The 69718-nt window shown below is 52.7% G+C and overlaps 5 protein-coding genes and 1 non-coding gene across 7 annotated transcripts in view; 2 read left to right on the top strand and 4 right to left on the bottom strand.

Moving 5' to 3' along the window:
• Window positions 1–1503: 1503 nt before the first annotated feature.
• CENPM (centromere protein M) lies at window positions 1504–11571 on the bottom strand. Of its 2 annotated transcripts, XM_061577318.1 has the most exons (7): window positions 11525–11571; window positions 11252–11356; window positions 9395–9474; window positions 8990–9088; window positions 7945–8024; window positions 2656–2747; window positions 1504–2248 (listed from the first exon to the last, which is right to left on the bottom strand). In XM_061577318.1, exons 2-7 carry the CDS (start codon window positions 11306–11308, stop codon window positions 2033–2035), a joined length of 624 nt encoding a protein of 207 aa, XP_061433302.1. In that variant the 5' UTR covers window positions 11309–11356; window positions 11525–11571; the 3' UTR covers window positions 1504–2032. The 2 variants fall into 2 exon arrangements, with proteins under 2 accessions (XP_061433302.1, XP_061433301.1); XM_061577317.1 differs by lacking the exon at window positions 11525–11571 and having other exon boundaries at window positions 11252–11445.
• A 3380-nt stretch (window positions 11572–14951) lies between these two features.
• Window positions 14952–29803, top strand: RRN3 (RRN3 homolog, RNA polymerase I transcription factor). Its single transcript, XM_061577315.1, has 16 exons — window positions 14952–15700; window positions 17953–18042; window positions 18442–18571; window positions 19132–19191; window positions 19600–19663; window positions 20804–20873; window positions 21653–21751; window positions 21891–21977; window positions 23246–23405; window positions 24083–24213; window positions 25301–25431; window positions 26110–26294; window positions 26588–26696; window positions 26864–27013; window positions 27148–27235; window positions 27397–29803. The coding sequence occupies exons 1-16, from the start codon at window positions 15521–15523 to the stop codon at window positions 27568–27570; spliced, it is 1908 nt and encodes a 635-aa protein (XP_061433299.1). The 5' UTR covers window positions 14952–15520; the 3' UTR covers window positions 27571–29803.
• Window positions 29804–30742: 939 nt separating this feature from the next.
• Window positions 30743–41053, bottom strand: LOC133358862 (dipeptidyl peptidase 1-like). The gene is made up of 7 exons (XM_061577316.1): window positions 40694–41053; window positions 37321–37466; window positions 36915–37114; window positions 33269–33412; window positions 32373–32491; window positions 31920–32051; window positions 30743–31266 (listed from the first exon to the last, which is right to left on the bottom strand). Exons 1-7 carry the CDS (start codon window positions 40866–40868, stop codon window positions 30758–30760), a joined length of 1425 nt encoding a protein of 474 aa, XP_061433300.1. The 5' UTR covers window positions 40869–41053; the 3' UTR covers window positions 30743–30757.
• Window positions 41054–42751: 1698 nt separating this feature from the next.
• On the top strand, window positions 42752–42833 carry TRNAS-GCU (transfer RNA serine (anticodon GCU)). Its single transcript has one exon. It is a non-coding gene; the product is annotated as a tRNA-Ser (tRNA).
• A 2940-nt stretch (window positions 42834–45773) lies between these two features.
• On the bottom strand, window positions 45774–59446 carry LOC133358774 (uncharacterized). The gene is made up of 11 exons (XM_061577218.1): window positions 59319–59446; window positions 59070–59192; window positions 56058–56151; window positions 54055–54183; window positions 52891–52998; window positions 51671–51760; window positions 50952–51013; window positions 49716–50031; window positions 48838–49134; window positions 47839–48005; window positions 45774–46727 (listed from the first exon to the last, which is right to left on the bottom strand). The coding sequence occupies exons 2-11, from the start codon at window positions 59121–59123 to the stop codon at window positions 46563–46565; spliced, it is 1482 nt and encodes a 493-aa protein (XP_061433202.1). The 5' UTR covers window positions 59124–59192; window positions 59319–59446; the 3' UTR covers window positions 45774–46562.
• A 6478-nt stretch (window positions 59447–65924) lies between these two features.
• The window catches only part of LOC133358859 (uncharacterized), an 18042-nt gene continuing 14248 nt past the window's right edge, over window positions 65925–69718 (bottom strand). The window contains exon 8 of the mRNA XM_061577313.1: window positions 65925–67974. Within this exon, the coding sequence (XP_061433297.1) occupies window positions 67679–67974 (296 nt within the window). The 3' untranslated portion in view covers window positions 65925–67678. The remainder of the gene's footprint in view (window positions 67975–69718) is intronic.

The raw sequence follows: 69718 nt of genomic DNA, 5'->3' as shown, positions 1-69718 counted from the left end.
TCTCTGCCAGTCCATGAGTCTCTGTGCTAGTTTATGGATCTCTGTGCTAATTTAGTTGTCTCTGTGCTAGTTTATGGATCTCTGTGCTAATGTAGTTGTCTCTGTGCTAATTTATGAATCTCTGCGCTCGTGTTTATGAGTCTCTGTGCGAGTCAATGAACGTGCGGGTGGGTGAATGAGAGACGCGATTGCAGCGGCCACCTCTGTACAGCACCACGCTTCGCGTGGCGGGGTAAAGAGTGGTGGTGGGTGCCCTCTCACCCTCTCCCAGGCTGGGCACTTGCCGGCGTGGAAGAGTAGGCCGAGAAATAAAATCACTTCGAGAGATGTTGTCCAGCGCCTGCTCTCCTCGTGCCCGTCTTCCAGCAGTGGCGAGAACGAGCAATTGCAGGGCTACACCTGAACCTCGACACTGGCGATGTTTGTACACGTTCCGTCAGCCACGCGGTCTGCGTCGACCCAGAGCGAGGCCAATGGCCGCTCCCGTTACCCTCACCGACGGCGGCCATGACACCGGAAAAGAACTTGGCCCGCCTGTGACGTCACTCCGCACCTGCGTCACGTGCGCTGCACCAGGCCACGTGTTCTAAACGAGGGTCCTGTGTAAAGACGACCCCCCCCCCGCCATAGCAATGTGGAATTTCCACCACAGGCTCTGCAGGGTTGTAAACAGGCATCGAACCCAGGATGCCCTCGATGTGGCTCGTTCGAGCAGGAACTTTGTGGGTGCCGCTGCACGCGTGGCCTCCCTTAGGTCGACTCAACCTTAAAACGGCTGCACGGAGTGGACATTCAGTGCCAGGCTCACTACCAGTGGCTACTTGGTCTGGGTCAGTGCCAGTGGCTACTTGGTCAGGGTCAGTGCCAGGCTCAGTACCAGTGGCTACTTGGTCAGGGTCAGTGCCAGTGGCTACTTGGTCAGGGTCAGTGCCAGGCTCAGTACCAGTGGCTACTTGGTCAGGGTCAGTACCAGTGGCTACTTGGCCAGGGTCAGAGCCAGGCTCACTACCAGTGGCTACTTGGTCAGTGGCCGGGTGGCTTTGTGTGCTAACCCCCCCCCCCCCCCCAGGCTGCTGCCTACTGCTATGAGTGACAGCGTTAGACGTCAGCTGCTTGGTTGCGTCTGACTTTCACCGTTGGCCACTGCACCCCGATACAGCAGAGATGCACGTTCACATGGCTCCTCCCAGTTTTGGGTACGGGCAGGTTAGGCTTGATCACAAACGGCCGTCGCAACATTTGCCATTCAAATAGCACAGCTTTATTCCCAGGCTAGAGGCAGTTCAATAAAACAAGAGATAATTCTATATTGAATCCCCTCCCACCACCGCCTCGATCCGCCTGGCAGGGTAGCGCCAGTCAGGCGGCAGGTCGCGTGGGGTGGCGCAAAGTGTGGGTACCTCCCCCACTTCAAAGACGTTTAGACAGCGTGGAAGAATAGGCCAAGCTCCCTCGAGTGGAGGCACCTCCGCCAGCAGTGATGTGAACAGACAACTGCAGGGCTGCACCTTTGCATTTTTATTCAAATGTATGTGCCGTATGTTGGACATCCCCCCCACATAACCGGAAAGCCTCGTCTCCGAATCCGGCATCGAGTGTTTCTGTTGTTGTGGTAAAGCTGTAGATGGGGAAATGGGCAAAGCTCGCCACCCAGCGGCTGTTTCTGGAATCGCTTTAACCCCACCACTGTAATGGATAAACGCGTTTATTCGACAGCCTCGGACTTGATAACCGATGGCAATTCTACGGGGATTTTACACAACTCGAGAAAGGTGCCTGCGCAAGTGGGGCTCGGGATAAATAAGGGCGAAACAGAAGTCACGTGTCAGAAGTTTGCTCAACAATTGGAGGCGTTTTATCGGAGGGGCAACGACTGTTAATTTCAGCGTCACGTTGTGAACGCAGTGTGGTTACTGGAGATGGACTGCGTCCGTAACTGCACCTTACAAACTCCTAAATTATAGAAAGAAAAAAAAAGATGGTAGCACTTTCGCCGGGTCAGGGGTCTCGGCCGGGCGCGAGGAGGAGCGCGTCAGGCGGAGCTGCTGGCGGTGACGAAGGAGCCGCTGTGCGCTTCGCTGTCCTGCGCCTGCTGCGCCTGCTGTGCCTGCTGCTGCGGATGCTGCTGCACGGGTCCCGGGCAGGTGAGGGCGGAGAGACGGGTGGCCGACAGCCCCGGGCAGAGGCCGGCGCACACGACGAGCAGCCGCACCACGCGGCGAGCGGCCGCGAGCACCCCTCTCTCCGTCTACACGCACGCACAGGCAAAGGTCTCCCGTGTAGCCTTCACAGAGCCTTGGGCCAAGTGCGAAAGCCGCCACGGCACACGGAGAGGTGGGTGGCCGGCACCACGCCAGGTCGCCTTTGTCTCCTCGGTGGCAGTGTTTACATACCGCACCCGGTACTCAATTGAGGCTGGGTCGACCTAGGGGAGGCCCACGTTCAAATAACCATCACTGGTGTTGGCCGTGAGCGGGAATCAAACTCGGGTCACCGGGTTACGTAGCGCAGCGCGTTAACCGCTATGCTACCACTCCCCACAATACACAGGCACAAACACACACAATAGACGCATGCAGACAATACAAAGACACACACGAGAGGCATGCAGGTGTAATGCACAGGGAGTGCCTCGTGTGTGCGTGGCGTCACCACCTGCAGGTTGATGTGCAGGAGGCCCGAGTGATGCGCTTCCGCCAGCTTCTGCACCACGTCCAAACCTACCGCCAGCTCGCTCGCCGGCCTGTCTGTCAACAACACCAACCACCATTCAACGTCACCGCCGCCGCCACCACACGGCAAACCCACTCACCACCACTCACACGGCGTAACATTTCACCGGCACCACAGCCTGTCAACAACAACAACCACTCACAGGCGGCAAAACACGGTAAGAGTTCCTGCGTGGGGTGAGTTCACCTGCACGGCGGGTCCGGTACATGAGCAGAACTCTCGAGCGGTTGGGCAGCGCCGAGTTTCCTTGCGGTTTTTGGGCGGCGTTTCGGCGTGTGCCCCGTGCCGTGGAGGAGATACGGTTGAGGGTTCAGTGAAGGAGGAGTCGAGCAAGAGGATGGGTCTGGTTGTAATCACCAGCGAAACGTCACGGTACTCAAATTGTAAATGTTGTGGGTTTACTCTGCTTCGACACACCGGTGTGCTGCAGTAGTAACTAATTGGCACATTTGTCTTACTTGAAATACCTTACTAATTGGCTGTGTCGGGCGGTGGTAGGTTAACGACACATTTTTGTTTACACGCGCCAACCCAAAAAAAAACAACCTTTATTATGTGTAGTGACAGAACGGTCACTACTGTGTTGGCCCGTACGAGGGCTGGGGGCCCCAAGGGGGTGCCTGGGGGGTCACGTGCTGGAGGGATCCGGACCTTCCCAGAGGTGGGGGAAGTGAGGCGTGGCCTGGGAAGTGAGGCGTGGCCTGGGAAGGGAGGCGTGGCCTGGGCGGAGTCCGGCCACGCCAGAGAGACGAGATATAAGGGTGGTGTGAAGGCAGAGCAGGGCTGTTCCTGAGAAGAATGAAGACACCTCGTGAAGATGCCAGAAGAGAAGACCTACAGTGAGCGGACTGCCAGCAGCCACCTGGCTGGGTCACGCTGTTGTGTGTTAGCTAGTGTAGGTCGGTGGTCACCACCCTATGTGTAGAGTAAGAGTAACTGTTGAGTAAACGTTGTGTTAATTAATAAATGAGTGTTGCCTCCCAAGAAGTGTGTGCGCCTAAATTGAACCCATTACATTTGGTGTCAGAAGTTGTGGAAAAATAAATATTGCTAGGGAAGTAAAATGGGCACACGAAAAACAAATACAAAACTCATCTGGACGTCTTCGTACGACGGGGATGGTGTGACGACCGTCCTTCGGACAGCCCCGGGGATGGCAGCCCCGGTGACAGAGAGAGAGAGAGATGGCGCTGCACGCGGAGCGGCGGGACTTGCATCACACTGCTGTTTCGCCGCCATCGGGAACGGAGCGACGGAGCCGCGGCGAGAGGACACCATCGTCGCTGCGGGGGAGGCCCGGGCATGCGGGCCACGCGGTGGGCCCGCCATTTCGGCGGCTGGTCGGGGCGCTGTTCCCGCCAAAACGCCGTTCCCGCCATTTCGGCGGCTGGTCGGTGCGCTGTTCCCGCCAAAACGCCGCTCCTGCTGCCGAAATGCCGCTCCCACCGACATCAACGCCTGCAGAGGGGGAGTTCCAGCCTTCTGCTCGAGCGCGTCTTGTGGATGGGGGTTCGCAAAAGCAGGCCATATTCACCATGCAAGATTCTTCGGGCCGTCCCAGTGCTCCACCTTGCCGCCCTCCGATATTCACAGTTTGCCAGGCGAGTCGTGACATGACACGAGAAAAATAATAACTTCACCGATCTTGCGTGTGCCGGGTTGCGATCGTGTGTTTTTTTTACTCGCTGGGTTGCGGAGCGTGTTCGTCCGGTTGTGTGCGTGAGAAATTGACGCGGCGACCAGTGTTTGTTGTTAATTACGGCGTCGAGATCGGTATCTTCTGGGTGTAGTTAATGATTAATTCGTTGTTGGTGTCCCGAGCTCCGTTGATATCCTGTATGTTGCCGTGTTAATGACTCGTGTTGTTACATCGTTGTGTTGCGAAATCGCCATTGTTATTGTGTATACTGTATGGAGTTTCGCTCGTGATTGTCACTTGTAACTGTCAGAAACTTTGATCGTCATTGTTGCCAATGTACAGACCGTATGGAGCTTTGCTTGAAATTCTTAACAGTGTATGGAATGTTGGGTACTTGCTTGTGATTATTTACTAGGTACGGATTGTCTGGAGTATTGATTGTGTGTGTTGCCATGTGGGGACTGGATGGAGCATTGTGCCAAATGATTGACTGTACGAACTTCGTATACTGCATATACTGTATTAATCAATCCGGCGATTCTTGGGGTTTGTGTATAGTTTTTTTGCTCTCAAAATTCGATTGCCCTGAGTCCCATGGTAAATGTTGAAGGGGATTTTGAAATGACAGGTTCGGTTTGTTTCAAACTCACTGGTTGGTTCCTGTCCGTTGTTGCACAGATGATATCTTTTGTGCGGGAATGCTCCTTGTGTTCTACATAGATCAGGGGTGCGTTTCCGTTAATTGCCGTCAAATTGCGTTGCTCTCTCCACTCGGTTGGTACAGCTGCATTGCTGCAATGCGAGTCTCGGAGATGATGTGTACGGATACGGGATGTGAGGTGTATTGTTGTGACCATTGAATATTCGGGATCGTCAAAGAAAAATATTGTGCGTACCTGTTCGGCATTGGATCAGTTATGTGGGGGATCATAATTCAAATTGTATGTGTTGTGATGGTGTTAAATTGCGATGGTGACATGCTGCCAGGGATTTGGAATTGTGCTGCTGGCTGTCACCTATCTTGGGGCGCAGGTCCTGACCAGGATGGCCCAGTGAGTGTTGCGTGTCTAACATGAACGTTGTGGTCCCGTCATGCTATGGCTGACGGCTTGACCTGACAGCCCGGAGATTGAAACACTCCGTGGCATGTCTAGCCTAGTGGGCTGTGCGCTCACATGGCTCGGAGAGTGTGGTCCCGTCATGCTATGGCTGACGGCTTGACCTGACAGCCCGGAGCTTGAAACACTTCGTGGTATGTCTAGCCTAGTGGGCTGTGCGCTCACATGGCTCGGAGAGTGTGGTCCCGTCATGCTGTGCCTGACGGCTTGACCTGACAGCCCGGAGATTGAAACACTCCGTGGCATGTCTAGCCTAGTGGGCTGTGCGCTCACATGGCTCGGAGAGTGTGGTCCCGTCATGCAATGGCTGACGGCTTGACCTGACAGCCCGAAGAGCGAAACACTCCGTGGTATGTCTAGCCTAGTGGGCTGTGTGCTCACATGGCTCGGAGTGTGTGGTCCCGTCATGCAATGGCTGACGGCTTGACCTGACAGCCCGGAGAGCGAGACACTCTGTGGCTTGTCTAGCCTTGTGGGCTGTGCGCTCACATGGCTCAGGGAGGGTGGTCCCGTCATGCTATGGCTGACAGCTTGACCTGACGGCTCGGAGGTTGAGACCCTCTGAGGCGCGTTGAAACAGTGGGCTGGAGATTTGTAAGGTTCGGGTGGAGTTGGCCTGTTACGTTGAGACTGTTTCCCTCAGTTGTTAGGGTGCATGTTGTGCAGTGAGTGAACGATGGGTCGTCTCAGCTCGGTCGGTACAGCTATATGCTGCGATGCGAGTCTGGGAGAGAGACTGGGTCATCTCAGCTCGGTCGGTACAGCTATATGCTGCGATGCGAGTCTTGGAGAGAGACTGGGTTAAAATCCCACCGATATGGCCGACGTGTGCTACTGGTTGTGACGCCGCGTCGGAAAGGCGGTGGGGGGGTAACATGGAAATCCCCCCCCCGATATGGCCGACGCGTGCTACTGGTTGTGACGCCACGTCGGAAAGGCGGTGGGGTGGTAACATGGAAATTCCCCCCCCGATATGGCCGACGCGTGCTACTGGTTGTGACGCCACGTCGGAAAGGCGGGGGGGTGCTAACGGGTGACTGTCATTGCATGCGTGATTCTAACGGTGGGGGGGCTGTGCTGTAGCGTAAGTGGGTTAGCCAGTTTTCATGTATATTTGTTGTTAATTCCCCGTTTTCTATGCGGTTCCCTTTTACCCTCGTCGATTCTGTATATATTACGTGATTGTATTTCTTATCGGTCGCCGGTCATTTATTGATGTTGCTGGTTCGGAGGCACACCTTTTCGATGTTCACAGTTGTGTTACAGCCGGGGACGGCTGTGTGTTTATACAGGAGGGGGTGATGTAGTGACAGAACGGTCACTACTGTGTTGGCCCGTACGAGGGCTGGGGGCCCCAAGGAGGTGCCTGGGGGGTCACGTGCTGGAGGGATCCGGACCTTCCCAGAGGTGGGGGAAGTGAGGCGTGGCCTGGGAAGTGAGGCGTGGCCTGGGAAGGGAGGCGTGGCCTGGGCGGAGCCGGCCACGCCAGAGAGACGAGATATAAGGGTGGTGTGAAGGCAGAGCAGGGCTGTTCCTGAGAAGAATGAAGACACCTCGTGAAGATGCCAGAAGAGAAGACCTACAGTGAGCGGACTGCCAGCAGCCACCTGGCTGGGTCACGCTGTTGTGTGTTAGCTAGTGTAGGTCGGTGGTCACCACCCTATGTGTAGAGTAAGAGTAACTGTTGAGTAAACGTTGTGTTAATTAATAAATGAGTGTTGCCTCCCAAGAAGTGTGTGCGCCTAAATTGAACCCATTACATATGGATAACATTGGTCGCTCAAGCCTACGTGCTGCTAGGCTGGGCCTGTTCGCCGAGTTGGTTCAAACTCTCTTTACAAGCATCCTTAATTGTTTTCTAAATGCCGACTGAGTGGGGTTTACATTGTGTGGAGGACATACTGTGACATTAAAATTGGACATTGACAAGAACAACTTGATGTGGTTAAATTTTCACTTCAATTTAGATAAAATACAACTCTTTTCAGCCATTGCTTTGTAATGACCACGGCGTAGGATGTACTGTCAGCGGACTAAGTAATGTGGAGTGAGGTTAAATGTTTAGCACAATTAATATTTCAGAGTGAAGTAATTTAGGTTTCATGGCAGTAGGTGGCATGAAACTGCGAGAATCACTCGGCTTCCAAGCATCGACAGACATTTATTGGAACAAAAATGCACAGGTCGGGTTGTGGCCGAGATGCGGATGTCCGTATGTTGAACTTCTTTCGAGCCGTACATCAGTATATAGCCAACCGGAGGATCTAATGAAAGTGGGTCGGGTCAGGTCAGAGGTCAAAACATGAGACCCACTCTGCACCATAGGTCACCAACAACCACCACAACCAGCACCATGACCATCACTCACAGGCAGCACACGGAACCGACTGCCAACCACCACCACTCACACGGCCAACACCACTGTCACACAGCTGATGAGCACGGGTCCTCTACCTTTAGTGATGGCGAAGAACACGCGGCCGATGAAGAAAGAGGCGGAGAGCAGCCGTAGGGAATCCTCCACCACTCGCAGGCTGCGCACGCGCACACACACAGAGGCTTACAGCTACACACACACAGAGGCTTACAGCTACACACACACAGAGGCTTACAGCTACACACACACACAGAGGCTTACAGCTACATACACACACACACAGGCTTACAGCTACATACACACAACAACCGCCATTCGCCACTAAGTGGCGGTGACGTCACCACGACGCTTGTGCCAGGCCATGTGCACCTTGAGGCCACGAGAAGTGTCGAACACCCGCTGGCAGGTCACGGGGCAGACCCAGGTGCCATGGGTTGATTGACTGAGATGACTGTACTCTCTACTACATCGGGACAAAGATCCCCCCGTATGGCCTGACAAACTTGGAGTCAGTGCTGTTCGCGAGCATTTATGAAGGCCTCTGTCTTCCTGGTGGTGATTACACACCGCACCAGGTGTTCATTTGAGGCTGATTGGACCTAGGGGAGGCCCAGGACCGGTTTAGAAATTCCTCACCAATCTCGGGTCGCCAGGTTCGTAGTGCAGTGCACTAACCACTACACTATACTACCTACATAGGTCGATAAGATGACAAATATCCCCCTTATAGCCATAGCAGACTTTTGGGGCAAGTGCTGTTAGTGAGTAGCACCTATTAAGGCCAGCAAGGAATACGAGGGGGTGGGTGTCCAGTACCACGCCCGACCTCCATCGTCTCCCCAGTGGCGATGGTTACACACCACACCAGGTACTCATTAAAGGCTGATTTGACTGAGGGGAGGCCTAGGACCGGTTCAAATATTCTCTGTGATTATTGGCCGTGAGCAGGAATTGAACCCGGGTCGCCGGGTTCGTAACGTGGCACGCTAACCACTGTGCCCCCGCTTCCCACATATGTAGACACATACACTCAGACAAAGATACATACACTCAGACAAAGACACACACGGACGAAGACGCCGTCTGGCGTGCAAGCGAGGCAGTGGAAAGGAGGGTGCGTGCCTGTTGATGCTGGTGAGGTCAATGAGGAGGAGGATGAGGTCAATGCGGGGTCGCCGGTGCTCGTTGTGCCCAGGGAGGGGCAGCTTCGAGGCGATGTGCCTGCGATGACATCACACACAACGAAACACGCCATGGCGGCCAATCAAAAACCTTTTGTGCAGAGAATGCTGATTTATATTTATAGATATATCTATAGGCATACCACATTTATAGGTAAGTGATAGGTATACCGAATTCTTTCCGACATCCGCACTCTCTAACCCAGTAGTATTCCTATCCCACAGTATTCCTATCTCACAGCAAGGAGGGCCGGGGGTTTGATTCCTAACTCGAGCACTGTCCTACATGGAGTGTTTATGTTCTTCACCCGATACTCTCATGTTGACGGTGGGTGGGTTCACTCACACGTTGATGGAGAAGGGGGAGTTGATGCGGCACATCGCTTCGGCGAGGGCGCTCTGCCCGGGCCCCACGGCACCCACGAGCTGAGGTCAGTTCCACGCAGCACGCATCACGCAATGCACGCGGGTCAGTTACACGACAGGACACAACTCAACACAGAGCACATGGGTCAGTCAAAGAGTCCACACAGCACTCGCAAAGTACTGTCAAATTACAATAACCGCCGTTCGTCAGTAAGTGGCGCTTGTGCCAGGCTAGGTGCACTTCTGAGGCCACGTGAAGTGTCGAAGGCCCACTGGCAGGTCACGGAAGAAACCCAAGTGCCATGTGTTGACTGAGATGACTAGCAGATGCAGCAAATGTGCTGCCCACTGTGTCAAAAAGTAACACGCGACAGTCCACATACAATCACAGCCGACAGTGCACACAGTAACACGTAAACCGCACAGTACACACACACAGCCAACACTGAGACTCAACACAGGACACACAATAAACAGCACATTTACAACACAGTAACAACAAAGGCGGTGACACACGAAAAACACAGTACACACACACAGTACAAAGATCCCCCGTATAACCTTTACAGGACTGTTGGGACAAGTGCTGGAAAAGCACACGAGGGGGTGGGTGGCCAGCACCACACCCGGCCGCCTTTGTCTCCCTAGTGGGGATGTTTATTTTACGCACCAAACCAGGTACTCGTTTGATGCTTAGTCGACCTAGGGGAGGCCCAAGACTGGCTCAGAAACTCGTCACTGATGTTGGCCGTGAGAGGAAATCAAACTCGGGTCGCCAGGATTCGTAGCGCAGTGCGCTAACCGCTACACTACCGCTAACGGCACACTCAGTGCACAGTAACACAACAACCACCATTCACCACTAAGTGGTGGCGACGTCACCACGACGCTTGTGCCAGGCTAGGTGCACGCTGAGGCCACGTGAAGTGTCGAACGCCCGCGAGCAGGAGGTCACGGGGCAGACCCAGCAGGTGCCATGGGTCGACTGACTAAGATGACTGGCAGATGCACCACCGGTTCCCTTACTGTGCCAACATTAACACACACAGAGTAACACACACAAGAATAACACACACAGAGTACGCAGAGTAAGATAAAGATCCCCCATTTAGCCTTAACAGACTGTGGTGGCAAGTGCTGTTAGCGAGTAACACACACACAGTAACACACACACACACAGTACACACACACAGTACACACACAGTACGCACACACACAGTACACACACACACACAGTACACACAGTAACACACACAGTATACACAGACAAAGGTCCCCCGTATAGCCTTAACAGACTGTAGGGGCAAGTGCTGTTAGCGAATAACACGCACACAGTAACACACACAGTAACACACAGTACACGCACAGTAACACACAGTAACACACACACAGTATACACACACAGTACACACACAGTACACACACACAGTACACACACACAGTAACACACACACAGTAACACACACAGTACACACACACAGTACACACACACAGTATACACACACAGTATACACACACAGTACACACACACAGTACACACACACAGTACACACACAGTACACACACACAGTAACACACACACAGTAACACACACACAGTACACACACACATAGTACACACAGTATACACACACAGTACACACACACAGTACACACACAGTAACACACACAGTACACACACACAGTAACACACACACAGTACACACACACACACAGTACACACACACACACAGTACACACACACATAGTACACACAGTATACACACACAGTACACACACACAGTACACACACACAATAACACACAGTACACGCACAGTAACAACGCCCCGTTCCTCACCAGCACCGTGGCCGTACGCGGCTCGGGAAGTTTCGCGAAGGGGTGCAGCACGGCCATGGGTGCCGCGAGAGGCGCTCGATCCTCCCTCCGGTCTCACCCCGTCTCCCTCCCCGTCTCTCTCCCTCCCCGTCTCTCTCCCTCCCCGTCTCCCTCCTCCTCCCTCCGGTCTCTCCCCGTCTCCCTCTCGTCTCCCTCCCCGTCTCTCTCCCTCCCCGTCTCCCTCCTCCTCCCTCCGGTCTCTCCCCGTCTCCCTCTCGTCTCCCTCCCCGTCTCTCTCCCTCCCCGTCTCCTCTCCCTCCCCGTCTCCCTCCTCCTCCCTCCGGTCTCTCCCCGTCTCCCTCTCGTCTCCCTCCCCGTCTCTCTCTCTCCCCGTCTCCTCTCCCTCCCCGTCTCCCTCCTCCTCCCTCCGGTCTCTCCCCGTCTCCTCTCGTCCGTTGCCGAAAGCGAAATTCCCGCCAAAACGTCCAACCGGTGGTGGGAAACAACTTCCGGCGCGGCCTGAGGACGTCACATCCCCCAATCGCAATGACATCACATCTCACGGTCGCGATGACGTCACATTCCCCGGTTGCGATGACGTAAAATCTCACGGTCGCGATGACGTCACATCTTCCGTCCGCGATGACGTCATCGCCTCCCCCGACGCTTTAATCGCATGCCGATACGGGCAACAACAATACAAACAACACGTGTTTGTCAACAACACATGTTTGTTTATATTTATAAGATGATCAATAATGTCTGAATTGGTCTGTAATCAGCTCGGACACTGGACAGGTTTCTTATCAAACCCCGCCTCGCACAACCGGCGCGTGACGTCACCCCTCCAGGCCTTGCCGCCCGTGATGACGTCACTACTCATCGATACATCTCGGATCGACGTCATCACGCATCTCTACCGCCCGCGATGACGTCACTTCCCGTCGCCACCGTGCGTGATAACGTCGCCGCGCGCGCTGGAAGCCGTGCGTGATGACGTCACCGCGCGCGCTGGAAGCCGTGCGTGATGACGTCACCGCGCGCGTTGGAGCCGTGCGTGATGACGTCACCGCGCGCGCTGGAAACCGTGCGTGATGACGTCGCCGCGCGCGCTGGAAGCCGTGCGTGATGACGTCACCGCGCGCGTTGGAAGCCGTGCGTGATGACGTCACCGCGCGCGCTGGAAGCCGTGCGTGATGACGTCACCGCGCGCGCTGGAAGCCGTGCGTGATGACGTCACCGCGCGCGCTGGAAGCCGTGCGTGATGACGTCACCGCGCGCGCTGGAAGCCGTGCGTGATGACGTCACCGCGCGCGCTGGAAGCCGTGCGTGATGACGTCACCGCGCGCGCTGGAAGCCGTGCGTGATGACGTCACCGCGCGCGCTGGAAGCCGTGCGTGATGACGTCACCGCGCGCGCTGGAAGCCGTGCGTGATGACGTCACCGCGCGCGCTGGAAGCCGTGCGTGATGACGTCACCGCGCGCGTTGGAAGCCGTGCGTGATGACGTCACCGCGCGCGCTAGAAGCCGTGCGTGATGACGTCACCGCGCGCGCTGGAAGCCGTGCGTGATGACGTCACCGCGCGCGCTGGAAGCCGTGCGTGATGACGTCACCGCGCGCGCTGGAAGCCGTGCGTGATGACGTCACCGCGCGCGCTGGAAGCCGTGCGTGATGACGTCACCGCGCGCTGGAAGCCGTGCGTGATGACGTCACCGCGCGCGCTGGAAGCCGTGCGTGATGACGTCACCGCGCGCGCTGGAAGCCGTGCGTGATGACGTCACCGCGCGCGCTGGAAGCCGTGCGTGATGACGTCACCGCGCGCGTTGGAAGCCGTGTGTGATGACGTCACCGCGCGCGCTGGAAGCCGTGCGTGATGACGTCACCGCGTGCGCTGGAAGCCGTGCGTGATGACGTCACCGCGCGCGTTGGAAGCCGTGCGTGATGACGTCACCGCGCGCGCTGGAAGCCGTGCGTGATGACGTCACCGCGCGCGCTGGAAGCCGTGCGTGATGACGTCACCGCGCGCGTTGGAAGCCGTGCGTGATGACGTCACCGCGCGCGTTGGAAGCCGTGCGTGATGACGTCACCGCGCGCGCTGGAAGCCGTGCGTGATGACGTCACCGCGCGCGCTGGAAGCCGTGCGTGATGACGTCACCGCGCGCGCTGGAAGCCGTGCGTGATGACGTCACCGCGCGCGCTGGAAGCCGTGCGTGATGACGTCACCGCGCGCGCTGGAAGCCGTGCGTGATGACGTCACCGCGCGCGCTGGAAGCCGTGCGTGATGACGTCACCGCGCGCGTTGGAAGCCGTGCGTGATGACGTCACCGCGCGCGCTGGAAGCCGTGCGTGATGACGTCACCGCGCGCGCTGGAAGCCGTGCGTGATGACGTCACCGCGCGCGCTGGAAGCCGTGCGTGATGACGTCACCGCGCGCGCTGGAAGCCGTGCGTGATGACGTCACCGCGCGCTGGAAGCCGTGCGTGATGACGTCACCGCGCGCTGGAAGCCGTGCGTGATGACGTCACCGCGCGCGCTGGAAGCCGTGCGTGATGACGTCACCGCGCGCGCTGGAAGCCGTGCGTGATGACGTCACCGCGCGCGCTGGAAGCCGTGCGTGATGACGTCACCGCGCGCGTTGGAAGCCGTGCGTGATGACGTCACCGCGCGCGTTGGAAGCCGTGCGTGATGACGTCACCGCGCGCGCTGGAAGCCGTGCGTGATGACGTCACCGCGCGCGTTGGAAGCCGTGCGTGATGACGTCACCGCGCGCGCTGGAAGCCGTGCGTGATGACGTCACCGCGCGCGTTGGAAGCCGTGCGTGATGACGTCACCGCGCGCGCTGGAAGCCGTGCGTGATGACGTCACCGCGCGCGCTGGAAGCCGTGCGTGATGACGTCACCGCGCGCGCTGGAAGCCGTGCGTGATGACGTCACCGCGCGCGCTGGAAGCCGTGCGTGATGACGTCACCGCGCGCGTTGGAAGCCGTGCGTGATGACGTCACCGCGCGCGCTGGAAGCCGTGCGTGATGACGTCACCGCGCGCGTTGGTAAGCCGTGCGTGATGACGTCACCGCGCGCGCTGGAAGCCGTGCGTGATGACGTCACCGCGCGCGTTGGAAGCCGTGCGTGATGACGTCACCGCGCGCGCTGGAAACCGTGCGTGATGACGTCACCGCGCGCGTTGGAAGCCGTGCGTGATGACGTCACCGCGCGCGCTGGAAGCCGTGCGTGATGACGTCACCGCGCGCGTTGGAAGCCGTGCGTGATGACGTCACCGCGCGCGCCGGAAGCCGTGCGTGATGACGTCACCGCGCGCGTTGGTAGCCGTGCGTGATGACGTCACCGCGCGCGCTGGAAGCCGTGCGTGATGACGTCACCGCGCGCGCTGGAAGCCGTGCGTGATGACGTCACCGCGCGCGCTGGAAGCCGTGCGTGATGACGTCACCGCGCGCGCTGGAAGCCGTGCGTGATGACGTCACCGCGCGCGTTGGAAGCCGTGCGTGATGACGTCACCGCGCGCGCTGGAAGTCGTGCGTGATGACGTCACCGCGCGCTGGAAGCCGTGCGTGATGACGTCACCGCACGCGCTGGAAGCCGTGCGTGATGACGTCACCGCGCGCGCTGGAAGCCGTGCGTGATGACGTCACCGCGCGCGCTGGAAGCCGTGCGTGATGACGTCACCGCGCGCGCTGGAAGCCGTGTGGGAGCGCCGCCGCCTGCGACGCGGGGCGCGGCAAATAAATAAAAATACTCGAGCAGCACCACGTGACCGGGCGAGTAGCACCACGTGACCGGGCGAGCAGCACCACGTGACCGGTCGAGAAGCATGGCCGCGCCGGGTGGAGGCGAGAGGCCGCGCTGAGACGGAGCGGGGCTACGCAGAGAGACACAGAGACACACAGAGACACACAGAGAGAGAGAGAGAGACACTGAGACACAGAGAGACACAGAGAGAGACACAGAGAGACACTGAGACAGAGAGAGACAGAGAGAGAGACACTGAGACACAGAGACATATAGAGAGACACAGACACTGGGACAGAGAGAGAGAGAGAGACGCAGACACTGGGACAGAGACACACTGGGACACAGAGACGTAGAGTCGTGCAGCGACGGCAGGGGGGGGGCGCTACGGAGCTCGCCATCATCACCGTGTTGCCGGCAACAGAGACGGGCCGTGTGTGTGAGAGGGAGAGAGCCGTGGGGGCCTCTCTGCTCGAGAGACGCAGCAGCAGCAGCAGCTGGGGCAGCAGCGTCGTCCCTGGACTTGAGGAGGAGGCGGCGGCGGCGATGATGATGACGGAGGGGGGAGACGCTCGGGACGACTCTGCGCCGCTGCTGTCGCCCACGTCGGCCCGCAAGGGCGTGCGGTTCGGGCAGGGGGTCGTGCAGGCGCTCAGCAAGTTCCGCCAGGGAGACGCGGCAGAGTACACGCTGCTGCTGCGACAGCTCGCGGACCCCGACATCAAGGTGGGCGGCCGGGTGCTGATGGGGGTTAACACCTGGTGCTGCTGGTGGTTTAATGAATACGAAACTCTGATCCGAGGCTTCGGCTGCTTTCTCGTCGGTGCTGCTGCTGTCGTACTCGGGGGGGGGGGGGGGGGGGGCGTCGGGCACGGGGTAGTCGTAGAATGCGGCGGGCAGGTTGGTCGTGATGAACACGAGGAGCTTCTCCTCCACAATCGTGGGGACTGCCAGTGAGTTCCTGAGCTTGGAATGGACGAAGCCCATCGGTGAGAAGTTCCGCTCGGATGCCGCAATTAGAACCAATTAAACCGGATTTCTCCCAATCTCAGATGATCGGGTTTCATATAAAAAGACAATTAAACCCGATTGTAAAGACCCCGACTGTGCCAGAGACGCTGAGTCTGGGTGGTGGTGATGGCCGCCCCCTCCTCCCTGCACGTGTGCCGTGCCGCCCCTCGTGGGCGCCGCTCGCTCACTGCGCTTCAGTTCCATTCGTGGGGCTCTCGACTCGGGTGCGTCCGCAACAAACTAAAACGTGAACGAGAAACATCTTAAAGTGACTACACGCAGCAGAACACATCCTGAAAAAAACTGCAAATTATTCCAGAACAAACACCGCTTATCAACTCGCCCCTGCAGCCGGCTGGACAGCAACAGGGGGGGGGGGGGGCTTCGTGTTCGTTCGCCACCATCTCCAGCACACCACGTTCACAGCCCTGTCACACTGGCGGCAACAGCCACGGAGGCCTCGCGTCCCCACTCGGAGTGGCGGCGAGGCCTCCGGAGACGTGCGGCGTCTCACGCCTGCTGCTGCTGTTACTGCTGCTGCTGTTACTGCAGCTACTGCTGCTGCTGCTACTGCAGCTACTGCTGCTGCTGCTGTTACTGCAGCTACTGCTGCTGCTGCTGTTACTGCAGCTACTGCTGCTGCTGCTGTTACTGCTGCTGCTGCTACTGCAGCTACTGCTGCTGCTGTTACTGCAGCTACTGCTGCTGTTACTGCAGCTACTGCTGCTGCTGCTGTTACTGCAGCTACTGCTGCTGCTGTTACTGCAGCTACTGCTGCTGTTACTGCAGCTACTGCTGCTGTTACTGCAGCTACTGCTGCTGCTGCTGTTACTGCAGCTGCTGCTACTGCAGCTACTGCTGCTGCTGCTACTGCAGCTACTGCTGCTGCTGCTGCAGCTACTGCTACTGCAGCTACTGCTGCTGCTGTTACTGCAGCTACTGCTGCTGCTGCTGTTACTGCAGCTACTGCTGCTGCTGCTGTTACTGCAGCTACTGCTGCTGCTGGCTACTGCAGCTACTGCTGCTGCTGGCTACTGCAGCTACTGCTGCTGCTGGCTACTGCAGCTACTGCTGCTGCTGTTACTGCAGCTACTGCTGTTGCTGTTACTGCAGCTACTGCTGCTGCTGCTACTGCAGCTACTGCTGCTGCTGTTACTGCAGCTACTGCTGCTGCTGCTGTTACTGCAGCTACTGCTGCTGCTGCTACTGCAGCTACTGCTGCTGCTGTTACTGCAGCTACTGCTGCTGCTGCAGCTACTGCTGCTGCTGTTGCTGCAGCTACTGCTGCTGCTGCTGTTGCTCGTACTGCTGCTGTTGTTACTGCAGCTACTGCTGCTGCTCGTACTGCTGCTGCTGCAGCTGCTGCTGTTACTGCTGTTGCTGTTGTTACTACTATTGTTGCTGTTACTGCAGCTACTGCTGTTGTTACTGCTTGCTGCTGTTGCTGCTGCTTCTGTTGGTACTGCTGTTGTTACTACTATTGCTGTTGTTACTGCAGCTACTGCTGTTGCTGCTGTTGTTACTGCTTGCTGCTGTTGCTGCTGCTTCTGTTGGTACTGCTGCTGGTGCTGCTCGTACTGCTGCTGCTGCAGCTACTGCTGCTGTTGCTGCTGCTGTTGCTATTGTTACTACTATTGCTGCTGTTACTGCAGCTACTGCTGCTGTTGCTGCTGTTGTTACTGCTGCTGCTGTTGGTGCTGCTGGTACTGCTGCTGATTCTGGTGCTGCTGCTGCTGTTGCTACTGTTAGTGCTGTTGCTCGTACTGCTGCTGTTATTGCAGCTACTGCTGCTGCTGGTGCTTCTGTTGCTATTGTTACTGCTGCTTCTGTTACTGCTGCTGTTACTGCTGTTGTCACTACTATTGCTGCTGCCACTGCAGCTGTTACTGCTGATGATGTTGGTGCTGCCACTGCAGCTGTTACTGCTGATGCTGCTACTACTACTGCTGCTACTGATGCTGTTGCAGGAGGTGCAGCTGGAGTGCTGGCTCAAGGAGCTGCGGGGCTGTGTGGCGATGCTCAGCAAGGACTACGAGCTGCTGGTGTCACTGATACTGGTGCGTGACGGCACACGGCACACACGGAACACGCACACGACGCTTAGTCCACAACACACCGCAAAGCACACCTCACACACACACTGCTTGACCCACAACACACTAATATGGGCAGTTGGAGACAGTCGCCCTCCAACAACATCGGAGGGCTCACAACAACGAGCGGAGTGCCAGGCAGATAAAACACTTCAGATTTGCGCAGTTGGTGTTTTTGCCAGCCATCTCAGTCGGTCAACCCATGGAACCTGGTGGGTCTGTCCCGTGATCTTCGGCTAGCGGGCCTTCGACACTTCACGTGGCCTCAAAGTGCACCTAGCCTGGCACAAACGCTGTGGTGACATCGCCACCATTCCGTGGCGAACGGCAGTTGTTGTTGTTGTCTCTGCGTGCATTGAGCAGAGGATCAGCTGGATGTCGCGTGGCCGTGCGGTGGTGGAGGAGTATCTCTCCTTCCTCACTCACCTGGTGTCGGCTCAGACCATCTACCTGCGCTCCTGCCTCATCATGCTGCTCTCCAACTTCACCCGCCGTGCGAGACGCCCCAACACAACCACCCACCCACACAACCACCCACCCACACAACCACCCACACACAACCACTCACCCACACAACCACCCACCCACACAACCACCCACCCACACAACCACTCACCCACACAACCACTCACCCACACAACCACCCACACAACCACCCACCCACACAACCACTAACCAACACAACCACCCACCCACACAACCACTCACCCACACAACCACTCACTCACACAACCACTCACCCACACAACCACCCACACAACCACCCACCCACACAACCACCCACACACACAACCACTCACCCACACAACCACACAACCACTCATCCACACACACAATCATTCACCCACACAACCACTCACCCACACAACCACCCACACAACCAATCACCAACACAACCACTCACCCACATAATCACCCACACACACAACCACCCACACAACCACCCACTCACCCACACACCCACACACCCACCCATGTGTGTGGGGCTCGGTGTGCGGTCTGGGGCGGTGAGTGAGCCACTGCTGCCGCTGCTGCTGCTGTGTGTGTCTGCAGGCAAGCGCGTGGTGGACGAGGCGGGGGGGGAGTTCACAGACTCCGACGATGACGACGAGGGTGAGAGACGCACGGACACAACGACAACAGCCGTCGTTCTCCACTGAGTGGCGGTAACACCACCACGGTGCTTGTGCCAGGCTAGGTGCACTTTGAGGCCACGTGAAATGTCAAAAGCTCGCTGGCAGGAGGTCACGGAACAGATCCAGGTGCTACGGGTTGACTGTTGTACCAGGCTAGGTGCAGGAGATCATGGGACAGGCCCAGTGCCACTTTGTGTTACTGCAGTCTGGAGACAATCACCACCTGCTGCACCACCTGTATGTGGGAGTGACGGGAGACAGGTGGTGGGGGGGGGGGTCATTCTGCCGTGTCTCTCTCGTCTCCCGTGTCTCTCGTCTCCCCGTGTCTCTCGCGTATCCCGTGTCTCTCTCACATATCCCGTGTCTCCACATGTCGTCTCCCCAGATGCGGACAGGTGTTTCCAAATCTGTCACAAGGCCCTGGAGCTCATCGCTGGCATCGTGCCCTCGTACGTCTCCACACACGCCCCCCCCTCCCTCCCGTAGTAATGGTCTAACCCGCCCCGCTCACTCACCCCCTCCATAAAGACACGGTTTAGTCCGTGGGCCCGTCTCTTCTCACACCGGCGTCATTATCCAGCAGCGTTTGTTTAGACACGAGAACCAGGCAGCTTTTTGACTTTATTATTATTATTATTACCGTGCGTGTTTACCTAGTAAAGGCTCCCGTTCTATTCCAATTTATATTTACAGAGCAACTTCACTCAAGGCGCTTGACGTAGCTTATGAAACAATAACAGAATAATAGAAGGATGTCGATGGCAGGGGCGTGCTGGCAGGATTGAGGAATGAGTAACAGTGATGGAGGGTAGTTGGGGGTCACGCAGGGAAGAGCAAGTGAATGGGCAGTAGATAATGGCATTGTGGGTTATCACGATGCCATTATGTCAGACTTTATTGGCAAGTACACTCTCGTCCATAATGGGGCCCTGAATTCAAAATCAAAATGAAAAATATAGTGGAGGAATCCGATGAGCTGTGAAGTTATTTTTTACAGATGTCCAGTAGGGGCAGGCAAGACCGTTACAACAACAAACAGAATAAAAGCTTGAGAGTAGTGCAGTACAAGAAAGGTAAACAAATCACCTAAACACATACAAATAAAACTAAACCATCCCCATCCTACCAGGCAAAGCCCACTGAGGTATTCACTTATTTTTTTTATAGCAACCTGGCCACAAAGTGGCCCATCATTTGTACATTTATATCATCAAAATAATCTAAATAACCTCAATGCATGTGTTTCTAAATGTGAAGGGGTCGGGATCGAATCCGGGACCTCCGGCATACCAGGCGAAGAAGATAGCATCACACCACCATGGCTCCCCTTAAATAGATTTTTAAAAACTATAAAAGTTAAAATTACATAATCAATTCCCAAGCTTCGAAAAGGCAGGATAACAACAGCAAAAACAGTCCCAGACCACACCAAGATAACACGCAGTTTCTCAATACGTATTGTACATAAAAATTGAACTCTAGTTCATTCACAGCTCGCCGCAGCTCACTCGCGGCCTCCAGCGCGTGACCCTGCGTGACCCGGCGTGACCTCGCGTGACCCCGCGTGACCCCGCCCTCTGCGTGCGCAGGACGCCCATGTTCCTGATGCCGCTGCTGGCGGAGAGGTTCCCGTTTGTGACCAAATCTCCGCGGACACAGGTACTGGATGCGTGGCCCCCGCTTGCTTGGTAGCTTGAAGCTTCGCGGTTCGAATCCGGGAGGCTTCCCCAGTTAAAACCGCGGCAGCGTTATATTTGAGCGTAAGATGCTGCTACGCCGTCGGCTCCGCTCGCAAGCGGACATCAAAAGATCAAAGAGTCGGCGCCGTGGTCTGAATCTGAAAGGTTTTGCCTGCAAACGACTCGCCGCACGTGGCAGCTCCGCCGCATCCCTCGCGCGACGCTACGGCAGGGAAGCGCGGCGCCGTGAGAACGGAACAAACTGAACGGCCGCGACTCGGCGAAGATTTACAGTGAAGTCACCGAGGCACCAGTTTTTTAAAATTATTCCGCTTGTGAATGGGGGGGTGGTGTTCTTTGTCTTTTGTGTGTGGTGTGTGTCGAGGCTCGCGTGGGGTGTCATGGTGTGTGACGCGCGTGGGTTTGACACGCGTGTGGTGTTTGTCACGTGTGTGGTGTGTGACATGCATGGTGTGTTGGTTTGACACGCGTGCTGTGTGTGTGTGTAACGTGTGTGGGTATGTGACATACGTGGTGTCACGTGTGTGGTGTGTGACACGCATGGTGTGTTGGTTTGACACGCGTGGTGTGACGTGTATTGTGTGTGTGTGAAGCGCGTGGTGTGTGACACGGGTGTGGGTGTGAAGCGTGTCGTGGGTGTGTGTATGACGCGTGTGGTTAACACGTGTGTATGACACGCGTGTTGTGTGTGTATGACACGCGTGTTGTGTGTGTATGGCACGCGTGTTGTGTTGCTAGGAGTGCTACGTACACAACCTACTGCGCGTCACCACCTACCTGCCCGTGCTGCGACGCGACGTGCTCGCCCTACTGCTGGACAGGCTGCTCAAGCTCGACGTGAGAATCCCCGACCCCTCACCCCTCCTCACCGCTCCTCACTGCTCCTCACCCCTCACCCTTATGTCAATGAGAGGCTGAGCTTCATTTCACTCAGGGCGGCGACCCAGAAAATAATTATAATAATCCCCCCCCCCAGGTGAACGCCCCCCGCCAGGACATTGAGGATGCGGAGCAGCAGGCGGCCGTCCAGTCGGGCGCCGCACAGGAGGAGGTGTTCCACATGGTGAGACAGCCACACAGCCACCAGCTCACCCACCCAGCTACCAACACAGCCACCCACCAACACAGCCACCCACACACCAACCAACACACCCACCCACACACACACCCGTCAACACAGCCACCAGCTCACCCGCCCAGCTACCAACACAGCCACCCGCCAACACAGCCACCCATCCACCCACCAGCTCACCCACCCACCAACACAGCCACCCCGCCCACCCGTCCCCCCACCCACCAACACAGCCACCCACCCACCCACCTCACCCACCCACCCACTCACCCACCCACCCACCAACACAGCCACTCACCCACCCACCAACACAGCCACCCCACCCACCCATCCCCCCACCCACCAACACAGCCACCCACCCACCTCACCCACCCACCCACTCACCCACCCACCCACCAACACAGCCACCCACCCACCTCACCCACCCACCCACCAACACAGCCACTCACCCACCCACCAACACAGCCACCCCGCCCACCCGTCCCCCCACCCACCAACACAGCCACCCACCTCACCCACCCACCCACTCACCCACCCACCAACACAGCCACTCACCCACCCACCAACACAGCCACCCACCAACACAGCCACCCCGCCCACCCGTCCCCCCATCCACCAACACAGCCACCCACCCACCAACACAGCCACCCACCCACCCATCCACCCACCAAGACAGCCACCCACCCACTCACCCACCCACCAACCCACCCACCAACACAGCCACCCACCCACTCACTCACCCACCAACACAGCCACCCACCAACACAGCCACCCACCAACACAGCCACCCACCCACTCACCCACCAACACAGCCACCCACCCACCCGTCCACCCACCAGCTCACTCGCCCACCCACTCACCAACCCACCCACTCACTAACCCACCCACCTACACCAACCAACACAGCCACCCAACCACCTGCTCACTCGCCCACCAACCCTCCCACCCACCCTCTCACCTACCTACCCACCCACCCTCCCACATATCCACCCATCTACCCACCCATCTACCCACCCTCCCATATTTGTGTGAATTTGTGTGTCGGCACTTGCTCCACGAGTCTGTTAATCGCTTTACGGAGGATCTCTTTCTTTGTGTGCATGTACGTGTGTATGTATGTATGCATGTCGGGAGCGGGTGCTCACCACAGCACTTGCCCCACGAGTCTGTTAAAGCTGTACGGGGGGTCTTTGTCTTTGTGGTTTGCTTGCGGTGCCGTACGCTGACGTCGCCGTTGATCCTCTGCCGTGTGGCGCCAGGATGAGGACGCGGGTGTGGAGGCGAGGGGCGGGCGAGGAGGAGGTGGGGAAAAGGGCGAAGACGAAGAGGAGGGGGAGATGGCTCACACGGCCGCCAACACGCTCGATGTCCTCATGGCGCTGCTCTTCCGATACATCCATGACACGTGCCACTCCAACGGTGGGCACAGGCGGAACGAGTGCGTTGGGGAGAGTGGACGGGTGGGTGGGTGGGCGGTTGCGTGAGTGGAGTATGTGGGTGGTTGCGTGGTTGGGTGGGTAGGGTGACCATGGTGAGTAGGAACATTGAGTACAGTGGGTAAAGGAGTAGGGTGTGTGGGTGAAGTGGTTGGGTGAGTTGGGTGAGTGAGTGGGTTGGGTGAGCGGGTGGTTAGGTGGGTGGTTGGGTGTATTGTGTGAGTGAGTAGTGGTAGGGTGAGCGGGTGGTTGGGTGGGTGAGTGGTTGCGTGTGTTGGTGGGTGGGTCAGTGAAGTGGGTGGTTGGGTGAGTTGGGCGAGTTGGGTGGTTGGGTAAGCGGGTGGTTGGGTGAGTGAGTGGGTGAGTTGGGTGTTTGCGTAAGCGGGTGGTTGGGTGAGTTGGGTGAGCGAGTGAGTGGGTGAGTGAGTGGTAGGGTGAGCGGGTGGTTGGGTAAGTGGGTGGTTGGGTGTGTTGAGTGGTTGGGTGAGCGGGTGGGTGAGTTCGATGGTAGAGTGAGTGGTAGGGTGAGTGGGTGATAGGGTGAGCGGGTGAGTTGGGTGAGTGAGTGAGTGGGTGAGTTGGTTGGGTGAGTGGGTTGGGTGAGTGAGTGGGTGGGTGAGTGGTTGGGTGAGTGAGTGGGTTGTGTTCTGTGGTGCTCAGGGAAGCTGGACGTGGAGATGACGAAGGCTGTGTACCGGGACCTGCTGGATGCGTTTGACCGCCTGCTGCTGCCCACGCACGCCTCCTGCCACGTGCAGTTCTGCCTCTTCTACCTGTGCAGCTTCCGCCTCGTACGACGGCACCCCCCATACGCACACAGACAAAGGTCCCCCGTGTGGCCCGCACACGCTCTTGGGGCAAGTGCTGTTAGCGAGTAGCGCCTACGAATGCTGACGCGGCGCACGAGGGGATGGGTGGCCAATGCCACGCCCGGTCACCTTTGTCTCCCCACACATCACACCGGGTGCTCGCTTTGCGGCTGAGTCGACCTAGGGGAGGCCCAGGACCGGTTCAGATAATCGTCACTGATGTTGGTGGCCGTGAACGGGAATCAAACTCGGGTCGCTGGGTACGTAGTGCAGTAATTTAACCGCTGCACCACCGCTCCACACATACAAAGGTCCCCTGTGGAGCCCGCACAGCACCTCTCTTGGCCACCTTTGTTTCCCCTGACGTTTATACATCGAACCGGGCACTAACTTAAGGCTGAGTCTACCTAGGAGAGGCCCTACCAGTTCAGGGAGCTATCACTGATATTAGAAACTCACCCCACTGGGATGTACTGGGCCCAGATTAGCATGGTTGGATATGTACGGTGCGGAAGTAGGCCAATACGCATGGATACATTCATCGCGACGGCCAGAATTTGAACCATGGCGGTGGAGTTTGCAGTGCAGTACGCTAACCACTGTCCCCCTCCCTCGTCCCCCTACCAACACTTGCCCCAACAGCCTGTACAGGCTACACGGGGGATCTTTGTCATTGCCTTAACCACGGCGCCGCCTGTTTCACGGTGCGACCTTGCAGATCGCGGCGTCAATTGTCAGAGTTGGGTCATTTGTCAAATAGAAAAAATTACTCGCAGACTCCTGAAGAGCAATCGTCAACCCCCTACTGGCAGGCTGATGCCCCTTGTTGTTGGCCAGGTGCTGGATCACCTCGTGGCGCACAGGCACAGCTGCCACTGGGGGTGCCCTTTCATACATGTTGAGATGTGCGACGGGATGTCCTGTGGGACGCCGCAGCATATAGGAGGGCACGTTATCAAAAACGTATTAAGTGTATAGCTGTATCTGCGTGTGTGTAGCTGTATCTACCTGTATGTATAGCTGTGTGTATGCACAGCTAAGTTTGAACTGTATCTCTGTGTGTGTGTAGGGTCTGGCAGAGGCGTTCCTTGAGCACCTGTGGAAGAAGCTGCAAAACCCCAGCGAGGCAGCCATCATAAGGCAGGCAGCCGTGGGCTACATGGGCAGCCTGCTAGCCCGGGCCCAGTACATCCCAGTGGGGTGAGTCTCAGCCTGCTAGCCCAGGCCCAGCCCATCCCAGTGGGGTGAGTCTCAGTCTGCTAGCCCAGGCCCTGTCCATCCCAGTGGGGTGAGTCTCAGCCTGCTAGCCCGGGCCCAGCCCATCCCAGTGGGGTGAGTCTCAGTCTGCTAGCCCAGGCCCTGTACATCCCAGTGGGGTGAGTCTCAGCCTGCTAGCCTGGGCCCAGCCCATCCCAGTGGGGTGAGTCTCAGCCTGCTAGCCCAGGCCCAGCCCATCCCAGTGGGGTGAGTCTCAGTCTGCTAGCCCAGGTCCTGTTCATCCCAGTGGGGTGAGTCTCAGCCTGCTAGCCCAGGCCCAGCCCATCCCAGTGGGGTGAGTCTCAGCCTGCTAGCCCAGGCCCAGCCCATCCCAGTGGGGTGAGTCTCAGTCTGCTAGCCCAGCCCATCCCAGGGGGGTGAGTCTCAGCCTTCTCACCCTCCCACTTCATGAACACATTAAAATAGACAGCCAACGTGGGAGGACTCTCCTGAGCAAAAGCCCTACAACTCGGCTTGGCTCTCCGGGGTAAATCGGTAAATAAGTAAAGCCGCCTTGTGTTGTTTTGCGTACACTATCATATCGTGGCGTGTCGCTTGGTTTTGATGATACATCTCGCCGCTGTGCCCGCGTCTGTGCTGTGTGCATGCGCGCTACGTCAGCACGGTGCGCGCGTGCCTGGGGCTGCTGGTGCCCTGGCTGCACCGCTACATCGACGGGCAGGAGGGCGGCGCGCGGCCCCGCTGCCTCGTGGCGGCGCACGGCCCCTTCTACGCCGCCTGCCAGGCCGTCTTCTACTCCTTCTCGTTCCGCCACCGACAGCTGCTGGAGCCCGACATGCGCAAAGGTGAAGGCCGCACGCACGCGGGCAGGCACGGGGAGTGTGTGCGTGTGCGCCCACGTGATCTTATATTTATACAGAGCGCCTCAACTCACAAGGGCGCTCTATAACGTGGTTTAAATGGTGGTCACAAAAATCGAGTGATTTAGATGGCAAGGGGCGTGCAAGGGCTGGGGAATTAATGACCGTAACGGAGGTCACTCCGTTACGTGGTGCCGGCCTTCATCGGAGATACTCGCGAACGGCACTTCCCCTCAGTCTGAGAAGGCCACATCGGGGATCTTTGTGTGTGTGGCCAGGCCTGGCGTACCTGCAGAGCCTCAACCTGGAGCGGATCGTGCTGTGCCGTCTCAACCCCCTGCGCGTGTGCCGCCCACCCATCGTCAACATCTTCGCTGCCTTGACGAGGTGAGCGTCGTCGCGCGGCGGTGTCCGCTGCTGCCCCGTGGCTCCGATCCTCCGCACGCCGATCCATCTCCCGATTGGTGACCCCGGTGTGGCTACGGTGGCCGGTTCCTAACGGTCGTGTCAGCCGCTCAAGCCTGCTGCGTGTGTCCGTCTCCGTGTCTCCCCAGGCGGTATCAGATCGCGTTCTGCTACTCCATCATGGAGAAGAACAGTCGGCAGAGACTGCCCGTGGCCGGGGACACGCTCGTGGGGGCCGCCCCCGCCTCGCACGACCAGCTGGACGCCGTCTTCCCTTTTGACCCCTACCTGCTGCGCCGGTGAGCACCGCCTCCTCCCCCACCAGCGCCTGGAGGGCGCCGCCCGCCACCACACGGTGTCCCGGAGGTGCCCCGTCCTGTGTGTCTCACCGTTTGTCTCTGTCGACCCCCCCCGTGCATCCCCTGTGTCTCAGCTCCAGGAGAGTGATTGCGCCGTTGTTTCGCGAGTGGAGGAATGAGGATCTGGGCGGAGATCTCGCATTGAAGGGTCGGCCCAGCAAGGTGCTTCCTTTCATCATAACCATCATCATCGATACCATTGTCGCCATCGTCACATCCGTGTTGTGGTGGTGGTAGTGGCATACATTTGAGTGACCGGCTGCTAATCTTGACTGGGTTATGCTGTCACTGTGGGTGTGTTGTTGTGTCCGGTGATGATGCAGATGGTGGTGGGCCAGCAGCAGGAGGATGAGGATGACTTCCTGAAGAGCGACGCGGCGATGAGGAATGGCAGCAGCATGACCCCCGGCTCGTACGACCCCTTCAACAGCGGCGGAGCGAGTTTCGACTCTCCTCCATACAAGACGGACATGGGCCCGACTCCCCACGCGTTGTAGTTACAACCGCCACCGCCGCCAACTTCCACCACCAACAGCCACCAAAAATAGTCATCAAATGCCACCAACACCACCACTCATCACCACTCAATCCTGCGGCAGCACATTCGCCGCTCGTTGCAGAAGTTCGCGGTTACAATTTGACAGACCGCCCTGGTTGACACTCACGTCAGAGTGGTGTATTTACATTTTACCTACCCTGGAGGGATGGGCCGAGTCAGCCCACAACCAGGACTTGAACTCACGACCTTCTGATTGCGAGCCGCCCGCTCTAGCGCCAAGCTGCCCGCCCGGTGGGTTGGTATTGCGCTATCAAACACTCGGCAGTCTACTTCAAAATGCAGGTCGAAGATCCTGCGACGTCGTTCAAAGAGAAGCCGGCCGTCGTGTGGCAGCGTCATGGCCCAACTTGCTAAGTTTGAAAAAAAAGAATGACCTGGAAACGACTCGGTCGGCAAATTCGAGAGCGATCGTCGTCCCACAGCACAGATGAAGGCTGGCCGTCACCCCATGACCGGATGTATGTGTGTGTATATAAATAAACTCCTAAAAAATTTTTTTTTTAAACAACGGTTTTATTAACTTCGTTTAACTCGCGGTCGCCTGCTTTTTGTGCGAGCCGATTCCACAGTTTAGGGACCGCGGCGTTTTTGGCCTACAAAAATATATAAGCCGCCTATAAAAAGTGTAATTGCTTGAAAGAAGGCAATTAATTGATTGATCCCTATTTTGATACAGGCATGCAATGTCACCGGACCTGAGTACGTGTGTGCAAAATGTGGAATTGATTGGACAACGGGAAGTCGGCTAACTTTTGATTACAAGATTTGACCACGACAAACACGTGAAGTTAAATAAAACCGTTGATAAAGTTAACTTCGTGAAAAGACGAGAGCTGGAGTACGAGTTCATGGCACGCAGTGCGAGTGCATGACCCCTCGGAGTTGCCGTGTGTAGAATCGTTGCATCTCGAGATGGGACCGCCTACTGCTGCAGTTCAAGTCCAGTGTTTAAACCGTTCTAAGTGGGGGCAGCATCCCTGATGTTTTGGATATTTAAAGCGTTTCGTTCTGTGCCAGTATTTTGTGGTGTACAGTGCAACCACGTGGATTGCTCCCTGTGTTCTGGAGAGCATGTGCCGTGAATACAGTCCCCGTGTACAACGCACCACACTCGCAAAGACGCGTAAATGTTTACAGACTAGTGCGGTAAGACAGCCCCGCCGCTGGAGTTTCTCGAGGGGTTTGTCCGAGGGGCCAGCCCTGTGAAGGTGATGCCCCAGGGCTGGTTGGGCAGCAGAGGGCAGTGGAGCAACATCCACTGCACTCTCCTCACGAGTCGATGGCTCTCCCCCCTTTCCCAAGCTACAACTGACCAAGGTGGACGTAATTTTTTTGTGATTTTACCGAAAAAACCTAAGAGTATGAATCCTTGCAGTCACGAAAAGCTTCAAATCTAGATTTAAATGGTTAATTCTGGTACAATAACACCCACCGTGTGTGGAGGCCCTCATCCAGCAGTCGATTCACAAAGGCCTGTACAGTGATTAAGTCTAACGAAATATTTTCTCACTGTACTTTATTTGAAAATTATTTTGCACTTCTCAAAAAGAAACCAAGGAATCCCCTGAGCCCAACACATTAGGTCACAACAATAACCAAATTGCAATGTTACAAATTTCAGATTAAATTTTTAAAACAAATCAACATTCGCAAACCTTCACCCCACCCCAGAACATTGATCTATGATCAGACTAACCAGGATTTAAACTACCCTTGAACTTAGATTCCCTTTAAACAGCACCAGCCGCCCCAGGAGTGTAACGCCCTCACAATCCGCCCGCCCCATTGCCCTCACTTGGGTGGTGGTGGTGCCATAGCCATGCAAACGAGGAAGGGAGAACCAACAACGAGGTGCAGAAGAGGGCATCACGGAACTATTGCTGAAATCCCTTCGGCTGGCCTCTAGGCAGACGAGCCACACTCCTTGTATAGGCCCAGCTCAGGAGTGTTTGTCGTATGCAAATCAAGCCAGATTCTCGGGGCTGGATATATCATCATGCAGGCCTGGTCAGGGACTCGCAGAGAGATGAAGAGTTGCCGTTATTGCATGCCAAGCATTTGTGGGGTGTTTGTTGGCAGGCTTTGATTTCCTCTCACGATAAAACGACGCAGACAACAACCTCACTAGAGGATTGGACCTCGCGTCCAGCCATCACCACTGCCCTGCCTCACCCAGTGCTGCGGGCGCCGCTTGTCCCACCCACAGAGGCCAGGAGAGCAGTGGTGACGAGCTGTCACTGGCACCGGGTGAAGCGCGATTCCTTGCCAAGCCAGCTGCCGAAAAGGTCCCTTGTTCCCCCCCCCCCCTCATCCTCGCCTCGTACTGCTAACCTATGTAACCAGTCCTCAACCCACTCATGCCTTACCCACCAGGTGAGTCTGCAGTGTATTTTAGGTCTCATGCACACTGCTCACCGTACGTTGGCTTTGAGTCGTCACTTGACAGACATTGACACAGATATCCGGCAGGTGACTTGCAACCATCGGAGCCCTCGATTCTGATTCACAAATCGCGTCTCATTTAAAGCCACAGAAAAAAAGAAAAGACTCAACTCTAAAGAGAGATTGTGTGATCTCCGTGTGAAATATAAGGACCTGAAATGCCTCTCACCTGGGAAATGCTTTGGCTGGATATCTAGAAATATCTGATATGTAAACGTGTTAAAATTACGATATGCTAAAATAATATTTAAACAATTGCCTATAGGGCCATGACAGTGAAAATTTTGGGGAAACGGTATCCAGTAACGCACATTCCTTTGGGCAACTCTGTACAGCAATGCCAGAGGGTTGGAGAGTGACGATGTTGCTCGAGACAGCACACAAGCTTGAGTAGTAGTCATGTGACCTCTGCGATCTAATTTGAGGTCACCAATTGGGAAAGCGCATTGCGATCAATGCCCGCGTGTGTCAGATGAGCGCCCACCCGCACGCCGCCGCCACTGCTGCTTTCAACTTTCAGTTGCCATCGGGGGTTTTTCCTCGGCGTTGATACTGCACGCACAACATCCCGTTACGTAACGGGCGCAATGCAAGCGCAGGTGTCGTCGCCGTCCCCCCCCCCCCCCGCGTCACCCCCCCCCCCGCGTCACCCCCCCCCCCGCGTCACCCCCCCCCCACCCCACTCACACGTGCGGGATGGGCTTGGCGAAAACGGCGATGCTCTCGATGCCGCACTCGTCGCTCCCGCGCCGAATACGGAAGTATCCCCGCTCCCCCCATTCCTCCCCCCAGCTGTTCTTCACCACCCAGTAGCGCTCGCCCGTGCCCGGCTCCACGCCGTAGCCCACCACCGCCACCGCGTGGTTCGTTTCCTCGAACGGGTTGAAGGAGTCGCGCAGCCCCGTGTGGTGGTACACGCCGCCGCGGTAGTGCAGCAGGTCGTCGTACACCTGCAGGCCGACCGCGAGCGGCCCGTGCGCCACCAGCTCCAGCCGCATTAGCTCATCGTTGCAGGCGCCGTAGTAGCCGCCCACGTAGCCGTAGTGCGCCGCGTAGAAGCGGTAGCAGTCGGCGCGCAGGGGCCGGCACGTGGCGTCGTCGCGCCCCGTGTACGGGTAGCAGCTCTCCTCCACCAGCCCAAAGTCCTGCGCGTACTTGCCGCCGATCAGGTACGGGAAGCCGCCGTCGCAGCCTGGACAGGGGAGGGGAGGGAGGGAGACTCGAATCTGTGGTGATCTCCAGTTGCCCAATCTTGGCCAACCGGCTCAAAAATGTAACTAAACTAAAACTAAACCGTTTGTGTGGCTGGATAGAGGGGGCTAAACGGGCACGGCACGGGCTAGAGAAGAGAGGGGCTGATGTGGTACAGGAGGATGTGGAGCCGAGCGGACTTGCAATGGCTGGTACCAGCGGTGTCAAGATCGGCCTTTGTGGAGGAGGTTCGTGAAGGACGCCGCTGAGGAGTGCAGGGGAGCGATGCTCACATCAACGAGCGGAGCGCCGGGCGGAAAAAACGCAGCGAGTTGGCACAGTGAGCTGGTGCATAGCTGGTGCATCTGGCAGTCATCTCAGTCAACCCATGGCACACCTGCATGTCCCGTGACCTCCTGTCAACGGGTGTTCGACACTTCGTGGCCTCAAAGCGGCACAATCACTACGGTGACGCAACTGTCATTTAGCGGTAAACGGCGTCTGTTGTTGTTGTGAGCTGCAGTGTGATGGGTGCACACGGTGTGGGCGAGGCAGTTCGGTGGAGCGAGTGATCAACGTGGCGTGTGGGTGGAGACGCTCGCTCGCTCCTCCTCGCTTTGGCCGAATGTTCGTCATCGTCGGCGTCTGTCTGACCTTGGGAGAAGTTGCTGCACGACACGATCTGCTGGGTGCTCAGGATGGGCGCCTGCGACGCGTTGGTCAGGATGCGGATGCGAGCCTCCAGCATGGCCATGGAGGAGAATGAGTAGCAGCTGCCGCACGACCCTACACACAACACGCGATACAGCAGTGTCTCAGTGTCCATTGATGATACACAGACTGGTCTCTGATGAGGTCCATAGACAATGAGGTCCACAGACAATGATACACAGGCTGGTATCTGATGGGGTCCATAGACAATGATGCACAGGCTGGTATCTGATGGGGTCCATAGACAATGATGTACAGGCTGGTCTCTGATCAGGTCCATAGACAATGATGCACAGGCTGGTATCTGATGGGCTCCATAGACAATGATGTACAGACTGGTCTCTGATGGGGTCCACAGACAATGATACACAGACTTGTCTCAGTAGGACAGCTCACCCTGGTTCCGGATGGGAGAGACGTAGTTGATGCCGTTAACGTTCCTCCAGTCCCAGGATGTGGGCAGGGCGGATGCGAGTCGTCGCGTCTCCTCCGTCACCACAGACGACTTTGGTCGCCTACAAACGCAGACGCGCACACACGTACACACCATGTCAGATAATCCTTCTCTTCCCTCTGCTAATATTTTCACACCTCAGGGAGGCCCATCACTGGTGCTGGCCACAAGTGTGAATCGAACTTGGGTCAAATTAAATTAAGGTTCCGTACTTAATTTGGATTAATTCCAGCTGATAATTATTCGGTTTGCGCGTTATACAAGCAGCAGAGCTGGTGGGAAAGTGCTGCCTTCTACCGTACGGACCAGGGAGCGTCACTCGATGAAGGGGATCTCGGAGGTGGCTCTGCGATGTCCGCTTCCGCGGGTTGTTCTCAACCACGGGGAGATGCAAACTGCCCGCTCGAGAGATCCATTTGGACGCTTACAACTCGTGACGAGACACCGAGAGCCCAAATTGGGATTAGCCAATTTAAAAAAATTATTTTACCAGGTAAGGCCCACCGAGCTATTTCACTCTTGTACAGAAGCGACCCGGCCACAAATGACTAAGTGGTTTACGATGGGAAAATGTATCGCAGCCAAATACTCTAAACACATGTTTCTAAATGTGGAGGGGTGAAACCGGAGAACCGGGAGAAAAATCCACACGACCACTTGGAAAGATACACGCAAACTCCAATCATACAGCAGGCGTCAGGGTCGTGATCGAACCCACGACCTCCTGTACACCAGGCGAGGTAGTTAACATCTAGCCACCGTGGCGCCGAACTGGGGAGTAACCAACGACGGAGCCTGACAATCTGCGACCCCGTCAGCCTCTCCTCCCCCGTCTCACCCGTGGATGCGCGACGCACGCCCACCGGCCCGACGCGTCAGCTCCCCCAGGCTCAGGCCGTCGTAGAGCGGGTAGCGCACGGCGCGCCACGAGTGCTGCGCCTCGTTGACCTGCTGCACGAAGGCCGCATTGTGCTCGTAAAGCCTGCGCACGACACACGGTACACGACACACGGTACATGACACGGTACATGACACGGTACGCAGCATGCGATATACGGCACGCGTTCAGGGAAACCGCAGTGCTCACGACGTGCGGTGCAGCGCATCTGCACGTATGTCCATACATACGTCGAACTTCTTGCTCGACACACAATAAAGATTTACATTTACACATCCCATCAGCCCCACAACTTTCTGGGACGTATTTTTTTCCAGAAGTATCAGTTTCGTACAAAGCAAATGCTGCACCAGGTTTTGATATTAAATGTCTCATCGGCATCTTCAGGCTTGCCAAAACCAATATCGGGTAAGGACACGGGGGTCCTAGATTGACGCAGAGGTAGGTTCCTGTTGATCTTCCCTTGTAAATAAAACAAGAGAGAAGATGTTGCCATGCTTGGGAAAGTTGACCCAGGCGGGTCATGTGATGCCCACTTACCAGTGGACTAGGATGACAAACACCCTCCGAGACACGAACACACGGACACACACAGATACAAAAGATAATTAAAGATCCCCCACATGGCCTACCCAGACTGTTGGTATGTACGTTGAACTTAATTCACACCCCTTGTAGTCAACCGTGCTCATCGCAGGTGCGGGGAAGGACAACAAACTCAACACAAAAAGTGCTGTCAAGCGGGTACCTCTGAAGGCTGTGTACGAAGCAGAGTTGTGGCAAGCACCATGCCCCACCGGCACCACGCCCGATCCCCTTTGTCTTCCCAGTGCAGATATTTTACACACTGCATAAGGTACTCATTTGAGACTCAGACCATCTATGGGAGGCTCAGGACCGGCTCGGAGCATGAATCGAACCCGGTTTGCCGGGTTTGTAGCGCAGCACGATAACCGCAGCGCTAAGCGATGCATTCTCCACCTACATAAACTCCTTCCTACTCGCACTCACTCACAAACAGCTACAGGGCCAATCATTAATTCCATTCCGCCCAACCCCCCACCTCGCATCATCTTTCTCAGACTCGGCACTCTTCGCTGGCCAAGCCTGGCAAGTGCCAACTCTCCCGTGGGATGACCTTGCGGGCCAAAGTCTCAATCTGGGTCAGGTTCTTCAGCGCGTTTTCCCTTTTTCTCCCCCAGTTCTATTCCAATCGTGTTGCCAAGGTCCAGGCGCAGCCCAGCAATTGCTTCCTCGTGCTGCTGCTGCCAGAAGGGCTCTCTGCGAGGGGGGGGGGGGCGGCTGTGGCGAGCCCCTCCACGGGGGACCTGAACAAGTCATGTTTCACTGCCCCCGACAAGTGGAGACCACCGTCAACAACCCACGTCCCATCATCAACAACGACCCCACGTGGAACGAGGTGTGGGGATATTTCTCCGAATAATCGGAAGGATCAAGGACTCCACCAAACCGGGAATGCGGGGAGGTGCAAACCCTCAGGCGTACATCACGGACGGCTGTCGCATGACAACCACGCACTGTGCTCTGGTGGAACGAGCCGATTGCTCCACTCCGTTACCGCCCCAGACACTCGCAACATTAAACCTGCAAATGTAGAGCTGCTGCCGCTCTTTCCATGCCATGCGAATGACACACGGTGGTGCCGACAAGGTCAGAACACTCGACTCCACAATCGGAAAATTACGACTCAATATCTCGGTCATGTGATTCGACCCAACCAATCATCTCCCCTACGGTCAATAAAATGGAGTTACAGTTTTCAGTGGTTGATACTTGCTCTGTGGCTCCCTCCAGTGTCACGTGGTATGTTCAACAATGCGTCAGGGCCGCCAATGGAAATGGGCATTGGTAGTTTGAACAGGGAGATGCGATTTAGTTGACAGGTGAAAACGAATAAAGCTTCAGCAGAACTCCATTCTTACAGTCCACATGAATACAACGTCTACTCCATCAGGCTTTTGGCTTTCCAGTCCAATATCAAACAACACTTTTCCCAGTTCAGTGTTGTTGTCCTGCCCCCGCAGCTCCGATTATCACAGTTGGCTACGTACGGTGCGATAGAAGTTCAACACACACACGTATAAGCAGCGTGCGCTTAAGTGAACCTCTGCTGTGATTTTGACCTTCTGGGTCTCATCAGCATACTGCTGCATTACCCGATGTCATCGGCCAGAGCACTCCATTTAAAATAATGGACTCCCACCCCCGCCCATTCCTCGTTCAATGAAAAAAAAGTCAACGCCGGACACATTTGGCGTCTCTGCGGAGCGTCGTTCATCCGATGAGCTCACGCACCCACCGGGGGATATATAAAACCCATTCTGAAAGAGGAAGGCGGAAGCCAGACAGCGCAGAGCGCAAACAGCTGATGCAAGTGCATCAAGCCAGACCAGGCGGTGTCACGGTAAAGCAAGTTTGTTATCTGGACATTGGACTGCGGGTACCCGCACCACAGACAGAGATTAAGATCTTGCACCGTATGGCCAGAGCTTGCTATGGCTCGAGGCGACCATCTATTAAGGGCAGCATGCCAGAGACAAAGGGGGAGGGGGGTGTCTGGCAGCACGCCCAGCTCACCTTTGTCTCCATCCAGCAGTGGACAATACCAAAAGGAGGTGTCCACATGCACATGTACAGACACGGGCTCTGTGATGCAGGTATATAAAATGTAGATTTCTTTTTGAGAGTGGTGTTTGACGATGGGGTCTCCAAGACAGCGATAACCCGACAGACCGGTCTCCGTTCGACATTATGACACATTTATTATTATATATTTAAATAAAGAAAACCCGTAGGCGAACGCAGTCTCATTACCCCAACCTCCTCCGCAAACCGCACTGGGAAACTCGTGACCTTGAGCAACAACTCCACGCAGATAAATAAGTGCACGAAGTTGAGTCAACAGATTTTAGTTTTCGCTTCCTCTTACAAATGGCAGTTTCGGGCAGTTTATGAAACGATAACGTGTGCGTAGTCACAGTGGGTGGCTATGCCCACTTCCCCTTTTTTGGGGACCCCCCCCCCTCGCTCCCTCTTTACATTTCTTTAGAAAATGGAAACAATAAGATTGAGTTACAGTCACGAAAACATCAGAAATACTGAAGTGTGCAGAGCTACGCTGCATCGCTGTTTACTGCGCTCCTCACAGCGAGTCGTTGTGAGTCACAGTCAACTGTAAAGGTCCATCAACTTCACACGGAACAGAAAATGGGCCATTGCAGAATGTGATTGTTTGTTTTTTACCGTAAAGACCAAAAAGTGTTCGGTATTTACGGTGTGCATGGCGTGCTGCGCATCTCCCACTTACAAATGCATCGATCACATTTAACACTCCACCTCCACGCTGTGCAGAAGTTTGTTTTTATTGGCCGGCTCGGTCCGGCTAAGTACAAATTATGGATATGCAGGGTCAGGCGGACGTATGTCAAACTTCTTTCACACCGTATGTAGCCAACCGTGTCAATTGGAGGTGCATCAGCCAGCATTTTACTCTAGATCAGCCCGAGGCCCGCACTGCCGCCGGACAATCACCGCATCGACGCACGCTGGCCCCGGGGTCTCTCACCGCGTGCTGGGAGCCTCCTGGACGCTCCACTGGGAGCCCACGCCGCCCTCTTCTCCTCCTGCAGCTTCCGCTCCTCTCCACGACTGCGGCTTCACTCGGCGGCCCCTGAAGCAGGCCCAGTTGCGGCCCAGCACGTCGTGCACCCAGCCGGCCCGCGTCTCCGCGCACAGGCTCGTCACGACGGTGCCCACCTTAGTGAACTGACGGGCGGGTGAGAAGGCAGAGAGAAAGAGAGAATACGTAAGATGCGGACACTCGAGTGCTCGGGCCCGGACTCCCGAATTCGTCAGCGATGTGACAAGGCAACCGATCACGGGAGATTCCTGTTCTGCCGTGTTCTACGTGGAGAGACAAGTGTGTGGGAAGGCCGCGTACGGTTGCCTTGCGAGCGACAGCCGGTGCTTACGTTGAAGAAGGCGAACCACTTGTACCCGGTGAGCACCACCTCGAAGCCCTGGTTGTAGATGATGGTGAACGTTCCCTGGTTTCCCTTCTCGTCGGCCGCCACGTTCATCTTGAGCAGGTGCAGCCGAACCACCTGTACGGCCTTGCCTGCGTGGGGACACACCGAGCGTTACGGGGCTGGGTCGCCGTGGGCATACAACGCAGGTTCATGACACGCAAAAAGCGCATTGCCACAAGTGAACCACGATAGCTCGCAGATATCGTCAAGAAGCATAAACTATCATCACGCAAATTCCAGTCATCCTCGCAGCGGTGGCTTTCGGCTAGCCACTGAACAAAGATGGTCACCGCATTGCGCGCTTCTGCGGCCGTCTGGAACGCTTTTCCTTCCGATATTAGGAAGCCACTGGAGCTGTGCACTTTTAAATCTAAACAGAAAACTAATTTCTTTAGAATTGCTTTTTGTGTTTAGTGTTGCTGACCTTCCCCCGCACCTCCCATGAGCACGGTTGGTTACGTACGCTGCTAAACAAGTTAAACACACACACAAGATCGGTGCACCTGGCATCCACACGCATCTGTATCTCAAGACACTGTAGACTAGCAATAGTGGGATTGGATGGGTGACATTTCGTGCACGTGGCTTTTATTAACGAATGTGTTGACTTTTCTGTTCATGTGCAGCTCTCTCACCCATGCGGTGTGACACTAGCGTTGCCACCTGTTCCAGTAGTGACCCAGACGGCTCTAAATTTGGCGTGACCGAGGTGGAAGGAATTTATTTGAGACCTCGTGTGCAACTTAATTACAGTAAACTGTGGGCTTTTCCTGATGAAAATAGTTTATTTGTATATTTTTAGTGATTTGCTAACCTTTCCTATACTTGTAAATTCTGTCGTGCGTTTGTATTGTTGTGGTAACTTTCCGACTCGCCCCTATCTACTGGACATCGGTAACAAAGAGCTTTATATCTCATGGATTCCTCCAGAATATCCATTCCGAGAGACCTCGGCTGAGAAATGTCCGGGTTGGGTCTGCGTAAGATGGCGATTGGTGGCAGCACAGCCCCTACGCGGGATCGGTGCGAGTTTCACCAAGTCCTCCACATCGCTTTACTCCACGCGGCAAATGCGATACGGCCAGGGTGCCAAACGCCCCCCAGATGCAGGACCCTCATCGCAACGAGTGTTGAGACTCTGTAGATTGTTCCTGCACAGACTCCACTCCACAGCAGTGTCCTGAGAGACGACACAAAGACGGAGCCCTCCCTCCCTCCCCTACAGCATGTGATTACAGTCACGGAACAACTCAAATGAAGTCGTGAGAAGCACAGGGCGCTTCAAAAATGTGCCGACTGCGGACTCTGGAAACCACCTGGAGAAGATTCCAAGCACGCGTTGACAACGATGGCGATCAAGTGGGGGAGACTGACTTTGTGAAGCTATTAACATTACATTTGTTATCGTGCTACAGTGTTTTATCCGTTCTTTTTCCATTAAAAACGATAGTCCCATATAATTGTTAAACATTTATTGATGCACCCTGTATTTAATGAACATGTTGATACAATGTACTTATTATACTTCACCCCAGACGGGACCTCTCACTTTGTAGGCATGTCCCGTGGGTGGTGTCAGCTTACACGTACACGGCAAACACCTATTGACTTGTACACTCACATCTTATTATTTACATTATCTGGCTGCTATGACATTTACACGAGACGAGAAGCCCCTTCTCGTTGGGCTACCATTTGTAGCCAGATCACTTCTGAAAGAGCTGTATAGCTTGGTGGGCTTTTCCTGGTAAGATAAAACAAATAGTTTACCGGTATTAATTCTAGATTTGAAGTTTTCGTGACTGCAAGGATCCATACTTTTTGGTTTTTTCGGTAAAGTCACGTAAGTTAAAAACAAAATAACATGTAATTAAAACAACTAAATTAAAACAAAACACGACGTATATCTCATACGCTACAGTAATTTTGCTGGAGCAGCCACCTGATGACGGAGGCTTGTGTTGCCTTCGAAACGTCGTGATTTGTTTTAATTTAGTTGTTCTCATTTTAATTTATTTTATTTAGTTCTTTACCTACGTGACTTTACCGAAAAAACAGAGTATCGTTTACCGGTAGTTGTATTTGCATTTATATTCGTTATTTATTTACCTTTCACACACTTTGCACTCTTATCGTATTTTTTTATTATTTGTTGCTGTTATGACCCCGCCAAGGCCGTAGTAGCCATGGAGTCAACATTGGGGGGGACCAAATCTTCCAGAGGGTCTGGGCCCCCCCAGAATTTTTTTTTAAACTAATTTCCTGCCATTTCCTGCGTTAAATATTTAAAAAATTCACTAACACATAGGATAGACTTTTTATTTATCTTTTTACAATAATGTCTACTAGTGTATTGTATTACATTGCTGTTTTTCTTTTTTACATTTTCTTGTTTCATTGTATGTAATGGCAGAGATTAGGGATTACTAAAGTACAACCATAACCACAATCATATGAACAGGAATCTATTTTATAGCAATATATTGGGGGGGGGGGGCATTTTGAGAATATTTGAATATTGGGGGGCTGTTCCCCCAAATATTCAAATAAATATTTTATAATTCCGGCCTTGAACCCCGTCCCCACCGAACATCTCTGAAAAATCGCTTTATAGCTAATCGGATTCCTCCAGTCGACATAAAGACTCAGATTGTAAGAGTTGTGCACCGAATACCAGCCAGGCTGACATACACAATTAGATCAACAAACACATCATCAAAGTCTGCTCGGACACGAGGAATGTACTCACTCGAGCTGCACCATTCATGTACGAGTTGTAACTCTATTGCGGTGAAGATGAAAAGGAACGAGTGTGGAATGAACGGAGGGCGAAGTGAAAGTCGCGGGCCGGGTTCGACCCGCGGGCTGCAGAGCCCCAACGCCTCTTAGGGGGCCTCTAAGGGGTAACTAGGGGGTGTCTAAGGGGTCTCTAGGGGGTCTCTAAGGGGGTCTCTAGGGGGTCTCTAAGGGGTAACTAGGGGGTGTCTAAGGGGTCTCTAGGGGGTCTCTAGGGGTCTCTTAGGGGGTGTCTAAGGGGGTCTCTTAGGGGGTGTCTAAGGGGGTCTCTAGGGGGTCTCTAAGGGTGTCTAAGGGGGTCTCTAAGGGGGTCTTTAGGGGGTCTCTAGGGGGTCTCTAGGGGGTCTCTAGGGGGTCTCTAGGGGGTCTCTAGGGGGTCTCTAGGGGGTCTCTAGGGGGTCTCTAGGGGGTCTCTAGGGTGTCTTTAGGGGGTCTCTAGGGGTCTCTTAGGGGGTCTCTAGGGGTCTCTAGGGGGTCTCTAAGGGGGTCTCTTACCCCCCCCCCCCCAACTCCTCCTCACCCGCCGGCTCGCAGTCCACTTGGGGTCCGGAGTTGACCGGCCCGACCTCCATCTCCCACGTGCCCACGAGCTCCTCGAAGGAGCAGTTCACGGGCAGGTCCGCCCCGGCCTGCCCGGGCAGCAGCAGCAGCAGCGGCAGCAGCATCAGCAGCAGTAGTGGGGGGGTCCTCGCCATGGCGAACGTGTCCAGCGCAGTAGCCGGGGGGGGGGGTGGGCAGCGAGCGAGGACGGCAGAGACCGAGGAGGCGGCGGTGCAGCTGCCGCTGTGGGGAGACGAAGGCGGCCCTGGCACACAACGCACAGAGCCGGGCTCGGCTCGCCGCGCCTGCACTGGGACAAAGCGAAAGGATCGATTCCTCGTGCTTCGATTCTGACCTTTAAATCTCGGTCGCAACGAATCGATTCCCGTGCGCGTGACAAGAGGCGTTGTCGAGGAGCGGTGGCGCGGTGGTTAGCGCGCTGCGCTGCGAACCTGTCGACGATTATTTGAACCGGTCGTGCGCCTCCCCTAGGTCGACTCAGCCTCAAATGAGTACCCGGTGCGAGCCACAGGGTTGAGATGCGCTCCTGTCGGGGCTTTTATCGCGTTCTGTCCCCGTGCCCCTCCCGGACATCTGTTTAAGACAACTATCGATTTTGATTACGAATGAACGCGACTAATCGATGTTCTCATTCGACGATAACGAATTGATTCCCCCCCCGCTCCCGTTGGAGCGCGTGCGGCGCACAGCTGATCGGCGTCGCGTCACGTGGCCACGGTCGGCCATCTTGCGTAGGGAGAATCCGATGAGCTGTGAAGCTCTTGAGGAAGGAGGTCCAGGAGAGGTCACGGGGTCACGGGGTCACAACTACAAACAACACACACACACTGTGGGAGTGCGAAGTATAGGGAAGGTTAGCAAGTCACTTTAAAATATTTAAAACATCTAACTAAACTATATATTATGTTATCTTAGGTAAAGCGAGGTGGTGGTGGTGAACATGTATTTATAATAATTATAACTAAACATTGCAGCGTCGTTCGTGCAAAAGTTTATCTCACAACCACTGCACAAATAAAACGAGGCAGTGGTGCACAGATTAAACAGCAGCGCCGTCAAAGGCGACGTTTCGGGCAGCGGGCCTCCATCAGAGCACACAGTGCAGAGTGGATTATTATAGAGATGGTTTTCGTTAGTGACAGTGTTTTTAATGAATGCAGAGTTTACGCCATGGGGCCTCACGATAATTACCTTTTAAAACGGTTTCTGATCAGTTTTTAAAATGGCAAATTAAGTTAGCTTCTAGTAACTTGATTTTTTTATATTTGCATACACAGTTAGCTAATAGCTATTATGTAACTACTATTAGCTCTTAGGTAACTTATTAGCTATTAGGTAATTACTGTACTTCATATGCTAACTTAAAATCTGGGAATCAGAAATAACCCATTGTCATCAGGCCCCACGATCCGTATCCACTTCATCTCTCTTGCCTCTGCTTTACTGAAGGGCTCTAAAAAAAACATTGTCCGAAACGTCACCTATTGTATAGATCCCCTTGTGCCAGTGTTATTGACGACTATTCTTAGGTTTCTTTCGGTAAAGTCACGTAGATAAATAATAAAACGATAGAAAGAATAATAAAAATAAAATAATTATTATTTATATTATTATTAATTATACTATTTTTTATTTTTACCTACGTGACTTTACCGAAAAAAAACCTAAGAGTATGAATCCTTGCAGTCACGAAAGCTTCAAATCTAGAATTATTGACGACTGTTTAGTCTTGTGATGACTCCTTCACAGGGGCTCGCTTACAGCACTTGCCCCAACAGTCGGCACAAGGCTACTTGGGAAACTTTGTCTTTGTTGTGCATATATCTAAAGCCACTTGGCACAGTGGGAGCACACGGCTCAGTCAAGCCCTGGGCTCTCTCCTGTGACCTGTCAGCAGCAAGACTTTCACACTTCACGCGGCCTCAAAGTGCACCTCGCCTGGCACAAGTGGCGTGAAGTGGCATCACCACCATGAAGTGGTGAATAGTAGCTGATGGTGAGTGCCACAGAGCGTGGGGACGAGGTGGCCGAGTGGTTAAGGCGATGGACTGCTAATCCATTGTGCTCTGCACGCGTGGGTTCGAATCCCACCTTCGTCGCAAACACTTTTTTTTATTATTGATCCTGAGCTCTCATCATCGCCATGAATACATTCTCACTGAATGTGACTCTTGGCTCCCAGGAGCAGCACTGGCCATGCCAATGTGACCAATGTGGTTTGCAATAATAGAGAGTTTTTGGTTTAGATCGCGAAAATATATAAATGTGTCGTGAAAGCCACCACCACCCGACACAGCCAACTTGTAAGGCTGATGAAGCTAGCCACAAATTTGGCTGTCACCTGATGAAGCTAGTTGTAATTACTGGCGAAACGTCGTACTCAGATTGTAAATGTTGTGACTTGGCTCTCCAACACACCAGTGCGCTGTACTAGTATACTACACTACACTATACACTACACACAACACTACACACTAGTGCTGTACTAGTGACGAATTGGCACGTTATGTTTATGTGACAAGCCTTACTAGTTGGCTGTGTCGGGTGGTGGCGGGTTTAACGACACATTTATATATTTACGCGATCTAACCCAAAAAAAACTGTATTCTGGATTATATTGGTCGCGAAAGCCTCCTGCTGCGTGTTAAAGCAGTGTGGTTGTGTGACTCACAAATGTTGCTGCGTCACGGTTGTCTTGGGATAAATGAAGGCGGGTGAGGCCCTTCATCAACCTGCGTTCCTCCATGGATTTGTGATGGACAAGGCCCCCTCCGAACAGCTCCTTACTGATCAGGGGCGATATGTTTCATCGAAAAACTCCTACGGGATGTGTGCGAGGCACGAAAAAGAAGCGCGCTTCCCCATGCCACCCTTAGGTGGATGTCGTGGTGGAACGGCTGAACAGAACGACAAAGTCCAGGCTCTGCCGGGTTGTAGGTGAGGCCCCACGGGCCTCCACGGGATTGTTCCCCCTTTCCTCTCGTGTCCGCCCATAGAACCCCAGTTGGGTAAAACCAAGTCGGGTTTTTTACAATCGGGTTTAATTGTCTTTTTATATGAAACCAGATCATCTGAGATTGGGAGAAATCCGGTTTAATTGGTTCTAATTGCAGAACCGCACTTCGCCAACTTCTCACCGATGGGCTTCATCCATTCCAAGCTAAGGAACTCACTGGCGCCCACGATTGTGGAGGAGAAGCTCGTGTTCATCACGACCAACCTGCCCGCCGCATTCTACGACTACCCCGGCCCCGAGTACGATAACAGCAGCACCGACGAGGAAGCAGCCTAAGCCTTGGATCAGAGTTTCGTATTCATTAAACCAGGTTTTAATTCCCCGAAATCGGGTTTCATTGTATTAAAGAAAAAACCCGATGCCTGCCGCTGGAAAAATCGGGTTTTTTCCACCCCCGTTGGGTAAAACCCCTACGGGTGTGCCCCACCGACCGTGGCAGGGCCCGGTCTCAATGCGTACGCGCGCAGTCGGGACGTCTCCGTAGGTTTGTTCACCCGTCGCGTCTCAAGCCCTCCCTCCATCATCACACAAGCGCCTCATCTCCATGTCCTGTTCCACCGCCCGGGCTCTAGGGTGTCCGACAAGCCACAGCAGCCGCCCGGAGAAATGTAATCACCTGCGCATGCCCCTGTGCCACCCACAGCACTGAGCCACGGTGCGGACAAGTCACTGCTGGACCCTGCAGCAGACTCCGGTTCGGCAACAAGGAGCCGTGCAGGATGCGTGCGGTGGCGCTAACACTGTTCCTGACGGGCCAGGAGGTGGCTGCACCTCGTTGTTCACACGGTCTTGTTGTTGTTTACCCATTTGTGAGAGTCACTGATCTATTACATAATTGACAAATAGTTCACTTCTTTAGTCCACCGTGGTGTTGAATAGATCAGTACTGATATATTACATAATTGCATATACCTCCACCTCCGCCTCTGATCTCGAATCTTGATGGGGTTCAACAATGATGACGCTATCCTGCACTATTTAAGACCGGGAGCAGGTGGATGGTTTCACTATTCTGGCAAATCGCCCGAAAATGCTGAATGTAATTACCAGCGAGACGTCGGACTAAAATTATAAATGTTATGGATCCGCTCTTCAACACACCGGTGGGCGAAAGTAGTCAACTATTTGTCTTTTGTCAACGTGACACAATTTTTATTGATTGGCCGTGTCGGGTGGTGGAGGGTTGCGACACATTTATAAATAACGTGATCCAACCCAAAAACCTTTATTATGAATAACAAGAGGTTATGGATTCGCAGTTTTTAAAATAATATTTATCACCATTTTTAAAAAGAGTGGTGGAGGCATCATTCCATGATTGCGGTTTTCAATTTCTGTGTAGAGATTTGATCTCGGAGTTTTCACCTTCATACAGCGAAGGGCAGTGTTGACTTGTGCAGTCTGCCATCTGCACTTGACAGCCAGTCCGATTCCTGGGCGAAACATTTTGTGTTTTGCTAAAGAGATCTGCATACAGCTCCTCCACTAATTTTCAAATATCATCTCAATCATGAGCTTTGGTTTTCTCTTCCTGAATTGCCAATCATCAACCTCCTTTTTCCTGCTTTCAAGCTTCCATTGCTTCGTTCATTGTTGTGCAGTGTTCTCAGCGTTCTCTTATTCTTTTCCTCATCATTTTACGGAGATCACAGTGATGTAAACAAAGTAGTTTTCATCCACAAATGATAGAACCAAAAGGAAAACTGGCATCAGAACTATTTACGGCTGTAAGTTGTGTTGATTTGTACACCTCATCACCTGAACATATATTTGATTTGAAAGTTGTATACATTATTTGACAAGTTAATGGTTTCCGCATTTTTTATTGGTATAAAAACATTTAACTTCAGGTTTATAGATTCATTATAAAAAAAACATGTTTTTAGTTAACAAAAGTCCACGTTTCTAGGATATCACACTTTAAAATGATGACCGACATTTTACGTTCCATTTCTGCTCTAATATCATTTCTAGTCATCATAAATCTGCCTGACCCACGACTGTCCCCACCCACCCCGACTGTCCCCACCCACCACAACTGTCCCCACCCACCAATACAGCCGCCATTCGCCACTAAGTGACGGTGACATCACCACGGTACCTATGCCAGGCCAAGTGCACTTTGAGGCCACGTGAAGTGTCGAAGGCTCGCTGACAAGTCTCGGGACAGACCCAACAGGTGCCATGGATTGGCTGACTGAGATGACCGGTAGATGCACTACCAGCTGTGCCCCCTACTGTGCCGACTTGCTGCGTTTTAGCCGCTGGGTGCTCTGCTCATTGTTGTGAGCGTTGCTCCTCTGCCCTCCGTTGTTGCTGGAGGGCGACTGCCTCCAAATTGCCTAGCAGCGTCCTTCACGAGCCTCCTCTATAGAGGCCGATCTTGACACCACTGGTACCAGTCGTCGGCAAGTCTATTCAGCGCTACATCATCACATACCGCATCAGACCATCTCTTCTCCAGCCCATGTCGTGCCCGTTTAGCCCCCTTTATGCGGCCAAATAGAAGGTGACCAGGGGATGGCTCTGACTCCTGGCGACGTAGCTTTACCCGGGCCTGTCCACCATCATGAAGGCCCTTAATGATTGTGAACAGAGAGTCAGGGACTCCGAAAGGATGAACAACTGCTCACAGCCCTGGCATGTTGATGGTATCATAAGCCTTGACCAGGTCAATAAAGCAGAGATGTGCCCACCTACTGTCTCCACCCACCCATATGCAATTCCCCTTGAAGCTGACTGGCTGTGAATTTGTTGTTTGCATAAATGTTATAATCAACCAAAGATTACTTTTGGAAGGGGGGGGGGGGGCTCAAAGCTGCAGACAAAACTCTGTGAGCTGTGGGTGGGAATCTCGGAGACCCCACACGATCTCCCACAGTTTGCTCGCGCAACGCGGATGTTTCTTCACGACATCCTGCAGCGTGACAGACTTCTTCATCTCCGTTGCCTCTCCAAGCAACGTCGCCTCTGTCTCCTGAAACATCGGTGATGACAGTTTCATGCAATGTCCTTTTAAGATCAAGATGTCTGTGCAGCTCATGTCGTTTATACCGCCACACCTCGCCATTCTGCCAGAATTCACAAATGCTACAAAGTATATTTTTTATGATCATTAAGCTTGCTTACCGAGGGAAGTCTCATGAATGTTTTTTTATAGGGGTCTTGCCACGTTTTTCACAGCAGGGGGTTGATGATTGCTATGCTCTGTATATTTTGCGAGTATTTTTTTAAACGTGGCAAATTTGGAGCATGAGGCCAGCGAGTAAGGTCTGCTCCTATGAATGCTGTCACGGGATATGTAACATCCACTGTGACACAGACGGCATGTAGTTGTGTGGTTAACACGCCCAGAGTATCAATCGGAGTGGCCGCCGTCACCCTCTTCAACAAGCGCAAAATGCGCTACCGCGAGGCCATGTCACCGCCTATAGAAACCAAACCTCAAAGCTCCATTTCCTTAGCATCTCATTGTCTGGCTTTAGCTCGTCTCCTTGGTCAGCAACCGCTCTGATTTCCACTTCAATGCCAATTTTGGCAAAGTGCTCTCCTCCATCCTTACACGTGTTCCTGCCATCGTACGATCCTCTTTATGACGATGTCTGCATCGGTTTCCAATTCCCAACTTCCAAATTTAATGCAGACTTTAACAGCCACATGTTTCAACAAACAGCAGCAAGGGTTGCTGAAAGGACACATCCCTTGATCAGGAAAATCCTGCAGAGAGGTCACCTGAAGATGCCGACTCTCTCTCCACAGCCACCTGTGGTGGTGATTCCAGGCTTGAGATATCCCAAGTTCGATTTCCGGCCATACTCATCATCAGCGGCAGGTGATATCAGAACTGGTTCTACCTTTCCTCCTTCCCTCCCCTCAACAACTGACCAGCGCAGTTAAGCATAATTAATACACTGTATATACACTGTATGTCTACACTGTATATATACACTGTATATATAGAAAAGCAAACGTGATGGCCCAAGTGGCATGTGGTAGCCCGCATCCATTTGTGTATTGAGAAATAACGATATTTATTTGAGTGTATTTACACGGTGACAGAAGGTAGAAAGTTACCCCGCGGTGCTCACCTTAGTGATGAGGTTTTGTTGGAGGAGGTGACGTACAAGAAATTTTACATCACTTTGCAGTATATTTATCAGCTTGGGGAGGCATTTCTGCAGAGTATTGCTGAGTTCAGCGTCGCTACGTTGCATGATAAATAAGGGGGAATTGTTCAGAATTTCCATGAAGAAACCTGAAAGGGAGTGACAAGAACAGAGTAAACAAATAGACGACGTGACTACATCCCTTTTATGCCTTCCATATAAAAGTTTAAAGTATTTTGTACACATCACAATAACCACACGACCTTCTGGAAGTGCAACATTTCAGCAGAATTGGTTCACTACAAACAAAGAATGGAAGAAATTTGACAATCAGTGTCTCATCAGCAGAACAACGTCTGTTTGAACCAATGCGATTGAAATGCCGGCTATTTATTGCCAACCACCCTCTCTGTCAAATGTGGGTCCGGGTTTGACACACAAACAATAAAATACATAACACAAAATTACCATTAGCGTCATTATATAACTAAATGAACAAGTAAAAGAAAAGCACGGCATCGTTATCTGCCCCTACAGTGGTTAGGAGAAGCGAGGAGGCGTGCAACGTTAGTTACATTGAGACGATTCGTGGTGACGTGTTGTACACTACATACATTTGTTTCTCATTCTCAACATTCATCGTACAAGTTTTATTTAACACTAGAAAATATTAATCAAATGTTCCATTCAAAACACTTCCTGTTGAATGTTTGGGTTGATGTAGGCTAACATAAAGAAAAAGGAGGGTTGGGTGTTGTATTACGAACTGTGAACCAATCTCGAGTTTTCCCCATTCGCTTTTGAGTTTTCCGATCACGGATTTTCCGTTCGCGGCTATTTTCAAAAACGCAACCCCCCGCGACGGGCCAGGGTTTGCCGTACTTCGTCTGGCGTGAAAGGAGGCCGATGTCACTGAAGGGATGAAATTCGTAAAAAGGCGAGACAGCAGATATATCCTTATATGAGTTATATCCCACTCACCGAGAGAGCGCAGCCACGTGTGTAAGTGGGCGTAGTGGACGTGCACGGCTTGAAGGGCAAACAGGAGCTTCTCGCAGCCTTTGTCCCCTCGGTCGATGAAGTGATTCAGAACATTCAAGGTGCATTCCTCGCTGTTTGTGAACGAAGGCGCTTTGTAAGCTGTCAGGAACCCGTATTTTTTTAACTTGTCCACAAGGTGGCTCGGATTGGAGCTCAGCCATTGCTTAAGTTCAAGTTTCTTCATGCGAATAGCTCTCAGTGACTGTCCTTCCACGATGATTAACTTCACCTTCCTGTCTGTGAGAACAACCGATCGAGCACTTGATTACACCTCCTACGCGAACACAGCATGACATGCCATTGGCTGAACTATACAAGTCTTACCTTGGTGAGGTGGCCGGGTGCCGACAGAGGTCAAGAGCGCTGACCCCAGCACCACTAAGATTACCGGGTTCGAATCCAGGAAGCTGCCTGTGATTAAACCGACTTCTCAAGTGAGTTGATGGATAAAGCCCAGTTACCAATGACTGCACACAACCCGATGGCGTTAAATTTCGTTCTGCACTTAAGTTTGCAAAATCACAGCTGAGAGAGTTACAAATGAAACGCACTGGTTTGACCGTCATGCAATGAACATTGATCTCTGTGGCAGAGGTGATGGGAATGTGCTGCCTCCGACTGTGTAGGCCCGAGGTCACTTGCAGGGATCTCAGAGGTTGCTCTGTGGTGTCCGCTTCACTGGGCCGCTCTGCTCTCTCATGCAAAGTGTTGCACGCCTTGTGAGAGATCCATGGAGAGAATGTGTGATGCCGGTAGCACAATCGGGAAAACATTATGGAAAAATAAAAACGCTTTTAAAGTGGGTACATCTCTCTTACCCGTATCCATCAGCCAATTCCACACATCAGCGTAAGTCTTTCTCACATCAAAAAGAGCCCTCAGCAGGACACGACATTGGTGCTCTCCGCCCATCATGAAATGTGTGAGCACAGCGTCGATGCGTTCTTCAGGAGGCAAGGCTGTGGCTCGTTTGTAGAAGTCACGTGACATCAGATTGTTGCTGTCGAGGTGCTCCAGAAGGTGCTCTGGGTTGACTCTGAGCCAGAGCTTCAAATCCCTCTTCTTGTTTTTCAGTAAAAAGAACGCCGGTCCGTCCTGCTCGGCCTTAACATTTGTAATCAGCATTTCCAACTCCTACATTATGAGTGAACAAAAACACAGAGTCCTTGATGAAAACAGTGAAGTACTCTCACATCGAACTGTGTCTAAGTACATGCACAGCCCTTTAATCAATCCACTGCTCCGAGGGTCTGCCCGTGTCGTGCAGGTCACGGGGGTTATTTGACCATTCTTCACCTTGCAGGTCAGTGTGGGTTGGTGAAGGGGGCGTACCTGTACCGGATCAGAAATCTCCTCCCACTGATGGTAGCTATGGATAATAATGAAGCTCAGGCGACTGGATTGATTGGGCTGTGCACTAACCACAGAGTTTCTGCCAGTCGTATCACAGTTGCCTAAGGACAATTGCAAAGGGATATATACAGTGGCACTGGGTAAAATGCTCGTAATGTTTACACATTTTTACAAAGGCAATCGATACATTGTGACAATGTATCGATCTATGGGAAATCGTTTCTCAATGTTAGTCTATGGGCATTCCGTGTTCCCGTGTAATCCTATTGGCAGTCGTTTCAACCTGAGCCACCGGGATGGTTGGCAATCTGCTTTGGAACAGCTGTGAGCCACCAAACCATCTCATGTGTTCAAAGTAATCATTTAGCCATTTGCAACACTTGGTCAGAACAGTCATTAACTCTGTTCACAGACTTATATTGGCACTCCACATGCATATCGCCTCGTTTTATCATTTTGTTGCAACGTGTTCATCGGATTACAGGCGTAGATAATACAAAATAACATTGAATTGTAACGGATAGTCATAGCTTGTACTCTAGTGGTAGTGCCTTATGCCCAAAACTACAAGCCAGCCTAGCAACCTTCGGGAAGATTGGAGTGATAAATGAAGCTCCTCATGTGAGTCCGTGTTTTGATTCAAAACGTGGCATGGATTAACACGTCGTCATAATAATCGCACTCATTACAGGGACACTCACGTCTGACTGTGGCCGGAACATGGGTAGTTGATCCTTTCGTTCCCATGTTTGTTTTAGATTTTCTGCAAAACATATACATCAATGTTTTATGAAGAAATAAACTCCTTAAAAAAAGTTTTAAGAGGCTTTGGCCTTTCCGACAATAATACAGCACGTGTTAAGATGTCCAGACACCAAATAGACAACAGCTGTCATTCACCACACATGCTCGTGGTAAAACACACAAACAAACATGCGCTGATAACAATGTCACGCATTGTCCTTGAAACTGATTGGCCACACGAGAGACAGCCGCCTCCATGGCCCTGTCTCACCACCGGTGTTAGACCAGAGAACAACCCCACAATGTGAACCGTACAAGGATAATGCAAATACCAAAAAGAGAGCATAGATGTATAATCCAACTACATATTTCTGCTGCCCTCTGACAACCTGTTTGTGCATGGTGGTCTCCCATCCAAGCACTAATATCCAGGTTAATCTCTGCTTAGCTTTTGAGATCTGACGACATCTGGGCGATTTGTACATGACAATACAAATCTCAGAGTGAGCTCTGTGATATCCACTTCTGTCGGCAGTTCTCTAAACGCAAGGGGGTCGCAACTGCTCAGCGAAATATATCAAAATTCATTCTTCATCATATCACATGACGACGATAGCACGATCAGGGAAAAAGGGAAAACATCATGAGCAAGTGACAATGTGCAGTCAGTACTCACTGAAGAACTTCCACATATATCGAGCGATCCAAATCAGCAATAAAATAAGAATGAACACGGCCAAATGTGTCACTGGTTTTACTATCGCACCTGGATAAAGCAGATAAACAACAAACATCAACACAGGTATGCACGTTCTTTGCCTTGTATTAAAACACAACCTCTTCATGAGATTTGTTCTATCGATCATGAAAGCCTACGTGTTAAACCTAAGGTTGGAATTGTGAAACAAGTCAATTGTGTATATCGCCTACTTATCGACAATGTTTCCAAACCACATTTTACGTGTAACGATCAGCTCTAAGTACTGTAATTTTGGTGTTTCTCCAAATGGATTCATATTTGGCAATAACAGTTTTGAGAATTACTCTTGAAATTGAAACGACGACAATATTGATAACCATCGGTACGTTAAACGCGTGTTCACGGCGCCAATAGAATTTGCTTGGCTGTGTCCGGTTGGTGGACGATTCGCGATACAGATTTGGTCAAATCATGCTGTGGTCGAACACATAATCAATGTTGAATCACTTCATTGGCTACAGACGCCCTCGTCAAGCTGTCTCGGTGTGAGGCGACGGTCTCGTTGTGAGTCTGTGGATTTATCCGTCCTCTGTGGGCAGGGGTCGGCGACCGTTGAAAGGTAGAAGATCCATTTTGTGTTTTTGTCTTTGACCAAAATAGTTCGAGAGTCGTATCACACGCAGGGCCACTTGTACACAAACACAGACACACGGCAGCTATACAGCAGATGACTTAAATAAACAAAATAGCTGATGGAATAAACTGCGTCTATTTCGTGTGTTCCCTCTTTAGTTATTCTTTCACAAAACACGTTTGACTGGTGTAATCATGTCGTCACCAAGACATTCCATAGTGACCCATTCCCTTTCATATTGAACAAATTGATTATTATCGTTGTGTTAAATAAGGTTAAGATTCAAGTAAAAAAAACGGCTTCCAGCAAGCGGGGAAGCCAAAGAGCCACCGCACGTGGCTCTGGAGCTGCAGGTTGCTGCCCCCTGGTTCCAGAGCCAGGGGGCACGAGGGGAAGGGTCACCAGGGGAAGAGTCACCAGGGGAAGGGTCACCAGGGGGTCACCAGGGGGTAATCACGGAAAGGGTCACCAGGGGAAGGGTCACCAGGGGGTCACCAGGGGGACACCAGGGGGTCACCAGGGAAAGGGTCACCAGGGGAAGGGTCACCATGCGTGTCCGTACCTGGCTCGGTCATCGAACAAGTTCTGGTCTCTGGATTCCACTGAAGGCCCTCTTTGCACCGGCACTGGGTATTCGATGCGATAGTGCATGGAGTCTTAATGGTTTCGTCTGTATGGAAAGCAGCATGCGTAAATCATAAATGCAACGTTTAGTTTATGTTGTGATCAGATGAAGTTTGCTGGAAGCAACGACAACTCCTCCATGTGTTGCACTGCTCAGATCTACTGCCACAATGATATGGATGTGGACTCTGGTAACTGCTTATGCCACGTGATGCGTTGCCATTACATGGAGACAGAAAACCATGCCACATCCTGTAACCCGCACTTCCTATTAGCATACGTACTGTGCAGAAGAAGTTCAACATACATACATTATTTTTCTTGATATTTTATTATAAACTGTATTCCCCAACTACAATCCAGATAATACCATTGTCTTCAGTAGACTTCAAGAATAATAGACAATTCTCATCTTTAATGTGAATATACCAACTTCGAATGGTGGCCCATGCAGTTCCAATCTTCTTTAGTTTATCCAGAAGAAAACTGTTATGGGCTGTGATGACGTATTCGCATGTGTGTTGAACTTCTTTTGCACCGTACGCAGCCAACCGTGCTAATCGGAGGTGCGGGGGAAGGACAACAAACTAAACACAAAAATAAGTTCTAATAAAAGTTAGTTTGTCGTTCTAGACGATGATGATTTAAAAGTGTACAGCTCCAGAGGCTTCCTAATATCAGAAGGAAGAGCGTTCCAGACGGCCGCAAAAGCACGTACGAAAGTGCACGATGTGGTGACTGCCGTCTTTGATTGATGGCCAGCCAAGAGCCGCTGCTGCGAGTATGACCAGAGTTGCGTGATGGTACACGCGTGATGGTATAACTGCAGTCGTAATGCGTAACTCCTAAGGCATGGTGAAGGCGGTATTTTGAGGAGGCGCCACATCAATGGCGATGTTTTAAATGCACCGAGCGTCGAGATGCTTCTGCATCTCAAGCCGCCGTGAATGGCGATTCCGTAGACCTCTCAGATCTTCGGGGATGGCTGGATTTGAGAGCATTCAGTCAGCTGAATGTTCTCGGTGATGGTTACAGTCGGCCGCCCCACACTGCGGTGCAATAGCCATGCCAATACTGCCTCTATCGATCACGATGTCTTTACCTTTTCCACATTTCTTACACGGGTTACAGGATGTGGCGTGGTTTTCTGTCTCCATGTAGAGGCCCTCGGGACACAACAAACAGAAAGCATCCTTTCCATTCTCTGTGCAGTCCACTGCCTTGTAAGTTCCTGCAATAAAAAAAGGCATTTGTCATACTGATGAGATGCCAAATCATGCGAAAGCGCTTCAGTTATTGTGTGATTGGCTAAGCCGTGCTCAATTGTGGAGTTGGCTACAGTTCACCGAAGGTCGGCAGTGATCCATGAGTCAATAACAATGCTGTCTCAATTGGCCCAGTGCTTGCTTGTGTTGATCCAATGCCCCTGAAATTATGCACTCCCAGAAGGCCGTGTGGCAGATGAGGTGTGTCAAAAATACTTTAATCTTGGCGGTGTCGGGTCAGTTATGGGAACGAGGTATTTTGGCCGCTTATTTATTTTAGTTTGTTCTCCCCAGTGACGCTGCTGAGTATATTGTGCTGTCGAGTGAAGTTTGATGGTGGTAAACGTGGCTTGTTTTGTTCCGGTTTTGAAGTGAATACTGTACACACGACCGACGCCCCATCTCGCGAGATCTCAGAAGCTAACTGAGGGTTTGCAGCCGCATTACTGCATCATTCCGCGTGCTGTATCACTGCACCGCTCAGCCGCGCAGCTCCAGAAAGTAGTTCGTCGTCGACCGCTCAGAAACTACGTTATAACGAGAAGCGTTATAACGGCGTGTGTTCCGCGTTGTGCGAAAAGTGTTGTCGTGCGAACACCGCCACGCGTTAAGCGATGACTCGCCGTGTAGTGATTGGATGCTGAGAGTGACAGAGGAGTTGCATGGAGTGGAAGATGGTGGTCAAAATATAAATTACCTGAGACATGCCGATGGCATTGCATTAGTTGCAGAATCTGAGAGCGATTTGCAAAATACGCCGGGTAAAAATGATGTTAGGAAGTTAAAGAAAAGATGAACAATCCACTGTATATATACACACACACAGGGTGTTTGTTCATACCAGTGAAGAGGTTCAAGCTGCAATGTCAAACACAAGTCTGTGACGTAGACAACCAGCAGGTGGTGTGGGAGCCAATTAACTCTTTAGGAAGCGTGGTAACAGTAGCCGCAAGGCGCGTCACAGCGATAAAGAGAAGAATAGAAAATGGCATCTCTATAAAAAAGTATATTATTATTCACAACGAGAATTAGAATACTTCAGTGCTAGATAGGAAGTCTGATCTCCTGTGTGGATGTGAAAGCTGTGAGTCTATGGGTGTCCGTGTGAGTCTGTGGGTCTCTATACGAGTCTGTGTCTCTATATTAGTCTGTGGGTATCTATGTGAGTCTGTAGGTCTCTATGTGAGTCTGTGTCTCTATATTAGTCTGTGGGTATCTATGCGAGTCTGTGGGTCTCTATGTGAGTCTGTGTCTCTATATTAGTCTGTGGGTATCTATGCGAGTCTGTGGGTCTATATGTGAGTCTGTAGGTCTATATGTGAGTCTGTAGGTCTCTCTGTGAGTCTGTGGGTCTCTATGTGAATCTGTAGGTCTCTCTGTGAGTCTGTGGGTCTCTATGTGAGTCTGTGGGTATCTCTGTGAGTCTGTGGGTCTCTATGTGAGTCTGTGGGTATCTCTGTGAGGCTGTGGGTCTCTATGTGAGTCTGTGGGTATCTCTGTGAGTCTGTGTGTCTCAGAGCTGAATGGCAGGAGGCTGTGATTACCAACTCTTTGAGAGAGAACGTGACTCACATAGAGAGAGAAGCCGCACGACCGGTTTGTTTTGTTGCTGATGTTGTTGTTTAACAACCCAAACACGACCTTATCAATGTTGTGGCTTGGCTCTCCAACACAATCGGTTGTGCTGTACTAGTGACGAATTGGCACGTTCTGTTTACGTGACAACCCTTACTTATTGGCTGTGTCGGGTGGTGACAGGTTTAACGACACCACATTTATGCGATCTAACCCAAACCGACCTTTATGAACCCTAACATGGTACAATGTACGATTGATTTACCGGCGCGGCATAGCTTGCAACAGATGTTGTTACTCGTTTTGTAGAATTCTGCACTGCAGGCTTGACAAGACACCAGCCTGGTGAAGAATACAATCTGGAAAGAAAAACAAAAACGTCACAAAACAGTCACGGCTCAATGTGTACAGGGCATGGGCATTTCAAACATCCGTTGTGAGTGAACAGCGCGTGTGGGACAATTGCTCCAGTCACAACGCCGTGACGCTTTGAGCAGTGGCACCCAACCACTGCGACACCTGGGTGGCGACAGCGGAATCACCGTGGGGGGGGCAACAGCAACGAGTCCCGAGAAGTGTAGAGGGACGATGACTTCACGGACTCACTCGACATCTTTACGGCGCCTACAGACCAAATGGTCAAAAACGTTGCGAAGGTGCAGCCCCGCAACTGCCTCGCTCACACCACCGCCGGAGGAAGGGCCTCCAAGAGGCCCTCTACAGAGGAGAGTTGGCCTACTCTTCCACGCTCTTCAGACGCATTGAAGAGGTGGAGGCGCCCACACTTTAACTCACCGCACGCGACCAACCGATCGATTTCGATGACGTCATTCATTCCGGCATCTGTGGGAAAGCGCTTCGCAGCTCATCGGATTCCTCCGGGACACAAACACAGGAGGTGGGGGGGGCAGCACGGGCAGCAGGGGCAGCAAGGGGCGTGCGAGTCGGGACCGGGCGGGCGGGCGGGGTGGGGGTTTGGTGGCGGCGGTTGCAGTCGCAAAGGTCGAGGAGAGTTTAACGACAAATTTGAATTGTGGGTGGAGTAGTGGTGCAGTGGTTAGCGCACTGAACTCTGTGTGCACCCTGTGGGCTGGGTGCACGCAGTGGCGGTTGCGGGCTCCCTGCTGTATCGATCGGTCAACCTGCACGGACCTGGGGAGACGATGATCGATCGAGCCCCGCCGACACCGCGCGGGGTGACTCAGAATTTGTTTGTCCTGGAGGAATCCGATGAGCTATGAAGCTCTTTATCACCGATGTCCAATGAGGGTTTGTCAGAAAGTTACAACAACAACGATACAAAAACACGGCAGGAGCGCGAGGTATAAGGAAGTTGTGCACATCACTGAAACTAAATACTCACTAAACAAAGTGAGTACAAATCGCAATCGTAAATGAATTCCTGCCGATGTTTCAAGACTAAATGCGAGTGGGCAAGGCAGCAAAACAACAACAACAACAGTCCCAGACCACACCAAGACAACAACAGTCCCACCAACTCACCCACCCGCTGACTCACCCACTCACCCACCCGCTGACTCACCCACTCACCCACCCATTCACCCACTCACTCACTCACCCATCCACCCACCCACTCACCCACCCGCTCACCCACCCGCTGACTCACCCACTCACCCACCCACTGACCCACCCATTCATCCACCCACTCACTCACCCATCCACCCACTCACCCACCCACCCATTCATCCACCCACTCATCCACCCACCCACTCACCCACCCACTCACACACCCACTCATCCACCCACCCACTCATCCACCCACTCATCCACCCACTCACTCACCCACCCACTCACCCACCCACTCACTCACCCATACACCCACCCGCTCACCCACCCGCTCACCCACCCACTCACCCACCCATTCATCCACCCACTCACTCACCCAGTCACCCACCCACTCATCCACCCACGCACCCACTCATCCACTCATCCACCCACTCACTCATCCACTTACTCACCCACCCATTCATCCACCCACTCACTCACCCAGTCACCCACCCACTCACCCACCTACTCATCCACCCACGCACCCACTCATCCACTCATCCACCCACTCACTCATCCACTTACTCACCCACCCAATCACCCACCTACTCACCCACTCACTCACCCACCCACTGTGCGTGTGTCTGCGTGTCTGTGCGTGTCTATGTCTGTGCTTGTGTCTGTGTGTCTGTGCGTGTGTCTGTGTGTGTCTGTGCGTGTGTGTGTGTCTGTGTGTGTCTGTGTATGTCTATATCTGTGTCTGTGTGTGTCTGTGTGTGTGTCTGTGTGTGTGCCTGTGTCTGTGTGTGTCTGTGCGTGTCTGTGTGTGTCTATGTCTGTGTGTGTGTGTGTCTGTGTGTGTCTGTGTGTGTGTCTGTGTGTGTGTGTCTGTGTGTGTGTGTGTGTGTCTATGTCTGTGTGTGTGTCTGTGTCTGTGTGTGTCTGTGTCTGTGCGTGTGTGTGTGTCTGTGTGTGTGTCTGTGTGTGTCTGTGTGTGTGTCTGTGTGTGTCTGTGTGTGTGTCTGTGTGTGTGTGTCTGTGCGTGTGTCTGTGTGTGTGTCTGTGTGTGTCTATGTGTCTGTGTGTGTCTGTGTGTGTGTCTGTGCGTGTGTCTGTGTGTGTGTCTATGTATGTGTGTGTGTCTGTGTGTGTGTCTGTGTGTGTGTCTGTGTGTGTGTGTGTCTGTGTATGTCTGTGCGTGTGTCTGTGTGTGTGTGTCTGTGTGTGTGTCTGTGTGTGTGTGTCTGTGTGTGTCTGTGTGTGTGTCTGTGTGTGTGTGTCTGTGTGTGTGTGTCTGTGTGTCTGTGTGTGTCTGTGTGTGTCTGTGTGTCTGTGTGTGTGTATCTGTGTGTGTCTGTGTGTGTGTGTCTGTGTGTGTGTCTGTGTGTCTGTGTGTGTGTCTGTGTGTCTGTGTGTGTCTGTGTGTGTGTGTCTGTGTGTGTGTCTGTGTGTCTGTGTGTGTGTCTGTGTGTGTGTGTCTGTGTGTGTCTGTGTGTGTGTCTGTGTGTGTGTCTGTGTATGTCTGTGTGTGTGTGTCTGTGTGTCTGTGTGTGTGTCTATGTCTGTGTGTGTCTCCCTCTTCAGCTCAGGAGTCCGGCAGAGCAGCTGCGACATTCTCATCTCCGCTTCTCGCGCGGCCGGCTCCGTACGGCGCGAACAAAGTCCGACACACATCGCACATTTATACAACTCGCGCCGACGTCTCGAGAGCGCCGAGCGCGAGACGACGAGGTGACGAGTGCGACGAGGTTGAGCCTTGGAGGCGACTCACCCCGAGGGCGAGCGAGACGACGGCTCTCCTCCTCGCCCAGGCTCCTCCCTGCATCGCGCGGGCCGCGAGTCGCCTGCCTCGGTGACCCCCACGGCCGCATCGGTGACCCTACAACACTCGTGGCTTGTGAAGCAGCAGCAGCAGAGATATGTGTGTGAGTGTAGGATGAAGCAGCAGCAGAGATCTGTGTGTGAGTGTGTGTAGGATGTTGTTCTCGTGTTCACGCCGTGGAGTGGCTAATCACGTTACCACTGGCGGCGGAGTCGTCGTCGTCGTGCTGGGCGGAAGGGCAACGAAACGAAAGAGGAACCAACGCGGCGGACTCTGACACCCGAAAGAGCCAAAAGAGTCGAGGGACAAAGCGCCGCTCAGGCCGGGGGGGGGGGGGGGCAACCCCTCCAGCAATGCAGAATGATAGAGGAGTTGTTAGTGAGTAAGGAGTTGTTAGTAAGGAGTTGTTAGTGAGTAAGGAGTTGTTAGTAAGTAAGGAGTTGTTAGTGAGTAAGGAGTTGTTAGTAAGGAATTGTAAGTAAGGAGTTGTTAGTAAGTAAGGAGTTGTTAGTGAGCAAAGAGTTGTTAGTAAGCAAAGAGTTGTTAGTAAGTAAGGAGTTGTTAGTAAGTAAGGAGTTGTTAGTAAGGAGTTGTTAGTGAGTAAGGAGTTGTTAGTAAGGAGTTGTTAGTGAGCAAAGAGTTGTTAGTAAGTAAGGAGTTGTTAGTAAGGAGTTGTTAGTGAGTAAGGAATTATTAGTAAGGAGTTGTTCACAAGTAAGGACGCGTCCCTTGCTTTTTATTCGAACCGCGTCGTGTGATCGGCATCGCGCTCGCTGAAGCTGTGTGATGCCTTCAGGGAAGTCGTGCACTGTAGACGCAACTGCGCACAATTCCGTGAGTCACTTATAACCGCTTTGCCGTTACTTATTGCCAATTATGGACTCAAGACTGTTGTCCTATCATCTCACAGAGTCCCGGGCACGTAATAATATGCTACACAGTGGCAGTGGGGTTCGCAAAATGCCGATGTATTACTAATAACCCCCAATGATCCGATCGAAATTAGGGATTTCGATCAGATCATTGGGGGGGGCACACACCCACCCGCAGGTTCCACAAATGTATCATATTGTATTGCCATGGTCTTTGTGCTTTTCTGTGCTGACAGGACGACTCGAGATCGCTTCCAGCGTGCTTATTTAGACGCTCGGCATAGCAGCACCGCTACGGTTGTTGTCGCATCGTGACAACAATCTACGGCTCACACTTCTCATGAGAAGCTGTCGGTCACGCGGTCACGATGCCTCGCAAGAGGCGTCGTGTTGCCGTTCGAACTCCTTGACGCACGCCCGTACTTTATACGCCGTTCAATATATTGATGCTACAGTGATCCCTCGTTTATCGCGGTTAATGGGGACCGGAACCCCTCGCGATAGGTGAAAATCCGCGAAGTAGGATTGGCCCCCTAGGAATTTCCGTATATGTGTGTGTGGGTACCAGAATGTTTAAAATGTGTATATTTATACTTTATATATATATTTTACTTAAATCTATTTAATTATAAAACCTTAATATTATACATTCACTCTCTCTCATACGATACGTATTATGGTGTTCTACACTCACCAATGACAGTAGTATCTTGAGACTTGACTCCAGTAATGACGACGACGACGATGACAATGACGACGATGACAGACCTGTGCAGTTCGATGAATGTGATGATGAATGATGATGATGATGGTGTTACTGCACAGGTATAATGAGGCCTTTAAATCAGTTCGAAAAATCCGCGATGCACTGAGGCCGCGAAACTTGAACCGCGAAGTGGCGAGGGATTACTGTACTTGCACTGGCGAAAGGATCCCACAGTTATCGCTGCTGAACCCGAGCAATTATTTGGTGTTCGCATTTGTATGTAAGGCGATCCTCGACTTACGAACGCCCGTACTTACGAACAAGCTTCCATGAGATATTAATAAAACGTTTTAACTTTAGACGCGAACTCGCAATTGCAAACTGAACTGCGGAACTATTTTGTTCAAAGGAGCGATCCCTCCGCGAGGTGTAGTGAGTCGGCCTCGCGCTGCAGGTGATGAATCCTTGATGTCTGTGGGCAGCGGTAGTGTAGCGGTTAGCGCTGGGGGTGAGTCTTTGTGTGTGTGTCCGTGTGTGTGTCTTTGTGTGTGTATGTCCGTGTGTGTGTCTGTGTGTGTCTTTGTGTGTGCAATTGTGGTGATGCATTGCCTCCTTGCGACTACAAGCGAGCATCAGGACTCAAGGTTCGCCAAAATAAAAGTTTCGTTTCTATATATGTTCCTTCATTTCATGTTTTATTTACGATGCAATATTTTTTACAGCGTTAGATGGAAATGTACAATATTTCTTCTTATGAGTTTAACAACGCTTCACTTTTTTAACTGTAACACATTTCATAACACTGACCAAATGGGCATTTAAATACAGCGCATTATTGTGTTCCAACTTACGAACCGTTCTACTTGCGAATGGGTCTCAGGAACGAATCAGGTCCGTAACCTGAGAACTGTCCGTATGTATAACGTCTTTCGCACCGTACATAGCCAACCGTGCTAATGGGAGGTTCGGGGGAAAGACAACAAACTAAACACAAAAAATAAGTTCTAAAGAAATTAGTTTTCAATCTGGATGTTAAAGTGCACACAGCTGCAGTGGCTTCCCAATATTCCAGACGTCGGGAGAAGCGCTCCTGACCACCGCCTCCGCTCCACGTGGGCTGGGGACTGCTGCCTCAGAGCAGAGTGCGCGTTCACCTCCACCTGCACGCCGGCCAGACGTCTTGGAAGGGTTGGAAGAACCAACAGGTCACCCTGCCAGGCCCACCGCATGCGACCTGCTGCTGTTGCTCACATCGACTGCGGTGTAGGCCATGAACACCGCTGGGCGGACACGGCCTCTGGGTTGCGAGAGGCTCGCACCGACGTTGACCTCTGGCGCGAGGTCAACCCGCGACCTCCGCGCTGCAAGTTCGTGTCCGTGCGGTGCGTGCCGAGCTGCGTTGGCTTTCGGTTGCCGAACGAATCCATGGAAGGTCGCACTCACTACACACAAAGCGCTTGTCGCAAATAAACCACCATCCCTCGCTGATCTCGTCAAGGAGTATAAACCAACATCGTCCGCATCTGACAGCGCTGCTCCTGCGGCCGTCTGGAACACTCTTCCTTCCGATATTAGGAAGCCGCTGCATCTGTGTACTTTGAAATCATCTACATTGACAAACTCATTTCTTTAGAACTGCTTTTTGTGTGAAGTTTGTTGTCCTTCCACCGCACCTCCGCTTGGCACGGTTGGCTACGTACGGTGCGAAAGAAGTTCATACAGTACATACAATGACACCCACTGTAGCTTGCCCGTGAGACTACTACAGACCACTTGATGGTCAGAGTAGAATCTGTGGTTCGTCACGACTCACTGGAGTTGCGATGTAGCGGTTATCGCTCAGCGTTCAGAACCCGGCCAACCCGAGTTCGATTCCCCGACCACGGGGAGGATCGGTGGGCGAGCGGAATCTGAGCAGGTCACGGGCCCCACCCCTTCAGCAACCAGCACGGACCAACGTGGCGAAGTTTGGTCTGACACAGGGGTGGGGAACCTTTTTTCTGCCAAGAGCCATTTTGATATTTATAACATCATTTGCGGGCCATACAAAATTATCAACATAAAAATTCGCCTGTTATATTTGGTCAAACATTTAATTAACCCGCCCCTAATTTGTGACGGCTGGAACTGCTTCTCTTTGGTGAGGCGTGTGATGTTAGATGGTATTGATGATGTTGCTACTCGCAACTGCTTTTCCAAGTTTGCTCCTAGATTTATTGAATTTCGAGTCCCGCCTGCGGTTGCCTTGCATGGCCAGACGAAATGATTTCGTGGGCCTTGTACGGCCCGCGGGCCGGACGTTCCCCACCCCTGAACACCTCCAATGATCCAAACGGTGTTGGAGACCCCCAGCAGTGGACTGAAAAAAGTCTGTAGTCAAAAAATGTGTAACAGTGACCCGCAGTGATTGTGTCGAGAAATCCATTCAAACGAGGGGACTTTGGAGTTGAAAACAACTGACAATCGCACTCACAACAAAGCGTGACAAGGGTAGGGGTATTGCCGTCACCTTGTGAAACCGGTACGAAGGCTTTATACGGAGCGAACTTATCAGCAGAGGCCGAACTGCCCTCTTCGCCGAAACCCGGGAATGTGCCCGGTCTCGTTGGACGGCGTCCGGGGGGGGGGGGGGGGGGGGGGGGGGGGCAGCTGAGTCGTCTAAAGAAGTCGCGCGCGGTTCACTGCCGTGCCCCGACATGCAGCCAGGAGGAGCTACAGGGCCCCGAAGGCCACGTGGGCAGCAGAGAGGGCAGCTCGTCACAACCCAGTGTTGTACGGTACTTTCTGTGCTCTCGCACGTTTCCCCTGACCCACGCTGACCAGCGCGGGGAAGTATGTACGGTCTGCAGGGCCCCGCAAGCCACGCGGTGCGGGGGGTTCCTTCGTCCAGCAGTGATGGCGCAGAGTTTATTACTTCGTGGGTATCGGCAGGGGCGGTTTCTTCATTAGGGCGATTGGACGACGCACCACCAATGTCATTGAACCACAGAGTCACGCTAGCCGTCACTGTCAGCCTCTCGATATAGTCCAATCAGCGTCATGTCACGTTCTGTGGAGTACCGCCTCTTTTTGGGCGATTTCACTCCGGCTGAGAATCGCCCCGAGTGGCCCCATAGACTTACATTCAAAGATGTTTTTTTTCGAACGGGGGCGCTCCCATGCATTCTCTATGGCTTCCGGGAGGGCGAGCCCTAACGTGCTTACGTCATCATACGTGCTTACGTCATCATACGTGCTAACGTCATCCTACGTAAGCACGTTTCATCCAACAATATAATTTATCGCTACCTAGTGGAATCCTTAATAAAATAAACTTGAGTGGTTTGTTTTAATAGTGAGTATAGAAACAAACAAGATGTATTGTAAGAGTCACTTTATTTTTCATTAATATTAAAGAAGTGAAGTTGCCTTTACATGCTTAAGCTGTTAATTTATCCATGGCATGGGTGGACCTTATCCTTATCAATCATCCAGACATTTGCCCCCCCTGAGAGATTTTGCAGGAGCCGCCACTGGGTATCGGTACCTGCTGCCTCGCGTGTTTACAGGAATAGGGAACTTGTCGAAACAATCCACCCAGCTAAATAAACAATGGAAAAATCCACCCAGCTCCCACGTGCCAGCTCATTTCATCGCTCCATCTCCACTGGGGTCTCACTGGGGCGAGTTCCTTTGGCCGCCACTCTTGTCGCTCGTCTCGAGCGCACGATCCCCTCTATAGGTCGTGTCCTGTCCAAGCCCCCAGTACGATGTCTTAGCTGGTCACTGCTCCCTCATCCATGCTGATTTTCCTCTCCTTCTAGCTTCTGATTTTCTTCGTCACTGTCCACGTTCATGATATACGTCATAGCAGGTGATATGCACTTACCACTTTAATTAGGCACACTGTTATACTGATTTGAATGCACATTGATCCCAACGCAACTTCAGCACCTGCCCTTGGGAATGTATTTTCTGCTGTTTTCCAGTTGTATTCCAGTATCTGTCAGTGACACCGGGGTGATGGGGGATTGTTGTCTTTGGCGTGTGCCCGAGAAGTCTTCTTGACGGTGCGTGAAGAGCCTGGCAGCAGCGAGCAGGAACAACAGGTGAACACTGGGATTGTGGGAAGTTTATTAAAGTACAAAAATACAAAGAAGCACACACAGCTGAATAATTATATAAATGCGTCGACGTGGAGATTCAAAGCAGGTGAAAACCACGCGACTATAAATAACCTTACTGAGTACCCATTGTGGATGGATCGTGGCTCACAGCACCACTGGACACCACTGAAGAGAGTGAAGCGCGCCACGGCGTGCCGGGCGTGCCACCTCTGGTCGTTGTTGTCCCCCACGCGTTGGAGGAGGAGGCCGTCACGTGGCTCTGTGGCCACGTGGGCTGACGTCCACTGACAAGAACGTCGACATAATACGGACTTAATGCTTGTTTCCTTGTGTATCTGTTGCTCTAACCGTGTGGAAGTCACGTGTAACAGCATTCGCGAAATAAACAATCGATTAGTAATATTATATATATATAAAAGGGAAATTTGTGATTATGTGTCTGTTCAAAATGTTTAGCGTACTTCCCGGCATGCAACAAACTTGAAATTTGCCATGTGGGTACTTTCCAGAATGTACACCATGCAAAAATTATAAAAAGACTTTTGTATTTTTTTTGGATATATTTTGCACGCCAAGTGAGCGGTGACGTCACATCTGTGATGTCACCCGCATGTGGCAGCGTCACGCAGTATGCCTACTGACGTCACGCCCCCCCCAACCCTCCGCGTAGGCCGTGCATTAATCCAAGACAAGAATTCCATTCCCGGTTGAAGCCGGGTAGTAAAGCTAGTCAATTATATAACTCACAATGTGGCACATTTTTATTGTTTTTCTTTTTCCCTCGATGTTATCCCAATTGTGCTCACATTGCCAAGTGACGAACACAAATTATCTATCTTCTTGGTTCTTTCGGTAAAGTCACGTAGAAGGGAGATAATAAAATAATAAAAAATAAAACATAATAAAATAATACAATTCTTACGACGTTTCGGCCACAACGCAAGCAGCCGTCCTCAGGTGAAGAACAGGTCTGTCGGAAAGAGCGTCTGAATGAGCACCAGATACACAGACGCTGTCTTTCCGACAGACCTGTTCTTCACCTGAGGACGGCTGCTTGCGTTGTGGCCGAAACGTCGTGAGAATTGTATTTTATAAAGTTTTATTATTTTATTATCTCCCTTCTACGTGACTTTACTGAAAGAAACAAGAAGATGAATCCCTGCAGTCACGAAAGCTTTAAATTGAACACAAATGATCTAGTCTGATCTCTCACACCAGAGTGCGACGTGTTGTGTTCGTGAATGGCGCAAAGAAGCCGATACCACAGAGCCACCTCCGAGATCGCTTCAAGTGACCTGGGTCTACACAGAATGGGATACTGCTTTCTCATCTGCCCTGCCAGATGAGAGTAATGTTCACTGCATGACCGTCAACTCTCTTTACAAATTTCAGAGCTGGAATGTTCCCAAATTAAGTGCATAATGAAATTTGGTGTAATGTTTTTTTTTCATGGGCAGTTGTTGGTGACCGAGCTGAGACCATCACATCAGTAAACCTGAGCAGTCAGATTCATCACAGGGGCACCGATATTCTCAGCACCACGGCCACTTATGCACCAATATTTTCAGAGTACAGTCTGCTCTCCTATAACGCGGTAGTGGTTGCGTTCCTGACGAACACCGCGTAATGGGAAAATCGCGTTTCATAAATAAAGCGGTCGGCGATAACACGTGAGATGCGTATGCAGGCTGAACAATCACCGAGGCGTGGGTAGCATCTAGAAGCATCCAGCAGCATCCCAATGCCTCGTGTGGCGATGACGCTACGCCGAGGCAGCCGTACAACCGCTTATTCCTACTCGCGCTACGTGGTTCTGTTCACGCAAATTGTGTTCTATACAATTTGCATTATGAAAACGCAGCGTTACAGGAGAACAAACTGTACAACAAAGTTCTATAGAGGAAATATGCACCGATAAACCTAACTTAAAACACGTAATAGATAAAGAACATACGATATATTTAGGAAAGATTCCACTATACAGTAACTTTTTAAGACAATGTACATGGAACATATCACCCATTAACTAACATTAAGAATTTAAAACACAATGACCGCAGGCTTTAGTGATGAAACAGATGGTATCAGGCACACCAGATACCATCGCTTCATTTAACTCAAGTTGGGAGCTCAGAAACATAACCCAGGACTCTGACGCTCAGCATGGTGCTACTCACAGATCATCATCGTGGTAGATGATGTGGACATGAAGCCTATCCAGTAGGCCTGGCTAGGGGAAATGGCTCGTGACACCCGCAGGAACGTTTGAAACCACGGCCCCATCGATGGCTTAGCGACTGCTAGGACTACTATATGAGTGCCGCTGCCTTAATATAATATTCAGATAGATGCACTGTGACACAATTTGGGAGAGAGACCCATCCATAGCACTCGAACCCAGAGCATTCAATATGCAGTGCCTTCATGCACCTGCATCCCAAGGCACTGTACAGAAACAGCTGTTTATTTGATAGGCAGCTATCGGATGTGGAAACAAAGCAGTGTTGGGTCTGGACCTGAGCAGGGGCAGGCAGTGGCGTGTGCGGGCTGGGGGAAGGCAGTTCCAGACCTTGGGGGCAGCAGAGGATAAAGAGCGACCTCCCACTGAACAAAGGTTGACTGGTGGCTTTGACAGAATGGAAGTCTCAGCTGCTAGGATGTAGAATGCACATAAGGGAGTGAGGTCAGATGAGACAGAAGAGGTGGGAGAGTGCGTAGAGTGGAGTAGAGAGAGAGGTGGGAGAGTGCGTGGAGTGGAGTAGAGAGATACCCTGGGCAACGTTGGCATGGAGGATCTTGAAGACTGCAATTTAGATATTTAAATCGATTCGGGATTCGATTTTGAGCTTATAATTCTCGCAGCGGCATTTTAGATCAAATACGGGACCGATTCAGCCAAGGCTGGGCATTTGGATACTGATCTGGCAGATCCTTCAAGGCAGACACCAGTGCCCGACAGAACTCCTCCTCATGATCAATGACAAAGTCAATGAGATCAGAGGATGATGGGAAGCCATCAGGGATTTGTTGCATCATCGTGGAGTTCTGCCTCTTCATATGCTCCACGAGGGGTTGAGTCTCCACACCGATCCAGTGCTTGAGGTCAGGTTTCGCTCTGCGAACCTTCTTGCGGAAGATTCCCTCGAACGTTGGAATCAGCCGCTTGACGTCTGTGGGATTTAGGTTGGTGAGAAGAGTGAATGCACAACGCAGACATCGTCAATCGTGGTACGGTTCCAGATGGAGTCAATCAAAGCTTAAGACAAAAGTTCCATATGGACCGCATTGGTCAAATGGGAATGCTCCACCTGTTTGTACATCATCCCGAGGTGTGGTCGTGGTCAGATGCTTCATAAATCCAAATTGTGGTGCATTAAGTTCATTTCACAAACTCGTAATTGAACACACATGATTACTTTCATGCATCTAGGCTGACAGCTCTCGACACATAAGGGAGTACTGTGTGTTTGTTGCACGACATTATTTTACAGGAGGTATATTCTTGTCTCGCATGCGCAGTGCCTAATATAAAAACTACAATTCATAATTGACTGAGTTGGGCCACGTAATGATCTGACCAATTATGTACGTACGTTGAACTTCTTTAACACCGTACGTAGCCAACCGTGCTAATCGGAGCTGCAGGGAAAAGACAAATTGTTTCATGTGACCGCACGATGCCCACATAGACATTCTCCATCAGTGGCCAAGGATTTGGTAGCCAGGGTCTCGTGGAAAGCGTCATGCAGTTGTCCAGCTACACAGGGAGGCTGTCGGAGGTTGACACCGCAGGTGTTAAAACAGCGGTGTTTGTGATGCGTGTAGGGGTCGGCACGGTTTGAACCGACTCAAACTGGTTTCAAATTGAGCAAACCAAACCAAACCAGCGACGACTGAACCAAACCAAACCAAAACCAAACCAAACTAAGCTAAACCAAACCTCTTGAGTTGGCTTGAACCGAAAAGATGCGCGGCAAACAATATTCGCATTCAATACAAATATCAAGTGTATTAATCGCTAATTTCTACGCAGGCTTTCTTCATATTGAGATTCACCAGCAAGTACTGGACGACGATGTCGTCCACAGCCATCTCCTCAAGCTTGGCACGCCCAATGTCCTTGAACGCAGTGTGGTAGTTCAATGGCAGTGAAACCCCAACACTAGGCAACATCCGCGCCCACGAGCGCACACACATCTCGGCCTTGAACGTGCACTTGTGCAGGTTTGGTTGGTCGAGAAAGGAGCGCTTGGCGGCCGAGTTTGCTCTCTCGGAGGGCACGGACGACGCCGGGATAGGCAAATAGTCGAGGGCCACGCGTCGTAGGCGCGGGTACTTGCCGCCGTACAGCTTCCACCACTCGACGACGTCCAAGCTCAGGTCCTGAGTCGGCTCAAGCAGGAAGCGGTCGACCTCGGAGGCGGCGCCGTCGTGAGCGTTGGGCGCGTAGACCATGTCAAAGAGGATGTTAATGCCGCCACGCGGCGCCGCCTTCGGCGCCGCGTCCGTCGTCAACGCTGGGTAGCGCTGGTTGAGAATGTCCGTCATCATGTCCTTGATATTGCTGTACTCGGTGCTCGAGGCCGCGGGCTTGGGGTGGCGCAGGTCGAGAAAGCGGGCGACGCGGCTTGGTTCGGACGAGAGAAGGTCGCTGTACTTGACCATGTAGTCGGAGATGGTCACGGCGGCCGAGCTCACGACCACATGAGGACTTGGGCGGTGGGTCATGCAGTGGCTCAAGAGAGCCTCCTGCGCCGTGATGGCGTTCGAGATGGTGCACTACTCCTCGGCGCCCATGGCATCGGAGATGGCCGCCGGCTTCTCCAAGAACTGGCAAGAGCAGCGCCGCCTGCTCCCACTGCTCGTCCGACAAGCCGGCCTGGCTCCGCGACCAGCCGGGCTCAAGGCAGATGG

This window comes from Lethenteron reissneri, chromosome 63 (assembly GCF_015708825.2).
Source record: "Lethenteron reissneri isolate LAM-NWPU_2019-01 chromosome 63, ASM1570882v1, whole genome shotgun sequence".
Classification (NCBI taxonomy): domain Eukaryota; kingdom Metazoa; phylum Chordata; class Hyperoartia; order Petromyzontiformes; family Petromyzontidae; genus Lethenteron; species Lethenteron reissneri.
Note: the sequence above shows the minus strand (reverse complement) of the source record. Positions and strands in the feature narration are given on the sequence as shown.

Excerpts from the sequence above, each read along its gene's own strand:
- LOC133358774 (XM_061577218.1), bottom strand. The coding sequence starts at position 59,123 with ATGCAGGGAGGAGCCTGGGCGAGGAGGAGAGCCGTCGTCTCGCTCGCC. Across the intron at positions 56,152-59,069 it reads TCGTCTCGCTCGCCCTCGGG|ATTGTATTCTTCACCAGGCT; the intron begins GTGAGTCGCCTC and ends TTTTCTTTCCAG. Across the intron at positions 51,014-51,670 it reads ATATATGTGGAAGTTCTTCA|AAAATCTAAAACAAACATGG; the intron begins GTGAGTACTGAC and ends TATGTTTTGCAG.
- LOC133358862 (XM_061577316.1), bottom strand. The coding sequence starts at position 40,868 with ATGGCGAGGACCCCCCCACTACTGCTGCTGATGCTGCTGCCGCTGCTG. Across the intron at positions 37,467-40,693 it reads AGTGGACTGCGAGCCGGCGG|GCAAGGCCGTACAGGTGGTT; the intron begins GTGAGGAGGAGT and ends GTCCCCACGCAG. Across the intron at positions 37,115-37,320 it reads AGTGGTTCGCCTTCTTCAAC|TTCACTAAGGTGGGCACCGT; the intron begins GTAAGCACCGGC and ends CCCGCCCGTCAG.
- CENPM (XM_061577318.1), bottom strand. The coding sequence starts at position 11,308 with ATGGCCGTGCTGCACCCCTTCGCGAAACTTCCCGAGCCGCGTACGGCC. Across the intron at positions 2,748-7,944 it reads GTTCTTCGCCATCACTAAAG|ACAGGCCGGCGAGCGAGCTG; the intron begins GTAGAGGACCCG and ends TGTTGTTGACAG. Across the intron at positions 2,249-2,655 it reads TCCTGCACATCAACCTGCAG|ACGGAGAGAGGGGTGCTCGC; the intron begins GTGGTGACGCCA and ends GCGTGCGTGTAG.
- RRN3 (XM_061577315.1), top strand. The coding sequence starts at position 15,521 with ATGATGATGACGGAGGGGGGAGACGCTCGGGACGACTCTGCGCCGCTG. Across the intron at positions 25,432-26,109 it reads GCCCAGTACATCCCAGTGGG|CACGGTGCGCGCGTGCCTGG; the intron begins GTGAGTCTCAGC and ends GCGCTACGTCAG. Across the intron at positions 27,014-27,147 it reads GACCCCTACCTGCTGCGCCG|CTCCAGGAGAGTGATTGCGC; the intron begins GTGAGCACCGCC and ends CCTGTGTCTCAG.